Raw genomic sequence first — 62065 nt, forward strand, 5'->3', positions numbered from 1 at the left:
TTAGTGAAGTCGTAAAAAAAGGACAAATTGGAAAACATGAAGAGGAGAGACTGTTTGTTTATTTGTTTGTTTTCCTGAATTAAGTGAAGGAAACACTACTCAGACCCTGGGGTAAAAACACGTTCTCTACAGCACCAACAACTACTATAAAAGCACACAAAGAGGAAAAGTGAGAAACTGCCAGTGGCATTTTTTTCAGTGGGGCTCGTGAACGAGGAATGCTGGGATTAAATGCCCGCCCCTGCACTGTACTTTCTCATCCCTTTTCTTCTGGCCCCTCAGACTGGCTTCCAGTTCCTTTCTAGAGAAAGGGACTAGCTCCATTCCAGTTGACAGTAGCGTCTTTCCATTTGGTTCTGATTGCCATTTCCACGGAAGAAAACCGTCTTCCTGACCCGTGTTTATCTTCATGGTGGTCCCCTTCCCAGTGATGGGCGTGAGTATCTGAGGATGGGACAGCAGTATTGACACCAGGAAGGCAGCATACAAGGAAAGGTGGCGCTGGCCCAGGGAACTATGGTCTGAGAACTGGCTAGGTGGAGGGACTCCTGTAGGCAGTGGGTTGAAACAACCATATAAAATAAGTCTGTAGTAGCTGGGCTTGCTATGTGCTAGGGTGAGAATATTCATGCCGTTTAATGCAACATGATGTGACACAAAGGCGTTGGTCACTGATATTGCCAGGGAAACAGGTAAAAGGAAAGCTCATCCTTTTTCAAGAGGAGATGGTTTTTTGGGGGGTAGAATATAGAAAGGGTTAAGTTTAAGAGCATATTCTCCATACACACAGGAATGTATACAAATATATGTTTGTATATATTTTATATGTATAATATGTTGATAACTCTTTAAGAACAACAAAATGACTGTATTATGAGCATTTATATTCATTATCATTGGTCCAAGAAGTATATAGTAAAGGCAGGAGATCATACACAGACGAATACAGAATTTTTAGATGATGCCATGGAAAAAGAGAAAGAAAGGCCACAAGGATTTACAGGAATGGATTTGGATTTAATTTGAAATACCTTGATAGTTTACGAATGTAATAAATTTTATAATTATTAAAAAAAAAAAGAATATAGAAAGGGAACCCAGAACTTGTTTTCCAGGCCTAGGTCGGCATTTTATGGGTCAGGTGATATTTGAGAAAGCAGGTAAAATACCATTGCTGTGCTTCATTGATTCATTTATTGGCTAAATATAGCAGCTATAGAACTAAGAATAGGTATTAGATAGCCTGGTTCATAGGGCTATTGGAGTTTTAGTGCTAATGTTACATATGCTCTCAACACCGGGCTCAGAATGGAATGTGTGTGATGTTTGTAAGCAGGAAAAAAAAATGGTGCTTAGCTCACAGGTAAGAAAAAGTAAAATTTGTAATAGATATTAAAGAACATGTGGCCAATGTCACACTAAATTAAGTGAGCTTCTACGCATTTCTCACAATTAAAAAAAGAATAGGAGCTGTACAAATACGTTCTTAGGTCCATTTCTAAATGTGGTGAGAACGGCAGAAAGTTAGCTAACCCCAGGCTTATGATGCTAAATGCAAAGTCACTGACAAAGCCACACAACCAGAGCCAAGGTTGGTGGACAAAACCCAGTTGATCCACTGTTAACATTTGGTCAAAAGTGCCAGCATTTGAAGACATCTTAGGGTTAATCATTTTTCTTCATGAGTTTAAGGAACTAGAGTTGTCATTGAGACAAAAATGGGCTTCCTGTCTGTGTCTTTCCCAGGAGCTGCTAAAGGTTTGCTAGCACTTTTTTGTTTTTGTTTTTGTTTTTTGTTTTTATTTTTATTTTTGTTTTTCAAGACAGAGTTTTTCTGTGCAGCCTTGGCTCTTCTGAACTCACTTTGTAGACCAGGCTGGCCTCGATCTCACAATGATCCACCTGCCCCTGCCTCCCAAGTGCTGGGATTAAAGGCGTGCACCACCACGCCCGGCTGGTTTGCTAGCACTTATGCACAGTGAGTTCCCGCCAGTCCATCCCAGGATCTAGCTCAGAGTTTGCCCTCCAGAAATGCCTTTTGAATTCATCTGAACAAAAATTAATTCTCGCTTCAGCTGCTTATGTCATTGGTTGATTGTCTTGTGCTTGCCTTCGTACAGACTTGGCCTGGTGGAATTCTGTGTCTCCTGGGGCCATGGCCACCTCATGCTCAAATATGTGGGCATTGCAGAAGGATTTCTAAAAGTTGGACACTTCAACCTTTATTTTATCTTATCTAAAGTTTGTTACTTTTCCTTGTTATTTCTAATGCTAACACATACACATGCGTACACACATATAGGCACATGCCCAAAAATGCCTCCATTTTAAACCCCATGTGACCATGGATTTAGACCAAGGCATTTAAGAAACCAAGGCTAAGCATTTCTTGCAGTGGCAGCATGAATAACCACACAGCTGTTAAACAAGGACAGCTGTATCTCTGGATGCACTAAAGCACACACTTGGGAATCTCAAGTGCTCACCTATTGTAAGATGTACAGGCTTTTTCTGTGACGGCTGGCCACTGTAAAAGTGCAGATCAAAGACACGCTCCATTTTCCAGTCTGATAAGAGCTGTCTATTTGTGCAAAAAAGGATGCTGTAATTTCCATTGATGTTGCACAACCAAATAGGGAATGTAGGAGTCTTCAGCATGCTGCCCACCTGGAAGGGAAAAGGAGAATGCAGATGAACATCCAGATCTTTCTGAATAGTGAAAGAGGCTGATGCATTCTCCCATTTAAAAAGCAGTTCTGCGCTTTCTATTGGCGTGTGTAGCTTGCTGATCATTGTATGTGGTATAATATTCAAAATCAAGTCTCCGTGGAGAATGAATTTGCACTTACAAATGGTTTTGCAGAGTGGTAATGCCTCACTTTGCTCTGAATGGATTGTGCCTTTTAAAAGGCAGTGTCTTTATGGAGAAAGTGAAGATGTTCTCGTTTGGCTTTACAGTGAGGCAATATAACAACTTATGAAATATAAATATAGATATGGAAAATGAGAATGCCTGTTCTGTCTCTGTCATTGGCTGGTGTAATTGCTCACAGTGTAATTCCCAAGGTTTTAAGGTTGGCCACTGCTTCATGCAGCTCATGTCAAGTTTCTGGTAACACTAACAATGTATACTAGAGAAAGAAGCTTCTAGGAATGTGGGAGACACACCGATGCACACATACACCTACAGGTTAGTATGTAGATTGTTGGTAAAGATGTACATACAACAGAGTGTATTTGGTTCATATGACCATGGTGGGTTGGAATTGAGGGCAGTGAAGAATGCATTCAAAATAGATGAAAGTCATGGCAAGTTTAATGCAATGGCAGTGGGCAGAGTAGGGCTAATGTAGTCTGACCCAGAACGATGGACTGGTCTTTTCCATTTATGGGACCTTCCCTCTTTTTTGTTCCCTCCGGATTCCTACTATGCAAATAAGGGACTAAGCGTGGTACTTCTTAATGGTCAACATTTGACTCTGGGGTTTACAGGGCAGTGACTCTGTTATGAGGTTGATTTTGATTGGTTGTTTTAAGTGGTAAGATGGATCCTCCAGCCGGGCGTGGTGGCGCACGCCTTTAATCCCAGCACTCGGGAGGCAGAGGTAGGCGGATCGCTGTGAGTTCGAGGCCAGCTTGGTCTACAAAGTGAGTCTAGGATGGCCAAGGCTACACAGAGAAACCCTGTCTCGAAAAACAAAACAAAACAAAACAAACAAAAAAACAAACAAAAAACCCAAAAAAGATGGATCCTCCAGAAGTTGATATCAGTCATGACATGGTAAGAGTTTAGTAGACCATGACACTAACAGGGTTGGGTTGTTAATGGCGTCAAATGTTTCTAGTTGTAATACGTGAAGCCAACTGACTCCCCTAGTGTCCCAGACTTGTTTGTTCCCCACATTTGTTCTTGATAGAGCAGCAAGGCCAATCTTGGGTGTTTTGGCTAAAGATATTTTCTTAAGGCTGAAAGAATTCATATAATCACTGTCCTACCTACTGTAGTTGTTCAGTCAGGGCACTGTGGGAAGCAGTCATGAAGGGCAAGTTGGCTGGTATACAAATAAGTGCCTGCTGGCCTGCTCTATGGTCCTGTAGGTAATGGGTTGTCTAGAATTCATGCCGAAGCATCATTGGCACCCAGGATTCTTTGATTCTAGAGAAGACAGGTTTGACAATTCAGTTAAAAATTCAGGCACCCTATACAGAGATCAGGTAGACAGTGGCCAGTGGTGTTAGAAAGGGGAGTATCTAGGAAAGCCATCCAAAGACAGCCTGCCCAAGACAGTCAGAACTGGGAAGCCCTCTCTCAGATTTTAATGAGTTAGCTTTTAAGACTTTTTTTTCACCTCATCTCCAACTGTTGCTGATTTGTTTGTATAGTTACCCCATTTCTTCTCTGGAACCAGACAGTTACGTCTTTGAGCAGCCATTACTAAATAAAGAACACAGCAGTTTAGGGAGACCAACCCTATCCTGTATACCTGAAGAGCATTTGAAATGAAGCCAAAGGTCAGAGGCATAGGGACCATACTATGTCTAAGGTTCTTGAAAAATAGGTCACCATGCAAGTGGCTAGCCCCAGCATTTGGCAGAGAATGCCTGAGGCAGTTGTCTTTCTTTCATGAGTCTATAAAGACAAGGGTTTTCTTAAGGCCAATGGCAGTAGTTAGGACTTCTTTGTGAGACTATGCACTTTATCCATATTGAAGTCTGATGTACAGACTGATCTTTAAGATCCTGAAAGCCTCATAAAGAGGTTTATCTATGAGTCCAAAGAGCAATACATATGTAGCAATCAGTACCTTCCAATACTAGAAAAGAACATAATTGTTATCTATAGGTGAGAATGGCCATGTCTAAGGTTCGTTTCTTGAAGGAGCTGGGCAGCTTGAAGGAACTTGCCCAGGATGTACTTGGACAAAGAAAAAGGCATCCATTAAGTCTGGAAGTAAGCAAGGAAGTTTCTGGGAGTTTTTCCTAAGAGAGTGTAAAATTTGGTTCAACATGATATGGAGCAGCCTTTAGCCTCATCAATGGTTCTAAGGTCTTGCCCAAGTTGGTTAAGTATCATCAGGCCTTTGTCTATGGAGATGGGTATGTTTCCAGGGATTACAGGGGCAGTACAGATCGATGGGCAAAAGTTATGAAGGGGGGTTGTAGCCACCCTAGGCCTCAGACTTGAAGGGGTATTAGAAGAACCTAGAAAAGTTTGAGAAAAACTCTTTCAGGCGTTTCAGACAGTATCATCCAGGAAGAATGGCACGTCAGACTTCAGAGGAAAATTTTGTGTCACAAGGACCTAGTTGCATTTCTGAGAAAGTTTATGATCAAGATTATTAAAGTAACTTGGAGTACATGTAGAATCCAGCAAACTAGAAAGGGGTCACTCATGGTGAGGAGAGAGAAAGAGGTCAGACGCAGTATGAAGCTGAAAAGGAGAAACTGGAGGCAGGTTTAGAGAGGACAGGTCCCTCACACCCAGCCAGGACACACTCATCGTGGGTGCTCTTCTATCTGGGCTAGAATTGGTGCCTCTGATCTAAGGGTAACCTGAGTGGCTGGCTAATTTTATGGCAATTTGATACAAGTTGAAGTCATTGAAGAGGAGGGAAATGTGCCTATAAGATTAGGCTGTAAGCAAGCCTTTAGGGCATTTTCTTAATTAGTGATTGATGGGGGGGGGGGACCAGCCCATTGTGGGTAGGGCCACCTCTGGGGTAGTGGTCCTGGATTCTATAAGGGAGCAGGTTGAGCAAGCATGGGAAGCAAGCCAGTAAGCAGCACCTCTCCATGGTCTCCACATCAGCTCCGGTTTCCAGGTGCTTGGGTTCTTGCCCTGACTTCCTTTGATGATGAACTGTGGTGTGGAAGTGTAAGCCAAATAAACCATTTCCTCCCCAACTTGCTTTGGTCATGGTGCTTTTTCACAGGAATAGTAAGTAACCCTTCAAACCAGGGATGAGTGTGCACTAGCTACATGCAAAGAGAAACAGCCCCAGGTTTAATTTCAGACACATTTCCCTCAAGTTGTAACTAAGATTTTAACTGTCCATGAGTTAAAAAACGATCACAGTCTTTTTTAGGCCATCTTGCAATAATTCTTGCTTGGGCTAAGATTATATGTAATGAAAATATGATACATATGGCAAACAATTATTAATATTAATATTATTAATATGAATATTCTGAGACAGTTTTGGTGACTATCCTCAAACTTGCTATGTAACCCAGGCCAGGCTCAAGCTCATAACCCTCTGCCTTTGTCCTCTAAGTGCTGAGATTACTAGTGTGTACCACCATCCTCAACTGGAACACAAAATTATTTATTTATTTTTAATTTGTTCATCCCAATTGTTGCCCCCTCCCTTGTTGCCTCTTGGTCCCACCCTCCGCCCTCCCCAGTCCTCAGAAAGGGGAAGCCCTCCTCCCCTATCATCGGACCCCAATCTATCAAGTCTCATCTGAACTGCCTGTATTCTCTTAGTCTGTGGTCTGGCCAGGCCGCCCAGCATGGGGAAGTGATCAGTGAGTGGGCACCAGAGTCTGTGTCAAAAATAGCCACTACCCTTCGTATTATGGGACCCACAAGGAAACTGTGCTGCCTATCTATTATATCTGAGCAGAGGGTCTAGGTCTTCACCATGGATGGTCCTTGGTTGGTGCATCGGTCTCTGCAGCACCATCCTCCACCCCCCCGCCCCCGCCCCCATAAGACTCCCTGTGCTCCTCTGCTTCGATCCCCTGCTAGGTAGAGTCTTTGAGAGGACCTCTGTGGTAGGCTCCCATCCAGGCATGCGATTATTAATGTTGGAAAAATGGGACAAAGAAACATTCAGACTAGGAGATTGAATGCTGTGTGTGATAGTGTCAGGCCACTGAAATTCAAATGTTTGATTTAAAATCAGTGAAAGTCCTTGTAGATTCTGGATGGAGGGATGATATATAAGTGGGATGATGTACGCATATATAGGTATACAGATAATTTGCATAAAATATATTTCATGTAAATATGGATAAAATTCTACTGGTCCTCACTGCATGCACCTGGCCTGGTGCTGATATCCCGGCATTGTTACTTTATGCAGCAATGCACCTGCTGTCGGTCCTGAGCTCAAAGCTACTGGACCACTTCTGAACTGCACAGTGACCAGATTTCACCTTGAGCTGGGCCGTGTTTCCTGCCCGGAGAGATTGTGGGGGAAAGGAAATGCCCCACATGACTGTCATGACACTTCGGGTAACGAGTTAGGAGATGAGCCTAAAGATTAGCACCGAGAAAACAGCTGGTCTAAAGTAACGTAACTGGTCAGGCAGAAATGAAGATCTTCTAAAGAGACATTAGTGACTCTTTAGCAGCTGTCAGACCATTAAAACAATGGGCCCTAAAGAAATGAGACTTTCCCTGAGAATCTCATGCTGGGAGAAAGACAAGGCCCCAGGCAAGAGAGAAACTCAACTCCAGTTCCGACAACCTGTGCACCTTACAGGATGGGCCTGGAGCCCATATAGAGGTGAGTGGATGGAGGGCGGGGCCACCCATTGCCCAGGATGGTTTAGATGTGTACATCCTTGGCCCTGCTATTTAAACGTTGACCTCACTTCAGGATCCAAGGATGGGTTTAGAGGAGTTACTGGATATCTCTGGCCCTCTTCCCAATGTGCCCACACTGAATAAATATCCCCTTTCTGCTTTCCACTGTCAATTTAGCTCTTTTAATTGGCTTATTGAGGACAGGTGGCTGAACCTGCAATGGGTCACAGCTGTGACACCCCCGCCCCAAGTTTGAAAACACTAAGTCCTGCACAAACAAAACCAAACACCTTCTGGTTAAGTCCTGTCAGCTCTGGTTGAATGTTGTTTCCCCAACTCCTACTCCCCCTTTGGCACGCCACGTGACCATTTGAGGGACATTTTCCAGTTTAAGTGTTTTAATTGTTTTTGGATAGACATGGCTTACAAGTTAACCCTCCCCCTTTGCAGGATTCTAAATATATTTTATTGGTGAGATTCCACCAATTCAGAATTTGTGCATGTTGCCATGGTAAAAAAGGAAATTAAATTGTGATACAGTGGTACTATAAATAAAACACCTTCGTCCTTAGGTTCACTTATTGTGTAATAAGCTCAGTAGTTTCAGCATTACTTACACCAACCAAAACCTCTGTGACACCAACCTTTCTTTAATCCAGTGTAAAAAATGGTAAGCACAGGAAAGATGGACACGGTCTAACACTAGAGAGCAAATACTGACGCCATGTAGATTTTCCTCTTGGGCCCCTAGTATAGTGGTGCTTAGAAAGTGTCTTTGCATAATGAGCTTAATATTGCAAGTCCCAGGGCCCCAGGCTGGTAATGTGAGTGGGAGAAAGGTGTCAGAAATGTTGTGCTTTCTTCCTTGAGCCCTGGTGACAATTTTAGCGCCTAACTGTTAATGCTCTGGCTTTTCTCTCTGCCACCTGGAACACCTAGTTGCCGGCAACTTCTCTGGCAGAATTTGTAGGTATGTTGTAAAGACAAATTAGATCATGCTTGCAGGGGGGGGGGCGTAACCTTGGCGACTTAGTGGCAAGTGTAGTGCGAGAGAGCCGGGTCATTAGGTATTTTTCAGGGTTGGATTTCTTCTCAGCAGGCTCTCTGAAGGGAAGATGTAAAGAGAGGAGAGAGTACCACTGGGATGGAAGTAGGCGCTGCCAGGGCTGCTGTGGGAACGATTCTGGCAAGGCTTAAATGACTTCATTCCCTTCTAAAAACCAAGAGTTGATTTTTCTTCCCACTGGCAGGTGTGACGATACTTCGAACCTCCTAAGGCTTTCCAGATGGTGTTAGACTCAGATCGCTTTATGTTCTCACTTAGGTATTGGAGCCCCACACTCAAACCTGTGCCTTCAAATAGAAAAGTAACAGTGAGGCTTCAAAATAGTGCCTCGCCTCATGGGTAGCTGGCTGCTTCCTGCAGGAACTGTCAGTCTGGTGGGCTCTAGGGGGCTTGCCCTGTCATCTAATGAGAACACTATCTTTTTTCTTTTCTTTTCTTTTTAAATCTCACCCACTGAGCTGTGACATTGGGACAGGAAGATGTGTGATTTTTTTTCAATCTCTGCAGTTTTTATCACAGAGCAAGAAAAGATTGAGGAAGACAAAGGCAGGGCTACAGAGTGGGTTTAACCGCAGCCACTGACCCCAGCGGTCAGGCAGCTGCAAGTTACCTTCTAAACTTAGAATCCTTTCTTCTGTTAGGTTCTCCTCATCAGTGTGTACGCATATTATTCAAATCTGTTGCTCTCACCCTGGGTAGGACCCACCGCATGCCCTGAAAGCAGTACACAGCACATCTATGGGTCTCATGCGGTGTTACCACCCCTTGGAGCAGAGAGGAAGGGCCCTGGCTGTGGAGTGTCACCAAGCCAGCAGGATGGGTAACACGATTCTGAAACCTTCTCATTTTCCTTCTCAAGCAAATGCCTACTCTGCAAGGTGTTTTCATTCCAAGATAGGATGTTGTGAAATATTTGACTTCAGAGTCCACTGAAGTCAGCGCAGATGGGTACAGCACGTCTCTGGGCACCATTTAAGCCTGTCCTAAAGAAGACAGAAAGCATAGATACCTGATTGATGTATCTACCTTTACAGAAATTAAACGGTGGAAAATACTTTAGAAAGCATCTGGCCAAGTACCCGTGATTCATATCAACATAAATTCACAACAGCTTAGCTTTAAACTATTCAATGGTCATACGTTAAAACCCTTATGCTAGGCAGTGGTAGGGCACATGTTTAATCCGGAAGCACACCAGGTCAATCTCTGTGAGTTGGAGGCCAACCTGGTCTACAAAGTGAGTTCCAGGACAACCAGGGCTACACAGAAAAACCCTATCTGGAAAAAAAAGCAGAACCAAAGCAAAACAAAAATCCTTGCCACTGTTTAAATATTAGAGCCTTCCATCATTGCTTCTCTGGAAAATATTAAAGGTTGTGTAAGATCAAGCTGCATTTATATTTGATTCTTAAAGTGCTAAGCACTAGTATTCTAAGAACAAATAGTATATATTTATATTATATTGGAAAATGACTGACATGGTACATCAGAGACTGTGAGCTTCAAGGGTAGATAGTACCGGCCTCACAACCCTGCTCTGACCTGTGACTAGTCAAGGCTTTGAGCAAGTTCCTCTGCTTCCCTCTGGCCTTCCTAATCTCTTCACTGAATGACCAAGCAAAAACTCTAGATTTAATATTTTAGCTTTGAGATATAAATGGAATAAGACATCATTGCTAGTAGGAAGTCTGGCAAAACTAGGTGATCTCAGGCTGGAGAGATGGCTCAGAGGTTAAGTGCACTGGCTGCTAGTCCAAAGGTCCTGAGTTCAATTCCCAGCAACCACATAGTGGCTCACAACCATCTATAATGAGATCTGATGTCCTCTTCTGGTGTGTAGGTGTACATGCAGGAAGAACACTGTATACACACAATCAATCAATTAATCCATCAATAAAAAACTAGGTGCTCTCTGCCCACAGCTGTGAGCAACAGTGAGCGAAGCCACTCAATAATATACCAGCCAGCTACCATCTCCCAGGAGCAGTGAGAAACACACATGTGAGTATGTGTGCAAAATTATGTCAATGCTATGTGAGCTGCAAACTGATTTTGTCCTGATATAGCAAGAAAATATGGATAGAATTTAAAAAATACCACACATAAAATCAACTGTGTATGTGTGTATTTTATATATCCACATTTGAGAAGCTTAAGTAAGACAATGTCATCTCGTAGCTTCTCTATAATGCTTTCTGTAAAAAAAACCAAACTCCAAGTGCATGACAGAAACATCATCGTAAACGTCCCCAGGGTTTCAAGCCATTAGTGTACAATTTCAGGCAATTTTCACTGAGGGCACATTCACAGACATCTCCCTGGGGAGAGAACTCTGAGTCCAAGAAAGAAGGATGAAAAGTCACATTAGTCACTTTCCTAAAAGCTGGAAGCATTTTAGATTTGATTTCTATGTAGATTTTAAAGTGACCCCAGGCAGTCTCTAGGCCCTGCCCTACTTCGAATTGGCAAGCAAACCTTTGGATGACGCCCATGTACTCTCTTGCATCGTGCCCTCTTCCCAGCAGAGAAGCTTTCATTTTTTTCCCCCTGGATGTGCTGTGGGCTCTCATCTGCCTTTAAGGTCCTTGCAAGCATCCTCTTCCTATTAGAGGATGTTTTAGGCTCTGCAGGTATTTTTCTTTAGAGCATAGTTCAGTCCTGGATCCCTGTGAATTCTTAACTCTGATGCACTCCACCCTGGTGGCATTTTCTCGGATGTGGTCCTTTTCTTCAGGGCAGCAAGGCAGCTGCTTTGCAAACACCTGTTCAATTTTAGCCTCAGATAAAGCCTGCAGCTTGTTCGCAACGCCTTGCAAATGTTACAAGGGAACAAAAGGCTGTCCACCTCATCAGCACCGGCGTGACAAGGACATGCTGTTTCTCGTAGGTTCTGCTGAAAAGCTGGCTTCCCGGGTCCTCACATGAATGTAATCATTGATCCAAAGGAGGGTCTTTAATCTTCTCCTTCCTTTAGAAAAGTAATTCTCATATGGCGACAACCCTCCCTCGCCACCCAAGGGGGCCATTTGGAAATGTTTGGATTTGTCATGATAGGGATAGGGCAACTTGCGTCTAGTGGGTGCAGCCCGAGAACTTGCAGTATGCATCACAGGGCCCCCCAAACACGTTGGCAAGTATCCACAGTGTCCAAAGCTGAGACACCCCACTCAGGACAGAGGTTTCTCAGCCCTCACTGGCCCTTAGGGTCACCTATTTAAGTTCAAGTGTTGAGGGTCCCACAGATGAAGTGACACTATTTGGAAGTCAAATAGCCTTTCATTTCTAGGGCCCCATGCAGAATGAGAAGGAAGTGACTCTTGTTAAAAACTTAACTACTGGGGATGCCCCCAGTAGTTTCCAGAACTTTCTGAATGGGGTTAGTATGCAGCCAGGCCGATGTCGTTGCTAACCTGCATTTACCACTTGCACAGCGAGAACAGCGATTTTCAACCAGTGGGTCAGGAACAACCCTTTCACAGGGTGCATTTAAGAACATCAGAAAGCACAGATATTTACATTGTGATTCGTAAGAGTAACAAAATTACGGTTATGAAGTAGCAACAAAAACAATTGTCTGGTTGGGGTCACCACAACATGAGGAGCTGTATTAAAGGGCTGCAGAATCAGGCAGGTTGAGAACCACTACTCTAGAGTATCAGCACATACCATGTGTGGTCCACTTAGGACTCATTTTTGTTTCTGGACACAAGTTCTTCCAACTAGGTGATGCTGAATGAGCCTGACCTAAACACTAGGTCATCTGCCACAAGTCTCATATGTGCAGAGGGCATTTCGGCCCTCCACGGGGATTAAGATTCATGACTTCGTTTGCTTTGTACCAGTCCTACAGCTCAGAGGTCAGCAGGGGATCCTTCGTCATCAGCTTGAGCCAAGCGACTGGGCAGGTCTTGTCCCTGCTGAGGTTCCCAGTGTCGGTGGATTACCAGGCAGGGCTATTCTCTCTATCACTGTGAGACCTATCTTAACTTTGCCCCAAGACTTCCAAGCATGGGAGGGGCTGCCCATTGCTGGAATGTGGTGTGGAAGCCAATGGAAGGGGAAGAAACTTTTAAAACAAACACTTATTTACTTAAATGTATACAAAGAAAAAGCAATTGCTGGGTTTATATCACCACTGCAATAAAGGTTACAAAAACGATCTTAAAATTAAGTTGATTTAAGGGGGAAAAAAAACATCAATAGTAGTATAGGTGATGCAGGGAAGTGGTGCAGCTTCTAAACAACCCTATAGTATTGTGAAAGACCTTTGTAATAATAGCTGAAGTGTTAAAATTATTGTCACCTGTGTGTTCTACCCCTTGGAACTTGATCTAGTATTTTTCTCCAGTTTTCTCAAAACAGACTCTTGGCACATGGCTGAGTTCTGAGAGGTACAGAGTATTAGACCATAGGCATGCAGTGACTAGGTATGGCTAACAGAAAAGCAAAATATGTGAAAATGAACCTTTACTCCTGCCTGATTTTCTTTATTATAGTTTCTAAAGTCCAAAGTAAACCCCCAAATTTTCTAGAAAACGTGATTAGGGATTTTATGACCACAATACACCTGTTCTCATCTAGGATGTACCAAAGTTTAGTCTTTTCTATTCATGTAGTGGGATTCTTTGCAGCCATGGAATTCACTAAAGGCCTGATTCTCATTCGCATGTAAAGGTGAATTTGAAAACTATTTCGGGAAAGTAATACAGGATTATACAGAGGAAGAAAAAGAGAAGGAAGCATTTCTGAAAAGAAAGACCACTGGAGAATGGAATTGGGTTAATTTCTCTTAGTTCATTCTATATTTTTTATTTTTTGTTAGATGGATCTGGATTGTACATACACTTAAGGTGCAACAGAGAAACTTGCACAACATATATGTGCATAAAAGTGAGCAGCCTGCCAAGCTTGGTGCCATTTTCTTGATGTCATCCAGATACATGCATAAGAGGCCAGATTTGTGAATAATACACACATCGTAGCTGGACACAGGTGGAGAGGTAGGCGAGGTTATGGATTTGAACCCACCCTGTGAGAAATCCTGTGCACATGAAGGGTGTCTGTAGCAGGAACAGGAGAACTGGCAGGCAGGATAGGTGCCAAGCACGGTCTTTGCTTGCCACCAGGGTTAGGAAGGATGGGCAAGGGAGCCTTCAGTATAAGGAACTGCCTTCTGGGTATCAAGATTATTCCAGACAAGTGCTGCTTTCCACAGAAGTGGCCTCACCTCTCCCAAGTGTCAGGATGAAAAGGCCTAAAATGCTTTGGATTATGGTTTGGGAAAACCATTTGCCCTTTCACCTGTGCTTGTGCACTGTTTGCTTTCTGGTATCAGAGGTTGTATATGCCCTGAGGTGAAGATGTTTGTCACAGACATATTATAACTGGGGTCCCCATTCTAGTATTTTTTTTAATATTCATCAATTGGAAAAATATACATGCCCATTTGCATAAATAAAGAATTGGGGGCACAGCCATTAGCTGGCAGTATTTCAGAGAAGGAGGCTGTGGCTGCCTGGGTAGAAAAGGAAACTTCCATGCATCTGTGTACTTCAAATACTGTCTTTCAGTAAAGTGTTTTCACACGTGTTTCTCATTTTATATGTACTTTGTAGGCATTGCAACATGAAATGCAGTACGAAGAGCATAGTCATGGATATTTCCATTTAGACGCTGTGTGTGTGTGTGAGAGAGAGAGAGAGAGAGAGAGAGAGAGAGAGAGAGAGAGAGAGAGAGGGAGAAAGAGAGAGGGAGAGAGAGAGAGAGAGAGAGAGAGGCAGGAGTGGGTATATATTCCAAAGGCACCAAAAGGAAAAAGACACTCAGGTTTGAATTGATATCAAAACTTTTAAAGATGGCAAAATACTTGCATTCTGGTTCTAGAGTTAAGAGTCAGAACACACTAACCTGTGAGAGTCGGTCACCCCCAGAAGTCTCTTTACTCCACTGCAAGTAGCCAACATCACTGCGAGTCAAGATGCCATGTAAGGTTTCCTCATCCGGCCCTTTCTCATAGCCATTGAAGACATTTGGACTTGCTCTCCCAGTCAAAATCATGTTTATAACGGCCTAGATTGAACATTTTGTTAATATTTACATTGGGTAGCAATGAAATGAAGACTTTTTTTTTTTTTAAAAAAAACAAAACTATTACAGAAATGGTCCGGGGTGCTGTTCAGTGATAGAGTGCTTGTCTATCAGGCCTAAGGGCCTACATTCAACCCTCAGCACAAAAGGGAAAAAAATCACATCAAATGCCCATTAAAAAAAAAAACACTGGAAAAGAATGCAGCTATACAAACACAATTCTGGAAAGGCCTGTGTGCACTATGCAATTGGTAGAGTGACCAATAGTTTCCTTGACCTTCCTTGAGTCTGGCCCTAGGACTCATCCCCCCACAGCTCACTGACTTTATTTGTTTTAAAGGTTTCCAGTGTTTATAAGTCAGGAAGCATGAGGCCAAAGTGTTTTATGCCACTTGATTCTGTCAGATACCAGGGAGTCTTGTCAAAATTCTGTTTCCGAGATCTCTGGCTTCTGTGGGTGATCTAGGAAGGACTGTGGAAGCCAGAAGCTAGGGACTGGCAGCAGTACTTCATCTTTCGAAGACGGCATGGTTAGGTTTTGCTCGAGGAGAGAATGGACTTCCTTAGAAACCAAGCCCGATTCAGTGTCTCCAAAAAAAAAAAAAAATGTAGTCTTCCCACCTACCTGCCTGCACAAGACGCTTCCAGCCTGAGGCTGCAAGAGATGAGTGGTGCTGGCATCCAGGTCCCTCTGAAGCCTGAAGGATGAAGGGAGCCATCAGCATCTGGCCAGAAACCGTGGTCCTATCGGGATACAGCAGTAACAAGGCCACCGTCCCCTGCACGTGCCCTTCAATGCTTCTACGTCTCATAGGACTAGGACCTATGCAGGGGTGGGGGGGGAGTGATGCTTTGGATGGTGAAGGAAGGAACAAGCAGTAAGGAAGGGGGATAAACACACAGACATGCAGTAGAAGGCCACAGAAGCCCTGTGTGTGCTCTAGATGGATGCTGGGCTCGCTAGAGAGACCGCTTACCCCATGACAGATGTTTGGCTGACCGTGGTGACGCATGACCGCGCCGGAAGAGTGTTGGCTTAAAGCAGGTCTGAACAAACTTATCAAGTGGAAACCTGAGTGGCTGCAACTTCATTCTTAGCTTAAAGATCAGAGAGCAGAAGCTCCTACCCTTGATGGTATAAGGAGGCCAAGGTGACACTTACTGTCAACCCTGAAGCGTAAGTGCTGAGAAGGAAACAGCATGCATTCTTGTGTTGATTTATTCGTGAGGCGGAAGGGCATGCCCTCTGTAAACGACAGATGCCTAAAGATTTGGTGAGATCGTGTGGCCGGGGACAGTGCTCTTCAAAGTACAGCACAAGAGACAGTGGAATAGATTTGAGCATTTGAAATTTTAACAGTAGCTAAGCTTGGTGGCACAGTCTGTGCTAAGTCCCACCTATGAGGGAGGCTGAGGCAGAAGGATGGCACATGTGAGGTCAGCCTGGACAAATTAGCCAGAACATTCCTCAAAACATAAAAATGAAACAGTATTTAAAGAACTAGGTGTTGTAGCTCAGGAAAAGTGCTTGCCTAGTGATCATAAGGCCCTGTGTAGTTCTAACCTCAACGTGCACGCACATGCATGCCACCAGCCCCCATGCAAACAGAGCTTATAGAGACGTATTATTAAATACCTGGTTTTGGTTGTTATACTTGGGGTTGAACCTTAGGCCTCATACATGCCAGTCAAGTGTTCCATTGCTGGTCTATACCCCTAGTCTTATATTGATAAAATCGTGACACATCTATAAGAGTCAGAGGACAACTTGTGGGGGACATATTGTCTCTCACACTGTGGGTTCTGTGCCTCAAACTCAGGTCTGAAGACTTGGTGACAAGTACCTTTCGCCAGTTGACCCTTCTTGCCAGCTTGCTAGCTCCCACTTCACTCCTTATTTTGAGCTAGAATCATACTAAGTTGCCAAGCCTGGCCTTAAACTCACCCTGTAACCTAGGCAGACCTTGAATTTGTGACCTCCGTGACTTAGCCTCCTGAATGGCTGGGCTTACAGGCCTGTGCAGGCATGACTACTATATCTCTATCGTAGCAAATACCGTAGCAAGAATTTAAATATTAGTGTTTAGAAATTGCTCTACACTTAAATACATGTTTATTTAAATAAACTTACTAACCAAATAATAGCATAGCCTATACAAGTGTGAGTCATAGAAGACAAATTTCAGTAGCACTGGTTCAGTTCTTGTAGTCTTCTCTCCTAGGAGCCCCTACACCTTGTCAGACCCTCAACATTGTGTGTTTATTTTAGAGCACACACACACAAAAAAGCCTATCTCTTCCATGAATCTTTCTGTGCTTAATGTAGGACCACTCCTTCTCTAGAATCCACCAAGAGTCATTATTTTTACACCACTTTGAGATGTCAGGTACTGCTCAATATTGGGTTTTGCCCAATATTTCTGGATTTATCTGTTATCTTTCCCAGAGTGGAACCCACAGAGGATCAATGCCTCATCTTCCCTTCATACTTCCCACGATGCCAAGCATAGAGCTTTGCATAGCACAGACAAAAATTAGACATCTGGGGGTACATTTTTTGTAGATAATAAAATATTCACAAAAATACTTGACAAAAGACACCTTGCCTATTCATATGGACAAATCAACCAAGGAAAAAGACATGTTGACAGATAAGCGTCGGATAAAATATGGGATGAGAATATTTTACTACCCAAGAGCTCACATCTATGTGATCCCAATCCTGTAAGCAGTGCCTATGTGGACATTTGTGACATTTACCTCTCAAATGTTCTGGAGAGCACCAGGCTGTAGAGGAAGAGGATGACACCGTGGCTTCCTTCCCCCATGAACTATAAAAACAAAAACAAAAACAAAAACAAAAAAACAAACAAAAACAAAAACCGAGACAGACAATTTTGCTTAAAAACGCTTCAGATAGAGGGCACATGTGTGGGCATGACTTCAAGATCTTAGCTCTAAGAAAAGCCCTGCTCCTTCCTCATCACTGGAGTTGTGGAGTCTCTCTTCTTTGCTGAGTCATCATCATCTCTCTCCATCACCTCCTTCCCCACTTGAAGAGCACCAAAGGGCCAGCATTCACCAAAGGGCCAGCATTCACCAAAGGGCCAGCATTCACTGGGGATTCAACTTAGCCTTTCTTTCTTCTACTTCTATCTAGTGATTCTCTTTGAATCACAGCTAAGATGTACAGTTTGTCCCCTAGCATGAACCTTGGTGCTACACTGAGCTGTCTTCCGGGCCCCGCCTTTTCTAGTCACCCTATTAACTCAGAAGTTGCAGGAGACTGGCAGAAACAGCTTTGGTTTTTTTGTGCTGGTTTTATCCAGCAGCTTCTTTAGTTTTATCTGACACTTTCAGCAATTATTACCTTGTTTTCTCCCTGGGATTTATTGCAAAGGTCAAATGAAATAATTAATTATGGTATTATTATAATTGTATAATATAATGGTATAATTATCTTGGTTCTTGGAACATTTTGGATCCACAGAAACTGTCCCTCCTTAAAGCTGTTCTGCTTAGAACTTTCAAAAGGTAATTTGTGACCCCGTGGATCATATCCAAAATGTCTGATCAAATCCAAGCCTCTCAGGGGCTAGCCTTAGCTTACTGTCAGTATTCTTCTTACTGCAAAGTAGCCCCTTTGCTGGCTTTCCAGGTGTCCAGGGATAAAGCTTCGTCTGAAGGTATGGCAACAGAAAGGCTTTTATCAGGACACATTTATATTTCTTCGTGGATGAGTGTGCCTATTCGTCCATCTGTGATCTGGTAGAGTACAGAACCTCCTGGCCTGAGAACAGGCTCTAGTGGCTTAGGAGGCAGACAGGAATGCAAACCAGTGTTCTTCAGGGTGTAAGAGAAACGGGCAGGGTGGGGCCTGCGGCTAGGCTAACTGGACATCTGGTGTGTATTAGTTACCTAATTGCTGCTACAACAATACCACAAACTTCGTGGCTGAAAACAACATTGAGTTACTGTTTAGAGTTTCAAGCTCAGCATGGGTTTCAAGGGACACAACTGAAGTGACAGTCTGGGTTCTAATGGAGATCAGCTTTTTCCAACTTGAACTCTGTCCTCGTCTCTTATTCATGACCCACTACCTGGTTTTTTTCCTCTATCCTTACACCTCTTTAGCTTTGCTACCCCCGCTGCACCCCACTTCTCCATTTGTAATGGACACTATGGTTAATCAGCTCTACCAGTGCAATCCGGAGTCACCCCCCCCCCCATTTCAAGACCTTGAGTCACACCTGCATATCTCTTTTCTCAGCTGTGACTCCTCCATCCTCTCACAGTTTCTCCCATGGCGGAGGCAGCCTGCCATTTAACCGAAGACGTAAAAGAATGTGAGATCAGTGTCACCATCTTTCTGGGACAAATTCAGATCCCATGATCCTGACGTGAAATTTTCTGACTATTTTTTGGCACGTGTGGATTCAGATATGAAGAGTGGTAACACTACGCAGGCTTGTGCTCAGCTCGTGTGAGGCAGTGTACTGATTTCCCAAGGTTTCTGTCACACTACTTCACAAAACTGTATGTCTTAAAATAATAGGAATCCGTAGCCTAATAGTTCTGAGGAGTCGACGTTTGGAATCAAGGTTCAGGCAGGGCAGTGCTTTCTATGAAGGCCCTGACCAAGCGCCCTTCCTGAATCTTCATACTGGCATTTGTTGCCTTGCAGGCCCATTGCTCAGACCTTTCTCTGCCTTACCTATTTCTCACGGAACTCATCCCATGAAGCAGTTTGCAAATTTTCCCTCTCACCAAATACCAACCATTGGATCGCCGCTCGCCCTGGTCCAGCCTTGAAAAACTCATGTCCAAAAAAGGTCACATTCCTAGGAACTTCAATCCACATGCTTGCAGGGCACAGGAGTGTGTGTGTGTGTGTGTGTGTGTGTGTGTGTGTGTGTGTGTGTGTGTGTGTGTGTGTGTGTGTTTGTGTGTGCGAGCGTGCGCGCGCGCGCATGCGTGCACGCACATGCATACATGCACCTAGGACCTTAGCATTCACTTGGTAGGGGCTAGTTCAACTGACAACAGTGGTCCTCCTGCCCACAAGTAGCCCCCAAGTCTCTATGCTGAAATCTCTCTCTAAATAAAATGGGTTTGGGGACAAATGCAATTGATAGTAAGTGGGACTTGATTAAGGTCTGTTGATTACAATGTGCAGCCTCACCTTAGGAGATGGCTCCCCCTCACTCAAGATATGGTACCTGTTCCCCATTAGTGGGGCTGCAGTACACAGCCAGCTTGGCTTGGCGTGACTCAGGTGGCACTCATGCCTATGTACCAGCAATGCATAGTCCTCATGGGCCTATGGCATTTTCTACTCTCGTCTGCCCAATTCTTACTTAGTTTTTGACTGGGACACGTGTTTGCAGCCTCACCTTTGATGCTCTGGTGGAAACACTGTTTCCACATTAGTTTAACCAAGGTTGTCTAATTGTGTGTAAGTCCTCTGCCCTATTGCCTTCGCAATGAGTTTTATAAAGCAAACTTCCACACATGCACTCTGCAGCTTATGAGCGCTTCACGGTTAGCTGCTAATTATCCTCTGCTTCCATGGTAGTTTTCTAATTCTTCAGAAAATCATGATTCATTTTCTTTTCCTCTATAGAAGAGTCTTTTTTTAAAAAAACACCTTTTCCTGCTCTACCCTGATTATCCACTACTTTGCCCCCTCCTTACCCAGAGTGGAGCAGAAGGACAGTGCATATCCCGTGGAAGGTGTCATTAGATGAGGTGAAAGGACGCTGCCTTTGCAAAGCCATAAGTCACTTACTTGAAGTCAGTGTGACCCATCTTGTAGACAGCTGAGTTTTCCTCCATTTCTGTTTGTTATTCATTAGGTGAGGTAAGCCTGCCTTAACATTTTTCTCCCCTCAAAAGAAATCCTGCTGTACCGTCTTAGAGGTGCTATTCTCTGGCATTGATTAGCTGAAGAAAGGAGGCATCCATGAGTGGCCTCTGTGTGATCCGGCCTCTTTCTAGGCTATGAGGAGGGAGAGGCAGGCTCCTCTGTCTCTTGTTCTGCCCTTCCTTAGCCTTCAAAAATGACCTGGTTTTCTTAACAAGCACCATTAGGAATACACTTTATAAAAGAATGAAGATCTCTGTAAGCTCAGTTCCACATGAAGGAATTATCCCAGCGTTTAAACACTTACACATTGTAAATGATCATAGATGAATTTCTCAGTGGCTCCTCTCTCTGAAAATTCAAACAGCTGGAGCTAGAGATGGGGAATTGAAGATAAAAATGAAAAGGATGATGAAAGGCACCTCTAAGATATAGCATTCCATGGTTATTACCTAAAAGGAGGGGTTTTTTTTTGGTTCATTACAAAAATCACATTGCTAAAAACTGACATCCAACACAAAGCCACATAAAATATTCATTATGAAGTCAAGTGGTAGCAGCATCCCTGTTACAACCCTCAATTTTAAGTCACGGCAATATCTCCAATACCAAGACCATAAGCAGATTTTTTTCCTAATAGAGCTTAACTATATGGTAACAGATCGAGAAATATAGTTAATGATGATTTGCGATGTGGATTTTCCTTTTTTTTTTTTTTTTTTTTTGGTGAAGCATAGCAAACCCAGGGCTTAGTAGTACATGATACTACTAAGATACCCTGAAGCCTATCACCAACCCAGATGCAGAATACTCTTGATTAAAATGAACATTAGGAGAAATTAGCCATTTCAGCTGTTCTGGTCACTTCCAAACCTTGGTGCATCCTCTGAAGATACTTGTGGCTAAGTCAGGTCATCGGTGGGGGCTGTGCTCCCGTGACCATGAGCACACTCAGGCGTCACTGGCTCTTCAGCAAACACAATAGCTGGAGTGCACCTACCCTCTCAATGAAATTGTCACTGGAGTAGTCAAGAGTCGAAGTGCTACGGAGGTCTTTGGTGACAAAACAGAGGACGGCTTTCTGAGCTGCTCCTGCGGCCCATAGGATGCCAGCCAGCGCTGCAGCTAGAGCCTGCTCCTGCTCACGCTGGCTCAGGTTACATAAGCTGCAAGGCAGGCAGGGAGGGAAATGAGCAACCTGGCCTGTGATGGTTCTGCCCTTCTCTGGGTGTGGAGGATAGCCTACAGGTTTCCTTCTCAGCCTGCAATGTGAGGGTGCTGCAGGACAGGCTGTTCTTTCTGCATGGATCATAACTGCATTTTATTTCTCTCAGCAACATCAGCCTATCCTGTGCACTCTCTTGCCCTCTGTCTCTGAACTCCAAAATGGGTCGCCCTGAACTTGTGGCCAGCTAACACAGTCATTTCTTCCGGTGCAATCCCAGATAATCCATCCAGTCTCGTCTCCTGGATGTCTGCTTTGCAAAACTTCTTCCCAGAGGGATCCCCGAGAACCCCCCTTGCACATTTTAACCCCATGCCTTTCCCTCAGGCACATATACCTTCCATTTTCACAACCTCCTTTTCCACCTGGTCACATCTTAAAGAGGTAACCGCAGCTCCCCACTTTGTCATCACTCACGGCGCCCAGTGCTTTGCACATATCACACTGTTTAATCCACAAAAGTGCCATGTGGCAGTAGTAGAGGTGTTCCCTTTTCAGACATGAGGAGAGTAAGACACAGAGGGTTAGGCTCTGGACCCTCAACTTTAACAGGAAAGATCTCTGGTCTGCACTCAGGCTATCTTAGGGCCTCCAACTTCTCTGGGAAGTGGGAACAGTCTTTCCTCTGCTTACTTTTTGCCTTTAAATTTACCATGTGCATCTCACAAGGAAATGCTGAACAAGGCTACCCGTTATTTATATAGTTTATCTAGCTCTTTGATGGGATGGAATAACTGCAAAGCTCGAGAACAGACAGAAGGACAAAGACAATTGTAACAAAGATGGTTCAGGAAAGCTACATGGAGCAGGGGTCCCAGAGCAAAGACTTGTTTATATTTATTCAATGCTTTACTTTATCCCAGGCCACTCTCTAGGCTGCATGTGTGTGCGTCTGCACTTTGTTTCAGATCGCTCCTGCATGTTTTCCTTCCATCTACTTTGGGTCCTGCTCCTTGTGACTCCAACTTTTCCACTTTTCTAATGGGTTTGAGTCACTTTGCCCAGAAGTGACTACAAATGATGTACTTTCCCTTTGGATGACCCATCGCCAGTGACCGGCTGGGGTGGGAGATATAGAAGCCCTGCCTCTTAATTGAACATGGGACACACTGAAGAGCAAAATGTGTTCCCTGGTTTCTCCCCCAATCTCACTGATGTGTCTGGGGACCATTGCCCTCCTTAGGTGACTTCCTTGTTCTTCCTTGCCCTCTGACAGATGTCTCCCGAGGGAACTCCCCTAGTAAATCACTTGCATAAGGAATTTACATCCTGCACTCTGCTTCTGCTCATCGTGGCTATTCACAGTCTTAGACTGTATTCCATCGTCTCCAGTTTGGGGTGATAAGCTGCCTTGATGGAGGATAGGCATCTTCCTTTTGCTCATTTTTATTCCTTTACTATCTAACACAGGGATGACGAGAGAGGTTTGTTAGTTTCTAAGATTAACTAAATAACGGTTGAGCTGATAATTTAACAAAAGGGCAAGTACAGAACAGCGTCCCGTGTCAGCAGGTTAAGTAGGAAGATGGATTCCTCGTCTGTCCGATTTTTCATCTGACAGACTGCTTGAGTCTCTTTAGAGATGTTAGATTGGATCTTGCCATAGAATATGGACAAGGAGCGTCCCTGGAGCCCGGTGTTTCACTTTACATGGCAGGTTGTCTGCAGTAGAACACAGAGTTTGCCAAGCTCATTCTGCATGTGAACACTGAATGTGACGTCAGGAGAGCCCTTCCCAGGTAACCCAGGCCCTCTGAGCCATTTCTGTCCTTTTGGTTTTGTTTTGTTTTTGTTTTTGCCATTTCTGTCTTAATGGCAAACATCCTTCCTGAATAAAGCAACCTGAGAATTCCATTGTGACTGTTTAGCATATAAAGATTCTAGGTCCTTAGGCCACTCTTAAGTGCTACCCACAATCCTCTTACCTGTGAAGGCTGCAGCCTTTTCCCTCCTTAGTAAACAGTAAGTATTTGATGATTGATCCTTGCACAGCCATCTGAATGCTCTGGGTGCCTCCCTGATGTGGGTAAAAAAGAACAGTGAGGTAGGAAGGCTGGCACGGGGCTTTGGATCCCAGTGGAACCCAGGGCCAGCATTATAGAAGTAAGAAAGTCTTGGAACCGGACGCTGTTGTTGTCTATGCTTCTCTGCAGCCTTCCCTTCCTGGTGTCTCCTGGGGCTTAGCGAAGGGACCCTACTCTTGTGTGTCACCTTCTGTGGGCTATGTCTGAGAGCCATCACCAAGCTAGACGCCACAGTGACTGTTTTCTGTGGTGCCCTCAGCCTGGTGCCTGGGGATCAAGGTCCTCTCCCTCCTGTGTGCTCCACACCACACTTTTACTTCAGAAGGAGGCAAGAAGCCAGTTGGCTAGCTCCTGAAATGTAGGTGTGACTAGTGATTTCTGACATGTTACTGACATTCTAGATTTTTCTAGATTTCCTTCGGGAAGCTTTATGCGAGGCTTGAGACTTGGAGAGAGGCAACGTGGTGAGAACTGATAAGTGTTGGAGGAATTAAGGCCTGCAGGCTTTGTTAGAACCTAAACCATTTTTGGTAACTTTAAGAAGTCTTTTTTTAATCATTTGTAGCTTACGTATTCATTTCTACATTTGATTGGCCCATGCATCCACCAAGAAGCACAGGTCAGCATTGGGTTAGGAACTGGAAATGACTGAGCCAGCCGTCACCTTTTCTACTTGTAAAGCAAAGGCCAGGTCAGAGAAGGGATCGTGAAACTTGAAGTGTGCCTTTCTCCAGTCACTGCTGAGGACTTGGTTAGTGTTTCCAAAGAGGCTTCTTTGCAGCATCTGAAAAGGCAGGTGAAAAAGAACAGGGAAATAAGTGATCCAGCCAAAGAGAACACGTCCTGGCCACACCCGTCTTGCGGAAACCATCCTGCCTTACATCTATGTTCAGATTTGCCTCAGACTTGAGGTCCAGTTCTCCCTGTATAAAGCCCTGGCCAGAGCCTTCACATCAGGCTCTCTTCCAACACTGACCTGAACATCTAGTGTGTCTGGTTGTGTCTCTGTGTCTTGTCCCCCCATCAGCCAGCTCCAACACACGCATCTGCTCTGTTCTTGTGCCTCTCACCCTAATATCTGTGACTCAAAGATAGTTGAGATTTTTCTCTTGATCCAGGGGAGGAGAGGAAACAGACAGGACCCTGAATTTCTATCCTCAGTACAATAGTAAGTGATTTCAACCATATCACCAAGCATCTTGGATATTTCCCTGGATACTTTATAGCACACTAAGATCTGTGAGGGACTTTCTAGGAGAGAGAGAGAACAAGCAAGCAATCTTTTATTAAACCAAGTCCATGAAACATAAATGGAGGGGGGTTGATTTTATTGTCATTGTGACAAACTGTTCTTTGGCTTATGGTTTCAGAAGGTTGAATCTTATTTTTGTGGGGGGAAATACATGACAGAGTAGAACAGTGAGGAAGTATAAACAGGAGAATGTTGGAGCTTGGATAATTTCCTATTTCCCCTCTTACTCTGTCAGGACCCCCAGCACATGTGGTAATGCCACTCACGTTCAGGACAGGGCTTTCCCCACAACAAATCCTCTGGGAAAGCCCTCACGGCCATATTTCAATGTGTGTCTCAGTCTCTTAGGTGATTCTAAGTTGAGTCATACTACTAATAAAAATCAACCTGCACCATTCATAGTCAGAAACCTTATTAGTCATAGCATAGCATATACTTAGCACAGCATAGGATTTAGCTACATTAGAAGTCTAATATCTTCAAACTATGCAAGCTACCATATGTAGCATGCCATAGGATGGTAAAAGTGCCATGAAATAAAAAAGGAAGGAAAGAATATTCTAATTGAATTACTCAGGCTTTATGGCAGAGTTTGGATTTTAACCAGGCTGGTAAATGCATGTGTTGAACATCTTATGTGTACCCAAGCATGGGGCCAAGCATTTTTCATTTAAAATATTAAGTTTTTAAGGTATGTGCTACCATGCCTGGCTCTTTATTTTTTAAGATTTATTTATTTATTCATTTCCTCCATTATCATCTTCATTGCTGGTGGGAATGCAAACTTGTACAACCATTTTGGAAATCTACCTAGCACTTTCTCAGAAAACTGGGAATAGGGCTTCCTCAAGACCCAGCTATTCCTCTCCTTGGAACATACCCAGAAAATGCTCCACCACATAACAAGGACATATGCTCAACCATGTTCATAGCAGCCTTATTCATAATAGCCAGGACCTGGAAACAGCCTAAATGTCCCTCAGTTAAAGAATGGATAAAGAAACTGTGGTACATATACACTATGGAATACTACTCAGCTATTAAAAACAAGGAAATCCCAAAATTTGTGGACAAATGGATGGGACTAGAAATGATCATAATGAGTGAGTTAACTCAGAAGCAGAAAGACTAACATGGTATATACTCACTTATAATTGGGCACTAGCCCAAAAGGCACATCCCACAAAAGTCTTCATTTATCAGGAAATTGGGATAGAGGTAAGGATATCCTACTGAGACTCTAGGTAAGAGATATATAGGAGATGGGGAAATAGAATGACCCAGAGGGTCCTAGAAACCTACAAGAAGAACATCGTGATGGGTAGATCAGGGCCCAGGGGTTTCTGCTCAAACTATTGCACTAACCAAGGACAATACAATAGTAAACATCAAACCCCTATGGACAGGACTTTCTCCAGTTTTGTGGAGAGCAGGGACTGACTCTGACATGAACTCTGGTGCTCCATATTTGGCCACCTCCCCTTGGTGGGGAGGCCTAATGGCACTCAAAGAAAGAATAAGCAGGCTACCAAAATGAGACTTGATAGCCTATGACCATATAGTGGGGGAGGAGGGCCTCCTCTGTCTTAGACCTAGGGGAGGAGAATAGAGTGAAAGCAGGAGGAAGGGAGGAATGGGAGGATACAAGTGATGGGATAACAATTGAGTTGCAATCTGAATAAATTAATAAAATTAAATTTTAAAATATATTTATTTATTATTTATACAGTATTCTGACGGCATGTGAGCCAGGAGGCCAGAAGAGGGCACCAGATCTCATTATAGATGGTTGTGAGCCACCATGTGGTTTCTGGGAATTGAAGTCATGACCTTTGGAAGAACAGCCAGTGCTCTTAACCTCTGAGCCATCTTTCCAGCCCCTACTATATTAATTTAATTTTGGGAGTAGGCACCGTTTCTGTGATGGTTAAGGGTACATGTCAACTTGCCAGGATCTGAAAATACCTGGAAGGCAAGCCTCCTGGCACACCTGTGAGAGATGAGAAGAGATTGTATAGATTAGGTCAAATGAGGGAAAAATACGCACTGAAAGTGTCTGGGTCTTGAACTGTATACAGAGGAGACAGTGAGCTGACTACAGCATTCATGTCACTGCCTCCCAGGAGCTGCTTCAAGCTCCTGATGTTTTGACTTCCCCATCATAACACACTGCACTCTTGTAAGCAGAGCTAAACCCCTTCTCCTTGAGCTGCTTCCATCACAGTATTTTATTATGGTCCTTATTTCCTGACTGTTTTGCTCTGTCATTAGGTCCCGACCATGATAGAATGGAACTCTCTGATGCTATGAGCCAAACTTAATAAGAGAAAGCAAGATGCTTGCCACCCTCCTTTTATCTGGACTGAGGGACTGAAGGCTGAGAAGGGAGGCATTTGCAGTGAACAAGCTAGCAGAAACAAAGAGCTCGCACCCCACTCCTCTAATATGCCCCCCCCCCTTTTTAGCACTTCCTCCAGTGAAAGCAAAATCACTTGCCAAATGTCATCTTCTAAATAAAATAAAAGTTGAATCGAGAGAGGTATGGCAGTGTACTGTCTTTTGCTGGTCTATCCCCTAGCCTGCCAGACTGGAGAAAGGGACAACTTCCTCCAAGATAACAGCTCCATAGTATGTTCTTTAATGCCACATCCCCGGGAGCAGAGACACTCATCCACACTCTGAGACAGTCTGAATGGAGAGGAGGGCAGGCTCATGTCCAGGGTGCCTTGGGATGGACTAGTGAGAAACTGGAAAGGAAGATCAGGGTGGCACAAAGGATGAACAGTGAGAACGGAGGGCACCTGTGGCCCGATCCCAGAGGGCTTTAAAGCCAGTTACAGAGCAGGAACGAACAGGCTCTGGAGCCCAGCTGGTCCAGAGCCATGATACATCCTTTTCCTAGCTTTGCACAGAGCAGGTTCCCCTGGGGTTGCAGAAGGACATTTAGAAGGATGTAACATGTTTTTCCCCATGCCAGCCAGGGGACTGGCTTCACAGCTGGAGTTGATTTCCTGTCCACCTATGTGCCAATCTTCAAGAAAAGTTTATCTTTATAAAGATTACAAGTATATGCATTTCCTTAGGAGCCAGAGATGAGTAGGAGAAAAACTCTCTGAGCTGGGGGCCAGGGCAAGGGTATGGCAAGGAAAAGCAGCAAACACGCCCAGTGGCTGGAGATAAAAATCTGCTTTGGGGGATACAAGACAAGGACATACTGTTGCTAAGAGGCCATTGGCCCACAGCACGTGCAGAAGAAGCATGACAAACTAATGAGAAGTGGTTCCCCAGCCACAGAGTTTGAAAAGCCCAGAAGAAGGATTTTAATAAGCCTGCCTCTGTATTAGGCTTAAAAGCCATCTTATAGGCAGGTATATAATCCTCTAATCCCAGCACTCTGAGGGCAACAAGGCGGGCCTGGTCTAAAAAGCAAGTCCAGGACAGCCAAGGCTACACACACACACACACACACACACACACACACACACACACACACACACACAAAAACTGTCTTGACACCCCCTGCAAGCCATCTTATAGTAAAGACAAACTAGGTCCATTCCTGTTTTTTGATTAAACCTCTGTTTCTCAAGGATTGAGCTCTGCTCCACCTGTGACCTTAACTACAAATGGTTCTGTACTGCCTGTTCCAGGAATAGCAGTCATGTCTTTCTTTCAAAAGGTTATTATGACAACTTGTTGTTATGACTACCTTGTTCTGACTACCTTGTAACAATGTCTTTGTTTTAGGAGGTTGCCGGGAACAACTTGCAATGCTTAGTTTCTGCTTCTGTAACTCCACCTATCTGTCTGCCAAATCTCTCATTTGAAAGTCCAGGAAAACCCCTGCTCCTGGACTGTAAAATCTCTTATCTTCCCCGTGTCCAATGCTGTTCTCTTAAACCCTGTCTTCAAAAAGAGATCACTTGGGTACATAAATTAAAAAAAAAAAAAAAAGCTTGCTTCAATTAATTTCTTGCTTTAATTAATTTGGCCATGATTTGGGTCAGTTATCTTTCTCTCTAAATCTGTGGGATTAACAGCTTCCAACCCAAGGACTGAGAGCTCCAACCAGCTGACCTCGTTGACCATGGAACCGTTCTTATTTCCGTATTGAGGAAGTGGGGCAGCTGCTCTCATTCCATATCATGCTGGTTGTTGAGGGAGAAGAATGAAAAGGGACTTAGGGAACCGTGAGTGCTGAGAAAATGCAGACTGTCACCATCTTTGCAGAAACCCTGCCTGTTGGTGTGCAATGGAAAGAAAGTCCTGACACAGATGGGAGACTTCCAGAGACCAACAAGAAGGGAGGAGGAGCCATGTATAAATTAAGACTAAGAAGTCTTAGGCTTCAAATTCAATTTGAAATGATCTGCAAGCTCATCCAGACTTCCTGTTGCTGTTGCTAGCTGCCACCCCTAACTTTAGTTGCACCTCTGGGGTACTCTGAAGCAGAGAGCTGGAGCCCCTCCCTCCCAAGCCAGTGTAACAAAGGGGGCCTCTCTTATGTGCATAATGTTCATTTTCATATCAGATATAATTTGCGATAAAATTAATCTGATACACACTTAAATGATATTTGTATGTTGTGCTGCCTGGGAACTAGACAAGTGGGTGGAAAAGATGACTGTAACATTATTATGCAACATGATAAAGCGCAGTTTATAGTGATTCTATCTTTATTTGCTACTTTTCTGGTATTTGTAACATACACATTCAACCAGGTGCTCAATCACCCTCCCCACTGCATTTGATTTCCTTACCTGTTTGAATATGTATGTGTGGCTCTCGTGTGGATGAGATCACTTTTATTGTCACACTCGTGGACATGGAGCCAGGAGAGAGAGGATTTTTATTACAAACACAGGACTATTTATGAACATGTTTGCACGCTGTGGGGTCACCACAGCAGCTAGTAATCACATGGGATCTTGGGAAAGCAATTGTGACAGGACAAGATAAAGCAAAACAAAACAAAACAAAAACAACAACAACAAAAAAGCCTTCCTCTATCTTGTGTTCTTGCTGAGGCCTTTTAAGGTTTAAATAGAATCTGATCTCCTTGATGGAAAATTACCCAGCTGTATTCTAGGAGCCAAAGGTCACAATGCCCCAGCTCACTTACCTTAGCCTGTTCCTTCAGAACCCCCTGAGCACTCTTAGCTTCTGCTAAACAGCTTGCTTCTGTGAAGCCCCTCACCCCACTCCTGCAGCTGAGAAGCAAGATGCCAGGATGTGAGTTTTGCCTTCAAAACCTTGTGCTCTGGACACTTGGGGTCACACTTAGATTCCCCAGATACCTGGCTGTGGTCCGGCTGTCTATAAACTGTGTCTGAGTGGTCATCTCTGGTGGGCAACCCATAATACAATGGGGGGGCAGCATAATTTATGATGGAAGGCAGTGGGGAACGGAGCTAAGAAAAGGAGCATTCTCGCCCCCTCCCCCAACTTACTTCTTTCCCTCCTACCAGTCTCATTTTAGGGATCCCCATTGTTTAAACCCAGCAGAAGCCAGGGTAAGTGTAGTAGAACTTTTGGTTTCTTAAAACGCACAGTTATGTTTTTGTTTTAATCCCAAGTATGCGATTCAGGGTGGCTTTTAGTTTGTCCACAGCTGGTAATTGCCTCATGAGGCTAGGTGTATGTGTGTGTGTGTGTGTGTGTGTGTGTGTGTGTGTGTTCTACATGAACTGCAGTTAGTGGGATTCTGAGGACCCTGAGAAGATATGTACACCAGAGCTCAGAAAGAAAGGAGGAGAATGGAGAGAGAGAGAGAGAGAGAGAGAGAGAGAGAGAGAGAGAGAGAGGAGAGAGAGAGAGAGAGAGAGAGAGGGAGAGAGAGAGAGAGGGAGAGAGAGAAAGACTCTTTGAGGAGATGTCAGAGGAGGAAGAAAGCTGCTTGTTCCTCCTACTGCTGAGTTTGCTGTTTGATGGTTAGTTGGCCTACTAGTTATCCTGATGAGGATGACCTTAAATAGGCAGAAGCAGCCAAGGAGAACTCTGCCCCCTTTCCCTACTATCCATCTTTCTCCCCTACCTAGTGTTGGGATGTTGGAAGGGATATTAGGAGGGATAAGGAGTGGGGAAGGGAGGTAGAGGGATAAGAAACCAAATAAAATAAAATAAAAATATGTGCAACAGGTAAGGGTTTCCCTATTGATGGCAGTGGTGGTGGTGGGGTCCCTCTTTATAGAAACCCTACAGTTCAAGTTCATGGGCAGAAAGCAGGATGGGAGGCTCATAGCAGATCTCACTGGTGGGTCCTAAGATGCCTCAGAGGGATGTGCAGAAGCAGAGAATTCGTAACTGCTATTGAGGCCTGTCTATGAACAAGACCACACGCTGGTACATCAGGGTCTGCCTCCTTAACACCAAAAGCGCACGAGCTGCCCCTCTGACAGATATGTTGATTTCTTGCAATCACTTTTTGAGAAAGAGATTTCTAGGGAATTTCCCAGCTATATCAGGGGTTTTGTTTATTGGTTGCTAATAAGCCGTCACCAGAATGCATTCCTGCCTGGGTGTGGGAGAAGGGTCTGGAAGTGGAAAAGGATGAGGATCTGACACTGAAGGGATGGAAGGCTGTTGGACAGAACTGGATAAGAGTCCAGTGGTCCTGTTCCTGTTTCATCAGGGTCTGTTAGCTCTTTCCATCCACCAAGCTTGCCATAGAGGTCAAGGAAAACAAAAGCTCTGAGACAAAAGGCAACAAACAGTGAGAAACAGGAAAGGTGAGGATAGAGCTGGTCGGAGGCTTGCTGTACCCAACCCCCATTTCTTGAGGGGATTCCCAGCAAAGAGACAGCCTGTTTCCTGTCAGAAAGCATCATGCATCAAGAGCAGCAGAGCCACACAAAAGACACTCGGTGAGTATGTTTTCACTCGGAGCCTGATAATTTGCCAGGCAGCTGCACTGCTGAAATGCTGATTAGAACTGGTCAAGCCTCCAAGACTCCTCCCTGGGACAGGCTCCTTCAGAGTCCTGGGGCTCCACGGCAGACGTCCCAAGGTGTGTTTAAGGAATGCTGCTGTTATTTGGGGGACACACTAGCATCTGGGCCACATAATGGGAATACATCCAAATTCATTTTTTAAAAGAAAAATCAATTCTCTCTACTTTTGGGACTTCCTTAACACGCCATCAACTCTGTTTCCACTGCGCTGGTTTGAATCTTTTGTTTACAGCCTTTCCAAAGGGAAAGGACTGCCTTGGGGAATACAGGGAGAGATCCCCTGGCCTCTGTGAGGGCTGGTGAGAGGAGCTTTCAGATTTGTGCCCTCCTGCATGCCCAACACAAGGCTTTTAAATGTCTGTGAGTGCTTTCTTTATTTTTAAAATGTGTGTGTGTGTGTGTGTGTGTGTGTGTGTGTGTGTGTGTGTGTGTGTGTGTGTGTTTTAAAAATAGACAGTACATTGTGTGGCTCAAAAGCTAGAGTGCAAAATGTAAAAAGACTTCCTCCCATTTGCTCACCCCCCACCCCCACCCCTCCTTGTGGCCTAGGAAGCTTTGTGAAATTTATCTCTTTATTTACAAGCAAATATCAATATAGAATCACAATTCTCTCTCTTTTTTACACAAACAGTGGTCTAGCTTTCCTATATGTATCTTATGTAGTAAAATGCATACACAAGCTGGTTGACCCTCATCCAGAATGCTTGGGATGTCATGTGTTTCAGAATTTAGAATATTATGTGTATTCTCTCTCTCTCTCTCTCTCTCTCTCTCTCTCTCTCTCTCTCTCTCTCTCTCTCTCTCTATCTCTCTCTCTGTGTGTGTGTGTGTGTGTGTGTGTGTGTGTGTGTGTGTATGTATGTATGTGTGTGTGTGTGTGTGTAAGATAGCTTGGGAACAAGGCTCAATTATGAATATGAAGCTGGTTACAGTTCATATAAATCTATATCCACTGCACAAAGGTAGCTGATGTGACATTTGATGTGCCTGCTTTTTTACTACAACCTGAGGTCAAGTGAGGAATTTTCCTCTGGTCATGTCAGTGCCCAAAAAAGTTTTGGGCTTTGGAGCATTTTGGGTTTTGGACTAGACATGCACAGCATGTATACGCCATAACTTCTGAACTATTGTTCAGTATGGGCTTCATAACCTCTGAGGCCCACAGCACTCCCAGGATTACACACTACTGTTCACTATTTAGAAAGAGCATCAGCAGCTGGGCACAGTGGCACACGCCTATAATCCCAGCACTCAGGGAGGCAGAGGCAGGTGGATCTCTATGAGTTCGAAGCCAGCCTGGTCTACAAAGTGAGTCCCAGACAGTCAAGGCTATGCAGAGAAACCCTGTCTCGGAAAAAAAAAAGTGAAAGAAAGGAAGGACGGAAGGAAGAAAGGAAGGAAGAAGGAACAGCTAATTGGAGATGTAAGTACAAGCTGAGACTCCATTTCAGGCTTCACAGCCATCAGTGAAGTGGAGCATCTTGCATCTTATGAGAGCTCTGTTGTACATCTATGAGCCAGGGAAAGAAAAAAGCTTGCGAGGAAAGATGGGTCTGTCTGTGAGAAAACACGCCCAGACTTAATGCCAAAGGCCTAATGAAGACTTTGTATGTTTGTTCCATGTGGCACTTCCAGGAAAGGTTTTAGTGTCTCTGCTCGTGGCTCTCAAGTGAGACCTGGTAGAGTGCACAAACTGCAGCTTTCTGTATGTGGTGGGTCTGACCGCTCAGCAAGTGCTGCTGGTCTTTGCCAAGATATTTAGGCTGGTTTTGACTGTCTTTGCAACTGTCCCGGTGCACATGTCTCTGAAGGGAGTCCTTCTTGTGACTCTCACCCTTAAGCCTTGGGATTCTAGAATGTGGCACAGACCATTGGAAGATGGGGAGAGTGTGCGACATTGTCTTGGATGCCTGGGTGTCCTTATGATTTAGCGGACCCTATTGGAGGGCCCTAATCAGCAAGGACACTCACCCTCACTGGCACTTTTTGCCCTGGCTTAACTTCACTCATTTACCAGCTTTCAGCCACATCTTTGACTGTGACAGAGGCTCCTTCTGACATTTGCTGGGATCTTGACTCCAGTCCTGGTTTGCTTGGCTCAATGGGTGTGGCACTCAGTTTTCATTCTGGGTATCTGCTGCAAACCTCAATCTCCCCAGGGTCAAGACTTAATTTGGTAAATGTTCTCTGAGGCCAGAAGCTTCCAGACCACCTTAGAGCCTCAAATGTTAAGTTCTTTTTGCTTGTTTGTTTGTTTGTTCGTTTGTTTTGTGACAGGGAACCTCTATGTAGTACTGGCTGTACTGAACTCACTATGTAGACTAGGCTGGCCTTAGACTCACAGAGATTCCCCTGCCTCTGCCTCCTGAGTGCTGGGATTAAAGGTGTGTGTCACCATGCCTGGTCTGTCAAGTCCTTTTAAAGCCCGTATATTAATTGATAGCTCCCTGAGCTGTTTCCTTCTGAGATCTATGCCTTGTTCTAAGACTGGACCTAGGAAAGTTCTCTCTCTCCCTCCCTCCTTTCCTCCTGTCCACCCAAAACCAGGGCCCTCTCTTATCTACATAATTTTTTACATATTTGCAGCACTCATCCATCTGCCACTTAGAGGGTCTGTCCTAGTGTATGCTAAATAACAAACCATTAGAATGTAATGTCTGCCCACCCTCAAATACAACTGTCAGATTGAGGAAGTAAAGAGACGTAGGGTCTGTGAAGAAAAGACAGCCACGACCAGTGTCCTTCACAAGTACCATAAATAAGTCATTTTAATTATATCCTCCTTTTTACCAGTAATAGCCATCTGTAGTCTCATCTTTGGTAATACTGTCACACGACAGGAGATCAGATTCCCCAGTGTTGCTGTCTGAGGGGAGATTGCATTTCATTTCATGTTTAATTGACAAGCTATACTTACTGTGGCCATTGACGGGGAGATAGGAAAACCATCCAGTGTTGAAGAGACGCTGGAGAGTCTGGGAACAGAACAAAAACTGCTGCATGGCAACTGTCCTTGTCCTTTGGGCCGAAGCATTCCATATCTTTCTCTAGTTTCCTCAGCAGATATATGGGCGCCATCAGGATTCTGTATGAAATGTCACCCCCAAGTAAAGCAAACTGCTAGTGAAGGAAGACCTCGTTTTCAAAAAATGTTTCACATTTAAAGATGTCTAAACTGTGATAAACAGTAGTTTAAAAAAAAAGCTGAAAAGGCCTAATGTCTGTGTCAAAGAGATTTTTCCTAAACTTTATGGAACCCGGGAGGTGAAATGTAACTATGAAAAAATAATCAGTGCTATCAAGATCTTGGCTTGAAATTATGTTTAAAGAAAGATGTAAATGTCACTCTGTCTTGGGGTGACAGCGTTTTGTAAGCGTTGAATGAGTCATCAGGCCAGGCCAGGTTACCCTTCTTATCTTATTAATCAAACAATCAAAGAATCCACACACACCCCCCTTTAATTCTTTCTGACTCTTATTCCCTCTCAAAGGAGTGTAAAGTTTAAAACACTCACCATATCTTTTTAAAAAATCTATTTTTCTATTTCCTGACTGATGCTTCTGGCATTTGTATGTTAGCTAACAGCCACTCTTTCAATTTATCATTCAGATACCAGTGTTATGAAAACAGCTTCCCAACTAGTAGTCGACCATGAAGGACACTGCCTTCTTAATTCTTCTGTATTCCTGGAGGTGAGGATGCTTTCTTATCTCCTGAACACAGCATCTGAGCCACAGACGGCTGATGGGATGAGATGAATTTCGTAGCCCAAATGAGAGAGCTTCACGTTTATGCCAGTGGGCTTACCCACCCTGTGTAAGACCATAACGTGACATTTATTTACTCCTTCCTTTCAAAAATTGTCTTATCTTTTGAGTGTTCTATCTCCCCAGAGGTAACTATCAAAATTTAATATTTACAGAACTAAAGTAGAAACATTATCTCTCTGATTCTAATTTAGACTATGGCTAAGGGGGCTTTAGGAAAAAATAAATAAATAAGGCTTTCGCTCACACATTACTTGGAGGAAGGTGCTTTCGTGTTGTCATTAAAATTAACAATTTAGTTATGATCACACATATCAGTGCCAGGAAAAATCACCTTAACATTTTGTGCTGCATTGGTTCAGAGATTGAAATGCGTTCCTGAAACTCAACGTCACTATCTTCTTATGCTGTCGGGTTGTATGGATTCCAAAGACCTTTCACTTAACACTGTGTGAGAGATTGAAAAATGTCCTTTCAACACTTGAATATATATTTTTCCCTTACTTAAAAAAAAAGGGGGGAATCTGGATGTGGTGGTACATGCCTTTAATCCTAGCACTTGGGAAGCAGGGACTGGTGGATCTCTGTTAGTTCGAGGCCAGCCTGGTCTACAAAGAGAGTTCTAGGACAGCCAAACCCAAAAACAACCAAACCAAACCAAACCAAATCAAACAAACAAACAAAACCAACAAAATTTTAGAAGCCTATAAATACATAAAGCTTAGTATTTTCAAAGCTACTTTTCTTTTGGGACCACACTCATCACACTCAGTTGTCACAATGTAATTTTGTTTCACAAGTGTGGGAGCTTTCTATTCTAATATCACTTAAAAAAAATAATATCAATATGGTGTGATGTTATGCACATTGAATAAATGTAAATTATGCTATTTAATGTTACTGTTTGAAGAGGCAATTAGAAAAAAAACACATTGGCTTTGAGAAAGTAATTACCTGAAGCATTGTGTTATTGCTTCCCAACCTATAAGTGAAAGAGAAAACGTAGAGTCAATCACTCAGTCCTCATGCCTCCCCAGACCCAGACTTAACATCCAGGGTCCCCATTTCGGAGGAGTGAGACAATGACAACACCTTACCTGTGGTTCTTACCTGAAGATTCCCCTCCATTTGTCAAGAAATAAGATTTTCCTAGTAATGTCTCTTAAATCCAGTTCTAGAGGATCTTCTTTCTGGACTGAGATCTCTGGATCCATGTAGATAAGTGAGGACCCGGGAGAAGACTGTTGAGATGGGAGAAGCAACCTGACAGTGGAGAGGAGAGCTGCTCGCAACACAGGCCGGTGATGGCAGCGCCCCAGCAACCCCAGGCTCAGGCCACACACTTGTGGGGGGGGGCGTGGGGGAGCTCTGAGCAGATTCCATTAAACTTTCATTGGAAGTGGAGCACATTTTGTGTTTTTGTCCATTGTGGAGGTGCCATAAATGTTTAATCCAAGATAGATTCATAAGCAAAAGGATTTCAATGACCTGTATCAGATGCCTGGAGAGGATGTAACTGATGAGATACTACGTGATGTAGTGTGACTGTTCCTTATGCCAGGGTAGCTCCTGGAAGTCGTTTTGTGGAGCAGAAATACACTAGAGCTGAAAACCATCCTGATCACAGAACTCTGACCAACAAACAAGTGTCTGCCGTGGAATTTAGTGAACAGCAACTTGGCACAAACACAGAAGGAATGGTCTGATTTGTTTCAGAGAGAAATCTAAAAAGTCTTATCTCCTCCTGATGGCTGAATGCATTGTACTTACAATAACTGTCACTGTTAATATATATATGTATATATATATATATATATATATATATATATATATATATATATATATATATATATATCGTCATTAGCATGCGGTTTGGCTGCTGCTTCGAAGACAAAGGATTAGTTACCAGCAAAAGTTTTATTCCCTCTTCTGACTACTGAGTGTTAACAGTGAACCTCTTTAGGAGCTTGTTTTCTCTGAAGACATTTCTGGACATCAGTCCAATAAAGTCCTAGGCATGCAGAGAGGTCACTTGGATTTATTATAACTAAAGTGGACAGAGTAGAGAGGAGTGTTTACTGATAATATTTCAAATGCCCTGACAAATAGCAATGCACTAAAAACACAGGCAAATTTAGACATGGACTGTCCAACCTGAGAGCACTCTACCAGTGTTTCTTAGACTCATTTTGGGTGATGCTAACTGTTTCATATGCACATGCCCTGTAAATGTCTACCAGATTTAGTATTCTGTTGTAAACCTACAAGGTATAAATAAATCCTTTCTTATTGCCTCTCTCTAAACATAAATTTTATTCCAAAAAATAAAAGGCTTTTTTTGTTTTTCTCTTTATAATTTTACAGTTGTAATGGTGCCATCAATGTTTAATATTTATTAGGCACCCCTACTACAAAGAAAAAGAAAAGAAAAAAGAAATTGCATAGTTCTTGTTCTCAACTAATATAATAATGAGAAATGTTCTCAAAATCCCTATTTAGAAAACAGTATTAAAAAATAAATTCTAGCTCTGCCATTTAAATTATTTAAAGGCTCAAAAACAAAGAAAGGAGAACAGCTAAGGTCATTTTTCTTAAGAATCATTATTACATCTGTGTGTTTGGGGCTATGTTTTTGTTCTAACTTGCATAGGATGCTTTGAAGATAGGTACATAATTCCCAGTGAGTGATTAGACAAGTTATAGATAAATATGAGGGCCATTAGCAGATGCCACAATGAATACAGACACACATATAGAGGAAAGGCTGTGAGGGTAGCACAGTCCATGTGCAAGAGATAAGCCAGGTTAGTTGCTCAGCCCCTGGGCCTAGGCTGCTTATTACTGGGTCATCGCTTCGCCCACTACAAGCTGCCTTGGACACGTTATTTAATCTTTTTGTACATAAGATTTTTTTAAAAAAATCTTTAAAATAGGAACGATTTGCTATCTTTACTCTATTAAGATGTATAATCTATGAACATGGTATGTCCCCTTGTTTAGACCACATTTATCTTCCAAATGCTCTATAGACTTAATCCCAGGCTTGCTTAAGGTAAGTGATACTGGGCATTTAAGCATACTCACCATTCCTGATCATCCCCTGTTCATACTTTTGCTGTTCTCTCAACTTTTCTTTTTCCTTTTCAGTTAGGTGCTGGCACGGAATCCAAGGTAGGAAAGGCTGCTTCTGCATACCAGGAGTTACCAATGAGACCTAGCCACATCCAGCAGAAGCCACCAGTCTTTGATGCATTTGGTAAAAAGACATAGAATGGAAAGGCTGGATATGAAGGGGGAAATGAAAGGAGAAGGTGACTGGGAGGTCCTGGACTGGGGCTGGAAGGCTGGCGCAGTGGAAGGCACAGGACAATGATTCCTTTTTCTACATTTTATATCGTTCCCCCTACCCCACAGCAGGAGCCAGTGCTCCTGCCCCAAGGCTGCTTTTGATGCAATGAAGTGTGGGTAATTTGAACACGGAGTATGAAATTTCAACCATGAGAAAAGTTAGTGTGGATTCCAAGTGTGAATGTGGCATGTGTGACAATGCAATGGCATCAAGATGTACTCTGTTCCTTTGGGAAGCAGCTACTATCTTAATAATCATTTGCTTTGCTCAGCCTTGTAGTCAAGTCTATAAGCCTTGTGCTTGCGTAAGCATTTTCATTAGCTTGCTACATTACCCCAAAACTTTTTTCTTGATGTTTTCATATAACATTTCATAAACAGAAAGACTGAAGCAGAGTCTTAGAGGCTTTTGGTTTTATTTTGGAAATCTTGTTAGTGTCTAGTTAACCTCACTTCTGGAAGAGTCTTTAGGATCAGGTTAAAGTCTGTAGGCATCATTATTCATTTTCTCGAGATCTACTTTATGACATGGAACTTTCTGGTTAGATGGCTTCCTAGCATGATTCTGCTCATTCATATCTCCTAGGAGATGGCTTCGTGCTTCTCCTTTTGTTCTTTGGTAGTGTAGTGAAGAGGAGGAAGATGGCGTCAGGCCCAGGGTCAGGTTTCTGCTCTTCTAACAATGTAAGCACAGAGGAGGTACATAGTCTCTCAGTCCGTTTCCCATACTCTCTTTGATTCATGTAGTGGAACCCTAATGATTGTGACTCACCAGAACACTAATGTTTCACCAGTGTTTTCTCATATTCTACATTTTATAATTCCTCCCTTAATATTTTATATATGTGTTTTAGTTTATTTTTTATTTTCAGAGTGGCATCAAGAGTCTTTGACAGGCCAGGAACTCCAAAGTCCCAAGAGAGAAATTGGACTTTGGTCTCAACTCAGCCCCTCAGCCATTGGCCTTTGGCCTGTTAGCAATGTCTGTGGGTCTCAGTCATACTGAAAAGGCATAAAAACTAGGGCAGTACATAGAAAATACATATTTGGGGTTTTTTTGCACCTGATTCCTAAAAACTTGGGAACTCTTGAATAACAAAGGAGCTAGGCAGTCCTTCCCTATGAGCTAGCAGTTGTAGAATAAAGGCTGACTGCTAGGAAGAGTGAGCCTTGATTAGAACATTGGGACTTTCAGTTTAAACTTCTGACCATCACCAAGGCTCAATTCATCAGTAATGGCAAAGTGAGAATATCCCTGAGCAGTAGGATTTAGGGAGCTTCCCAGCTGATAACTGTGTCCAAGCACTAGAAGGGAGGCATACCTCATCCCTTGGGGACAGAGGCTTCTGCCCATGGAGCTGTCCAGACCTCCCCCCTTATGAGCATCTTTATCTCATTGATTATTTGCATCTTTTATGATAGATATGAATAAAGAGGCTTTCTGAGTTCTGTGATCCATTCTGGTAAGTTACCAAGGTGTCTTGAGGGCCATGGTTTTAGAGCTGGGAGGTCAAAAGTACAGGCAACTATTACAGAGGTGAAAATGTTGAAAGTCAAAATTGGAGAGGGGGGTGTAGATCAACAGAGAGGAGTTTGCCTGTGTGCCAGGTCCTTTCCTTTTCACTGTAACCAAATACCAATCAGAACCCACATAAAGGGAATATTTATTTTAGATCACAGTCTCATGGTAGAAAAGGCACAATGGCTAACACAGATCACAGTGTCATGGCAGAGAAGGCACGATGGCTAATATGGACCACAGTTTCCTCCTAGAGAAGGCACAATGGCTAGCCTGGCTGGATCTTCTGTAGTAGAAGCTTGGGTTGCAGATTGTTTCCATCTTGGTAGATGGGATGTGGAGCTGAAGACCGGGATCAGAGTCAGGCTATAACCCCTCCCACATTCACAGTGGTCTACTGCCTGTCAGTTAGGCCCAATGTCATAAGGATCCACAATCTACAAAACATCCCATCAGCCGGGGACCAAATGTTCAAACACATGCACCTGTCTAGGGAGTTCACTTTCAACTGTGGGTTAAATCTGAACAACAAAATAGCGTATGGGTAAACTTTCCTTTGGTTCCCCAAGTGTTATCACAGAGAATCTGACACCAGCCGTTAGTACACAAGTCCTAAAGCCAGACTGCCCTAGTCGGGACCTTTACTTCTCTTTGTGTTATTGAAGTACAAATCATCATAGACATTACCGCTTCAAACAGCACCCATTTGTGATCTCCTGTGTCAGGGGGTCAGGAATTTGGACATGGCTTAGTGGGAATCCTGCTCAGGAGTCCCCCAAGCCAGTGGGCCAGGCTGGGTCCCCATCTTTGTTTAGACTTTGTAGACTAATTATGAGCTTGCACAGTTGATAACAAGAGCTCTTTTGTTTTGTTGCTTGTTTGCTTTTTGTTTTGAAAAAGGGTCTCCCTATGTAGCCTTGGCTGGCCTGGAACTTGCTATGTAGACCAGGCTTGCCTCAAACTCATAAGAGATCTGCCCACATCTACCTCCTGTGTGCTGGGAGTAAAGGCCACCATACTTGGCCCAGAACTTATTTCTTTTTAGTGATAGAATTGGTTGCTTCAAGACTATGGCAAGAGAAGGCTCTTTGTGCCTATAGTCTCTGACCCTGGGGAAAACATACTCATGTATCAAGGGCCCACAGCGTAGTTTGTGATCTCACTGCTTGGGATGCCTTGGCAAAGGTCCAGTCTAGCTTTAAAACAGAGAAAGGAATAGTCAAGCAAACAGGGACAGTCCACCTCTCAAACCTTATTACTCTTGAGTGATTGACAGGAGGGTAAGACAACTGTTACATCAAATGACCCAGTATTCCTGACTGATTGCTCATCTCTCTGCATCTCTGTTAAGTTATTAAACTCGAGGACCACATGCTATAGTGATGACATTGAAGCTTATCACTGGATATCTCCAGCAACATGGCACACCCTGTTCTGTTTTTCTTTATGGTGTTAACAAATGGCTGTTGTGTTTCCTTGAGTGCAGTGAGCCCATATGAGTGGTGACACTAATGGACTGGGAACACAAAGGCTCTTCCCGATTAATCATGTTGAGGGTTTGTATCTGTTAACTTTTTTTCAACTCTGAGCTATTCGCTCTCTAGTTTTAGGTGCTACTCCAGCATCTTGGTGGCGATGAGGAAGCAACACGGTCTGATTGCTGAATCTGGTGGCCAGTCTTGCACAAGTAACTTCCCTTGATGGGCCTGAGTAAGTGAATAAAATACTGGGTTGGACAATAGGAGACAATCCCTATGTAATATGTTCCTGGCTTATAGACCAAATTCTCAGCTCTGCCCAGTTCTCCTGAAGTCTCTTGACTGGCACTGCCCTGTTTGTGTTTAGGTTCTGTGGCACCCTGCGCTTCTTTCATGGAAATTAAAAAAAAAATGTTCCATTGTCTTTGGAATCAAGAAAGCTCCTTTGGAGGCAACAGAATCCATAAGGAATGTAATTCTAGGAGCCAGAAGCCTCATGTATTGCTAACAAAACCAGAAAGGGAGACATCCTAGGCAATGTGCCCAATAAGAAATGAGGTTCAGCGAGGCTCTTCGAGACTCTGCCCAGGTAGGGCAAGGCTTCCTCTCCTCCCACCTCTTACACCATCTGCCATGTGTGTCCAGCCAGCAATAACTGCCGTGTGAGACTCTTGTTAGTAATGGGGACAACATTGCATGCACCTTCCCCCAGCTCCTGGCAGCAGTGACTGTAAGGTTGTGTCGGTCTTAAGAGTGTAGATCAGGATTTGCCTGGCTCTTGTAAGTAAATGTAATCAGATCCCTCGCCCTCTCTCCTGGGAAATAAGTTATAAATAACAAATCAGAGCGCTCTTTCATCAGAGGCTGTGGTTACTAGGAGACAGGCACTGCAATCAGGTTCTTTGTTGCCGCTGAACATCCATATTGCAGTGTGAGTTGGGGTTCTTGCCCTTGGCCTTTTGAATAATTCTCTTAATAATTTATTTTGTTTTATGTGCGTTGGTGGGAGGGTGTTAGATTCTCTGGAACTGGAGCTACAGACAGTTGTGAGCTGCCATGTGGGTGCTGGGAATCGAACCTGGGTCCTCTGGAAGAGCAGCTAGTGCTTTTAATCACTGAACCATCGCTTCAGCTCCTGGAATAATTATTAAATATACATTCTTACATAATAAATGATACTTTGGTGGCTTTTAAGGAATGAAAATGGGTTCTAATCCGAACGGCTATGAAACTTTGGATGAATTGACTCACCTCTCTGGGCCTTAGTGTATTTCTAATTAGAGAGATGAGATGGTTGGCAACCTAATGACTGGCAAACAACAGTCCACAGTCCATATTTATTCTTCTCTCTGGTATGCTATGTCTTGCAATTTAAGAGTGATTTTTATATCTTAATTTCTTATTGTTACTACTATTTTGACTTCTTGAGACAAGGTTTCTCTGTGTAGCCCAAGCTGGTCACCTGCCTCAGCCTCCTACGTGCTGGCAGGCACAGGTCACCAGGCCTGCCTGATTTTTATGTATTTATGTAAAGGAAGAACTGAAAGAAGACCATTTATGGCATGAAATATTACACTGTTTCATCACATACTTCAGAGTATACAATTATAGGAGGTATGATCATTTAATTGCATACTGTATGACAACATAAAACTTCATAACTGAACATTTGTGTCTATAAATAGTTTTATTGAGATACAGACACACTGCGGGTTTCTGTGCTGTCTGTGAGCACTTCTACACACAATAGCAAGAGTGGAAACAGACACTGTAGGGCATGCCAAGCCTAGCACACTATCTGTCTGACCCCATCTAGAAACTTTGCTGACCCCAGAACTAGATCCTCTTAGATTTTATTTTTTCAGCTCCACTTTACAAATGCCCAATTCTCACCACAACTTATTATCTACCCTGAAAGAGATGCTAGGCTCTGGGTAACCTAGGCCTGGGATAGTGGTGGAGGGTCTCTATTGTTTTGGCAAGCCCTGCATAGGTCTAGGACATGTGCTGGCCAGGGAAAAAAGGCTGGATGCTGAATTCAGGGTGCTTTGCTTGGTGTCAGTCCGGGACTCAGACAGGCTGAAAATGCCCAAGCTTTCCCTGAGTGTCAGAGGGCTGCAATAGTTCTGAAGTTAGGATACCATTTTGTGGCAGAGAGATCCCCAAATTTGCAACTGAAGCACATTGGAGGCCCAAGAATCCTTCCCATAAAAGCCCAAGTCATTGAATGTCAAAAGATACATAGCAACAAATTATAATGTATTGAGTATATTTGAAGGAAAAAACAACAGCAACAACAAAAAAAAATTAGGGAAAATTAGGCACTGTGTATTTGATAATAAAAAGTATTATTTTTCCATGTTTGTATTGTGATTATATTTTTAAAAAGAGTTCTGGGTTGCTAAAATATTTACGGATAAAATATATGCTGTCTAGAACTTGCCACAAAGAATCCTGCCATTTTGTCTCCTGCCATTAGCTGTGCATTCCAGAGCAGATAGGAAGGTGTATGCACCTTAAGAGCAAGACACAGAATGTGCGTATGACATGTTTGCTCTTATTCCGTGTGCCAGGATCAGGCCACCGCTAGTGTCAAGGGGGGGGGGGTTGAAATTCAGCCTAGTGGAGCAGCCACCCATTTCAGTCAGAATGTTATTGCTATCCAGGAAGGGAATGGTAGACGTTGAGTGACCATAAACAGCTTCTTCCATGAACGTCTTAAGCGTTTGCTACAGGGTCCTAGGTGCTTTCTTCAGGTCTGAGCCTGTTTCCTGCCTTTTCTTCTCCCGCTGTTCTGTGCTCTGCTCCTTGTGCCCTTCTTCCTGCCTTCTTGTCAATAGCTTGGTTCCTGGGTCCAGTGAGCACAGCTCATCCGGCCCTTGTGTTTCCGACTCAGTTGTCCTCTCATTGACTGTTCCTGCGCCCTACTCACTCCCCTACTCTCTCCCCTGCCACAGTCCGACAGTCACAATTCCTTTGCAGCCATGGCTTAAGCCTAGCCACCTTTAGTACAGCGGTGACCACTGTAAGCCCCAGCTTCCTCCCGTTGAAGAAGGTGTTATTGTCTCGTAGAGAAGGCTGCTTAACCCACCTTAGAATATGTCTGCAAAGGTCCTGCCAGAATCAAGAAGAGGGCTTGGGTTCAACGAAGGGCAAAGGATCGGACAGGGGAAGTGATGGGAGCATGGAGGAAGTGTGCTGGGCTGCATGTGCCTGGCATGTGGTCACACTACTTTTTGCACTAAGGCATTCCCCAGCATCTGGGGCATGCTTCAGACCCTCATCCAGCCATAGCTCCCTGATTCAGATGTGAAAGCCTGGCTTGAAGATAGTAGATGTTTCCTTAGGGAATTCAGTATTCCAGCTCCATGGTCAGATGTTGATGATGATGATGGAGCTGCTGCTGCTGCTGCCATTGCCTGAGGTCTGCAGGGATTACCTCAAACCTGGGGTCTCTCTCTCTCTCTCTCTCTCTCTCTCTCTCTCTCTCTCTCTCTCTCTCTCTCTCTCTTGCTCTCTCTCTCTGTCCTTTCTTCTTTGTTTTCTCCTCCACATTTCCTGCCTTTGAGACCAGATACAGATGTCATGAAACTGACTGTGCAGCCCAATCTGATTTTTAACCTGGGATCTTCTTGCTTTAGCCCCTCCAACCTGAAGACACATTTCTTTTACAAGAACCTTAAATAAGAGGGCTGGCGAGATGGCTTGTCAGCACTGGCTGCTCCTCCAGAGGACCAGGGTTCAATTTTTAGCACCCTTGTGACAGCTCACACCTGTCTGTAACTTGTTCCAGGGTTTCTGATACCCTCACACAAATATACTTGCAGGCAAAATATCCATGAACGTAAAATAAAAATAAATTATATATAAAAAGAACCTTACTAAGTAATTTTTATTATTAACAGAAGGAGGAGGAAGAGAAGCTACAGTAACAGCTTAGAGTTACAAATCGGTGCCCTTTCCACATGCTCAAGGTAAAAGATAAATTGTGATTTCTTATGTTCTGTTCTGGCAGCAGTCAGAGTTAGCCTTTAGAAATGACCCTACCAGGGAGCTGGAGAGTTGGCTAAGAAGTTAAAAGCACTTGCTGTTACTATAGGGATGCAATTTCCAGTAGCTTACAATCACCTGCAACTCCAGCTCCAGGTGCGTGCGTGTGTGTGCGCGCACACACAGAGAGAGAGAGAGAGAGAGAGAGAGAGAGAGAGAGAGAGAGAGGGAGGGAGGGAGAAAGAGAGAGAGAGAGAGAGAGAGAGAGAGAGAGAGAGAGAGAGAGAGAATAAAGTAGGAAGAAGAAGAGGCCCATCCAGTAATCATTGACACTGAGGGGAAATGTGAGTTTATAGATGTATATGTTTAACCAGAGTGACTATGGAGTAATTAATTATTACATAATTAATTCTAATTATGCAATGACATGTATTTTGCCTTGATAAAGGACTTTTTTGTACTATGATAGAGGTGAGGAGATGGGATTTCTGAAGAGTCCACCTTTTGCTTGCCCTCTTTTCATCATTAGAGACAACTCCATCACCATCATAATCATTTGCTTTAGTGTCTGTGTGTAAGAACATGATTCCCATTCCATGCTGGGTCCAGTGGCAGGTGAATTTTACTGTGCTGGATTTGCAGGCAGAGGTCATGCCTTCCCTTGTGTTCACATGGCTATTTAAGTTTGCCTTCCAAGACACCATTCACACATTAAGCACTGAGAATGGAACCTCTGGTCACCCCTCTTTAGACCCTGCCTCTAAGGCTTTTCTTCTGGCTCCTTATGTCACCTGTATTGTAACACATGGGTTGTTTCTTTATAACACAATAGGAAAACTTTCACTAGACCCTTGTTGAAAATAGCAGGACAGTTAATGGGTCAGTTGCCCCTCCATCCATGCGATTTACCCTTCTGCCACCTAAGTCAGTCTCATTCTCTTCTGGGTGAGCTTCTGTGAAGTGTTCTTATGGTCTTGCTTATAATTCTGTCTCTGTCAGGCCCCAGCATGCTGTTTGGGAAAGAAGATCTGATTAAATCATTTCTGCCCAGTGGGCTGCTGGATAAACTCCAAGCACACAAGACCTTCCCCAGTGTTTGTGCTTTTGTGGCTCCGAGAACTGGCCTCCACCAGGACACTGAGTACTCCTCCAGAGAGATCCATTCACGTTTCTGTTGCCTTGGCTCCATCAGCTCACTGCATTAACACTGCCTTCTCTGCATTTAATGGATTGGGGGTCATGCCTCAACTGAAGGGAGTCATCAATTGGACCTGAAATCCAAAGGGCTACGATTCACAGGACAAGAACATTGAACTATATGGGCAGTGAACAGATTTGGGAAATCCTCACATGTCTCACACAGAAACTTCCATTCAAAATAACCATTTTAAAAACTGCAGAAAAGCCTCACACTGATTAAAGAAAAATGAGATGCAGCACTCATAAAACAAAAAGGAAATCACAGGATGGAAGATTAAAGAAGGGTAGGGCATAGAGGCTTGAGATATGTCTTTATGATTCCTTGCTCATCTTGGGGGACTATATGCAGAGCTAAAATATCACTGGCCTGAGATTGCCTGAGTAGGGCAGGCTTCACACTGCTGCTCACCGCTGTGTGGCAGAAATAAATGCTCCTGAGGAATCACACACCATCTAGTAGAGTTTATTGAGGCATAATTAGCTGTCCAACTGCGATGGTGGGTCATATTGTATGTTGTGGGTAATTCCATCACAGACTGATTCCTAACTATACAGAATATGGGCTGAAGAACTTTCTAGATGCATTAAACAGATATAGAGGGAAACTAATAAGACTGAGGCTTCTTCTTGTCAGAAATGTTTGCACCTGTATATGGAGAAGATAAAGCAAGGACTTGTGAGAGGTGATAAGAAGACATGTGGCATCCCAGACACAAACCAGGCTGACAAGGCTGGTTAGGACACTGGTGAGAAATACCTCAGTGCCAGGAGGGCTCTTCTCCTCCTGACTCCACCCCATCACAGGTCTTAGTACTTTCAGAGTGGGGAGAGGGCACGACATTCACTTGGAACAGCTCCTCTGTTGGGGTTATGTAGTTTCTCATAGAGACCTAAGGTTGGCTGTGAGCTCTGCTGATGTAGAAACTGGAATGACAGACTTATTTCCGAGGACCCAGAAGGACTTAAAAATGTCAAGAATAAAATGGGAGGGGCTTGAGAAGGAGGGCAGGGGTGAGGAGCAGTGTGTTCATTCTCTGTTAGAAGGGGCTATTGAGAACCATGAAAGGTTTCTGTGATTGTTATCTGTGTTCACATCCTACAGAAGCCTGACATGATTGTCAACTTGGCTACATCTGAAACTAACTAAAACTCCAAAATGGAGAAATATACTTGGGAGAGATTTTTACTTAGTTTGAATTGTGAAGGTTCACTTCTAATCTGGGTCTTTGGGGTGTTAAAGTTATTTTTATAAAACTGTGTTTGTTTCTCAGTTTCTTTCTTAACTTGGTTATCACTCAAATAACTGAGACTCATAATTTTTAGCAAGCTTTACAACACAATAACTGAGCAGTTATTACTCTATTCTTAACCCTCTAAGCTAATCTGGTTACCTCCAAGTGTACATCCCAGAGATACTTGCACTTTGTAGCTTTCTCTGCTCTAGCTCCTCTCCTGGTGTGACCTAGACCTCTCCTGTGGCTGGATCCCCTACTTCCTCCTTTAACTTCTCCCCCTTTTGCGGGCAGGGAGTCTATCCCTATTCTATTCTCTGCTCAGCAGTTGGCTATAAGCTTCTTTATTGGCATATAAGGAGAGAATTGGAGAGCAGTGTTTACACAACACTGAGACAGGAGACTCTTAGAACAAGAATTGCAACCAGATATGGGGGAGGGGGGGGACACATAAATCAACATTTCAATCACACAATAACCTTATGCATACATTGCGGTGTGAATACACACCTTTAATCCAGATCTTTTGAGGTGGGAAGACCCACATCTAACTAATCTGGGCCACGCCTTCTGCTGAAGGCCTATATAAGAGCATAGAAGAGGAAAGCTTTTGCTCTTTGCCTGCTTGTTCGTCCCGCACTAGCAAGTTCATTACTTCACTGGCATTAGAGTTGCTTGTTTAGAATTTTAGTGCACACTGAAGACCAGAGGAGACATCCAGCTTCGTGAACTAGATTACTGAATTCTTGGACCTTCTACACGTAGGCAGCCACTGTTGGATTGGCCGGATTAACCTAATAGTCATTCTAATAACTCATCAATCACTCAATCTACCTGTCTGTCTATCTATCTATCCATCTATCTGTCTATCATGTATCTGTCATTCTCTCATTCTATAAGTTCTGATACTCTAGAGCTCATGACTAATACATATTTTGGTACTAGAAATGATTCTAAAACAAAAGAAATATAAGCGTGGATCTTTGAGGTGTTTTGAGTAGGCTGTTTAATTTGCTAACATCTATGGTTACCTGAGCCTCTCCTGGGAACTCAGAGAGTACTGAAAGCCCATGGTGTGAACTATTTTACACAAGTAGAAGACACATGCATTTGGTATCCTTATTTACCAGTTGTGAGTGATAAAGGATTTGGCAACTCTGTGTATAAAACTCTGACAATCTATGGAAAAATAAGGAAAACAATGATAATGGTTGATTGAGCCTAGCATCTCTGGATAAATTGACAAAGAAAAATAATGAGCTCTGTGATAAAATTAACCAATTTTTCCCATCTCCGAATATGGTTAAAGACAACAAAGACCTTAGTGATGGAACTGACAGGCCCCAGTGGTGCATAAATTGTCTAAATGCTTTTGTGTGCCCTGGAAGAGAATCGTCTCTCTCTAGGCCTCAGAGCTCACTCAGTGAGGGGAAATCAAACTTTATTATAAGCCTGGCTGGATTATAGCCAAAACTGAAGCCTCAGCCTTGGAAGGTATTGGTGGTTAAAGTAATAGCATTAATTTGTAAAGAATGGCATCCTGTCACTTGGGAACAGAGATGTATGTGACGGCACTGTTGAAGACGAGGACTTAGAACCCTCGGATTCTCAAGGGTTTAATCGCGCCTGAGAAAGTAGTCCTTCCACCTCCAGCAGAAGATGCACTCTCTCAACCCCACCCTCTGAAATAATTGCCTTTTCCATCTTTGACTGAAGAAATTAAACCAGCAGTGACTTTCTTTGAAGGAAATGCCAGGCAAGACAATAGTGGCTCCCCTCAAAGCCCATCCACAGTTGCCTCTAGACCTGTAATCAGACTTGAGGCAAAACAGGCTCCCAGAGGGGAAGGAAACAGTGTAGCCCCTGGGAGGAGTGCTACTCTACTAAAGAGCTTAATGAGCTTGCCAATTCATCCAGGCAGAGGAAATATGTGTGGGAATGGGTGGGAAAGGTGGGAGATAATGGTGGAAGGAACATAAACCTGGATTGGGCTGAATTTATTAATACAGGCCCACTGAGTGGAGATTTTAGGTTTATTATGGAAGCTTGCACAGCTAAAACACAAAACAAAAGGTAAGCCAGGCGTGGTGGTACACGCCTTTAATCCCAGAAATCGGGAGGCAGAAGCAGGTGGATCACTGTGAGTTCGAGGCCAGCCTGGTCTACAAAGTGAGTCCAGGACAGCCAAGGCTACGCAGAGAAATTCTGTCTAAAAACAAAAACAAAAACAAAAACAAACAAACAAACAAAAAACGGTGCCAAAAGTTTCGTAGATGACTGAAGTATTTGTCAAAAGATAGCCTACTGAAAAAAGTCACAGATAACCTGAAATTCCTTGGCTTAATGTTGAAGGGATTTTTAAAGCCCCAGGAAATTGCAGCGCTAGAGTGAAAATGTGGTGTAAAGCCTAATCCTTGACAATGGGAAGACCCATAAGACATGTCCTTCACTAATCATATAAGACTCAAAATTGTGAAAGAGGCACCAGCATGCTTGAAGAGCTTTGTTGTTGTCCTTTTCCTTGTGCTAGACCTTAAGGTTGGAGACACTGCTGCCGGGATGGATGAAGTAAATGCAAAGGGTTTAATTAATCTCTGAAAGAGCAGGAGCCAGGTGTCAGCACTGAATCACCAAAGGCAAGGTGACTCTAGTTATTGTAATAAGCAGCAGAGACAAAGCAATGCTCATAATGGCCTGCCCCATAATGGTCAGCACAAAGTGAATTTTATGGTGATGTGACTGCTGTGGACCATAGGTACTGGCCAATAAGTGATGGTGTTCTACTCACAAAGTAAATTAGATACCTACTCAATTTTTGTTTGATCTGTATAAGCAGAAAAGTTCTCAAAATAACAAAAGAAAGGCTTCATTGGATTGTGGATAAGAAAGAAAGAAAGAAAGAAAGAAAGAAAGAAAGAAAGAAAGAAAGAAAGAAAAGGAAAGGAAAAGCATTTCAGATAATGAACCAATTTCCAGACCTGAGACAGTTTGCAGACCCAGAAGCCCTCGAATGAAGATGTGGCCAGGTCCCCCTGAGGAAGGACCTTGATAAAATACCTGAGAGTTTTACTGTTAGCCTTTCCCCGGTCCTTCCCCCACAGGGCCATGCAGCCTTTCACAAGGGCAACTGTACACTGGGGGAAAGGAAAGAATCAGACTTGTCAGGGTCTATTGGATGCTGGATCTGAATTGATGCTGATTCCAGGAGATGGCAAGAAACAGTGCGGCCCACCAGTAGGGGCTTATGAAGGTCAGGTGATTAATGGAGTCTTGTCTGGTCTCTCACACGGTAGACCCAGTGGGTCCCCAAACTCATCTTCTGTCCCAGAATGTATAATTGGGATAGATACACTTGGGATTTGGCAGAAATCTCACATTGGTTCCCTGACCTGTGGAGTGAGGGCTATTGTGGTTGAAAAGGCTAAATGGAAGCCATTAGAGCTGCCTCTGCCAAAGAAGATACCATCAAGGACTTGAAAGATGCAGGGTGGAGGTTCCCACCACATCTCCCGTTAACTCTCCTCTCTGGCCAAAGCAGAAAGCAGTTGGATCGTGGAGAAGGACAGTTGACTATTGAAAACTCAGTCAAGTAGTGACTCTGATTACAGCAGCTGTACCAGATACAGTGTCCTTACTTGAGCAAATTAACACATGGTATGCAGCTACTGAGTTAGGAAATGCCTTTTTCTAGGTACCTGTCCATAATGACTGCCAGAAGTAATTTGCTTTCGGTTGGCAAGGCCAGCAGTGTACCTTTACAGTTTTACCTCAACTATACATTAACTCTCCTGCCTGCCCTGTGTCCTAACTTAGAAGGGATCTTGACTGTCTGTCTCTTCCACAGAATCTCTCATTGCCCCACTATATGATTGAACCAAGTGAGCAGGAGGTAGCAATCACTTTAGAGTCATTGGTGACACATACGTACATCAGAGGATAAGAAATAAATCCATCAAGAATTCAAGGGCCTTCTACCTCAGTGAAATTCCTTAGAGGTCCAATGTGGGGCATGCAGAGATATTTCTTCTAAGATGAAGGATAAGTTATTGCCCCAGTCCACCACCACCACCAAAAAAAGAAGCACAGTGTTTAGTGGGCCTGTTTGGATTCCAGAGACAGCACATTCCTGGCTTGGGTGTGTTATTTCAGTGTGCATACACACTAAGTGACTTGGAAAGCTGTAAGCTTTGTGTGTGGGCTGAAACAGGAGAAGGCTTTTCAATAGGTCCAGGCTGCTGTGCAGGCTGCCCTATCACTTAGACCATATGATCCAGCAGACCCAATGGTTCTTGAGGTGGCAGTGGCAGATAGGAACGCCGATGGCACCTTTGGCAGGCCCCTGTAGGTGAATCACAGAAGAGACCTTTGGGATTTTGGAGCAAGGCTCTATTATCCTCTGCAGACAACTATTTTCCCTTTGAAAGACAGCCCTTGTTCTGCTATTGGGCCTTAGTGGAAACTGAACACTTGACAGTGGGCATCCACTGATGGGTGACCTGAGCTGCCCATCATGAGACAGATGTTAGTTGACTCACAAAATCATGGTGCACAGCAGCAATCTACTATCAATGAAGTGGTTAGTACAGGTTAATAATCAGGTCGGGCAGGTCCTGAAGGCACAAGCAAATTACCCAAGGAAGTTGCTCATATGCCTGTTTAATTCTCCCATTACAATGTTCCCTGCCAAGCATGCACCTCTAGTCTCCGGAGGTGTGCCCTGTGATCTACTGACTAAGGAAAAGAAGACTAGGGACTGGTTTACTGATATACTTCACAGTATGCAGGCATCATCCAGAAGTGAACAAGTACAATATTACAAATACTTTCTGGGACAACTCTGAAAGATACTAGTAAAGGGAAATGTTGACACTGGGCAGAACACTGGGCAGTACACATGGTCATACATTTTATTTGGAAGGAGAAATGGACAGATGTGTGATGGTTCACTGATTCACGGGCTCTAGCCAATGGATTGGCTGGATGGCCACTGGCTTGGAAAGAGTATGATTGTAAAATTGGTGAGCACATCTGGTGTCTGACTTCTATTGCTGAGTTAGAGTTTCTAAGCTCTCAAGAGAAACCATGACCATGGCAACTCTTATAAAAGAAAACATTTAATTGGGGGTGGCTCACAGTTCAGAGGTTTAACCTATTATTGTCATGGAGGGAAACATGGCAACATACAAGCAGGCATGGTTCAGGAGAGGTAGCTGAGAGCTCTACATCCAGATCTGCAGGCAGTAGGAAGAGAGGCAGAGTCACTGAGTCTGGCTTGGGCTTCTGAAACCCCAAAGTCTACTTCAGTGACACAGTTCCAACAACATCACCATCTACTTCAACACCTCCTAATAGGACCACTGCCTATGGGTCAATGAGGGCCATTTTCATTCAAACCATCACATTCCACTCCCTGACCCTCGTAGGGTTGTAGCCATGTCATAATACAAAATCCATTTAGTTCAACTTCAAAAGTCCTCGTAGCCTATGACAGGATCAGCACTGTTTGAAACACCAAAGTTCAAAGTCTCCTCTGAGACTCATGTAAGAATCTCTAACTGTAAGCTCCTGTAAAAAATAAAAATGAAAAAAGCAAGTCACATACTTCCAACAAACAATGGCACAGAATGCATATTGTCATTCCAAAGGGGAGAAAAGGGAACATGACGAGAAAATACTGGATCAAAACCTAGCAGGACAAACTTCAAACTCTGCATCTCCAAGTCTGACGTCAAAGTGCTCTTCTCATCTCCAGCTCCTTTCGGCTTTGTGGATGGTAATTCACTTCTTTCTCTTGGGCTGGTTCCACTCCCTGTTAGCAGCTCTCCTTGGCAGGTGTCCCACAGCTCTGGCATCTCCAACATCTTGGGGTCTCCACTGCAATCCAGGCTTCACCTTCATAGCTTCACACAATGGCCTCTCTGGGTCTTAATGCAGGGACACTGCTGCCACATGCCTGGCCTCAGTGGCTTTCCTTAGCTACTGAGGAGGTATCTGTAACTCTTTTATTCTCTCCTCTAAAGCCAGAACCATGTGACCAAAGCTGTCAAGTTCTGCTGCTTGCTGGGCCTGGAACACGGCCTCCTTGTAAAAATATATTTTCACTACCTTTCTGTTTTTGATGGTCATATTCACTGCCTAAGGTTGATTGTCATGAAACTCAATCTGTGGACTATGCTGGCCTTATACTCTGAAATCTACTTTCCCTGCCCTTGCCTCTAGAGTGCTGTGATTAAAGGTGCGTGCCACCACATTCAGTCCTAAACTTTTCTTTAATTCTTTTCATAAATTAAAGGCTTAGCTGGGAGGGGCCTTGCCCTGGGGTTACCACTCACTTTATTCTACTTAACATCTGGCTTTTCTTTCATCTGTTTATCTCCTTGAACACAAGACTCAGGTCCTTTACACTCCCTGGTGCTCCCTTTCCTCTCAAACTGCACGTTTTGTATTTTTCTTTGCTCAGCCTGCTTGTTTTCATTATAAATCTGCATAAACATGGCCACTGTTATGCCATCAACACAGCCAATACTAGGCTGTCTGGAAAGCTCCTCTGCCAAACCTGTTAGTCCCTAACTCTTCAATTTGGCCTCAGGTATGTTTTTTGGACACGGGCAGAAAACAGCCCCATTCTTCACCAGCATATCACAAGAGTGGGCTCTGGGCCACATACTAATGTTATACTCCTCTGAAACCCCTTAAGCCAGACTCCCAGAGTCCAAATCACCCCCAGCACCATTGCCTTTCATACTTCTGCTAATATGCAGGACACAGCAACTCTTACACAGGAAAACATTAATTGGAGCTGATTTACAGTTCATAGGTTTAGTCCATTATTGTCAATGGCAGGAAGCATGGTAGCATGCAGGCAGACATGGTGCCGGAGAGGTTGCTGAGAGTTCTACATCCTGCTTGGCAGGCTGCAGGAAGAGAGTACCACTGGGCCTGGATCAAGTACTTGAAAGTCCAAAGCCCACTTCCAGTGAAACACTTCCTTTACTAAGGCCACACCCACCCCAACAAGGCCACCTCTCCTAATAGCACCACTTCTTATGGGGAAGAAGTATGCGAATAGATCTCTCCAATGAACGAGGGATGTGAAGACCCTTGTGTCCCATGGAAATGCGAACAAAGGGAGACTTGAGTTGAGGTGGAGTTCTGGGTAGATAGGCAGTCTTCTCCCAAGCATTCATGTCATTGCCCAATGAGCCCATAAACAAAGTGGCCACGGTGGCAGAGATGGACGTCGTTCATGGGATCCACAACATGGACTGCCACCCACGAAGGATGATCTGGCTACAGTTGCTGCCGAGTGCCAGATCTGCCAACAGCAGAAACCAACAGTGAGTCTCAGATATGGCACTGCTTTCCAAGGAAGTCAGCTAGCAATCTGGTGGACTACCCTGGACCACTTCCTTCATAGAAAAGGCAAAGCTTTGTCCTTACTGGAATAGATACATATTCTGTTTATAGATTGGCCCTTTCAACACACAATGCTTCTGCTCAAATCACCATCCGTGGACCTACAGAATGCCTTATCCACCATACTGGTATTCTACACAGTACTGCCTCCCATCAAGAAATTCACTTCACAGCCAGAGAAGTGCAGCAGTGAGCCCAGGATCATAGAATCTGCTAGTCTTACCATGTTCCCTACCATCCTCCATCAACTGGCCTACTAGTAAAGTAGAATGGTCTTTTGAAAACACCATTACAACACCAATTAGGTGGAGGCAGCCTGGAGGACTGGGTCGGGGACCTTATATTTTAAATCATTGTCCGGTATATGGTCTGGTTTCTCCTATAGCTGGCATCTATGGGTTCGGGAATCAAAGGGAAGCAGAGGGAATGCTTCCACTCTCTATAGCCCCTACTGACCCACTAGGAAAAGTTTTTTGCGTCTTACTTCCACAACCTTACATTCTGTTGGCCTAGAAGTTTTACTTCCAGAAAGGGAAGCAGTCCTGCCAGGAGCCACAACAAACATTCCGTTGATGATCTGGAAGCTCAGCCTTCTCCCTGGACACTTTGGGTTTCTGGTTCCCTTAAGCCAAGAGGCTAAGAAAGAGAATAAGAGTGTTTGTTAGGGGGGTGATTGATCCAGATTACTTTGAGGACATTACCTCCAAAATGGAGGTAACAAAGATTGTGTCTGAGTGCAGGAGAACCTTTAGGGCATCTCTTGGTTGCCTTAGTTCTGTGTAGGTGTTGTGTAGTGGCAAGGTTTAGGTTTGTTAAAGGTTAAAATACCTTTTTCCTTAAAAAAAAAAAAAACTAAAGCGACTTACAAAGGTATGGTTCATAAAAATATTAGAAGTCAGCAGCTAAAAAAAAAACAATAGAGGCATGGTAGCTCAGCCTGTGATCCTAACTTGAGAAACTGAGGCAATAACAATACAATGGTAAGTTTAAAAACGGTCCAAGAGCTCAGAATGGAGCTAGGAACCAAATTAGCTCCCTTAAAATCCTAAAACCTGGATGTACACTTATCCACTGAGACAAATTGCAACAGGAAAAGCAGTCATTTGGAACAACTAATTCTGATAATAAGCTACTCAGATATGGACCTTCCTTCTACTCTAGGGAACATCCCAGGATGCTTTCCTAGGCGCTGCCTGCAACTCCCTCCAGGCAGAGTCCCAGTCACAGCCTTGATATTTGGGTGGCTCATAACCAAGAAGTGGGTTCTAACCTTGGCAGGGTGCTTCCCACCCCAGGGCCAGCAGGGGGCCCTGAGTCCTCAGGAGAACGCTGGCCACCAGGTGCAAGAGAGCCCTAGCACAGCAAAATAAATGTCAGTTTAGGGCCTGTGATCCCTATGAAGGAAGAGACAGGATCCCCTGTCCATGCAGAGGGATTATTGTTAAGTCTGTCTGTGAGGGTCTCATTAGATTTGCAGTGCCTGTCCCAAGTCCCTTTTTACAGAACAGAGAGCAACCAAAAACTGCTTTTTTACGGCAACAGGGATGGGGGGCGGGGTGGGGGCTTGGTGTTAAGAGAAAATTTCCAGGCCTTTGAGCTGAGGAAAAAGGAATATAGCCCTCAACTTCCCTCCCTTTCCCTCTCAACACAGCTTTTTGTGCTTGAGGATTTCAGGGGATGTCGTCCAGGCCTGAGCACCACTAGGCCATCACCAAAGCAAGTACTTGCTCCTGAGCAGTCTAGCTGGTGAGTGTCTAGAAACTTTCAGCTACCATGAATTAAGGTGAAAGGACTGCGCCCCCCCCCCCCCCGCCATTTCAACAACTCAGGTATGCACTGGTGTCTGTGTATAAATAGCAGTCTGCCACCACCACCACCAGAGCTGGTTATTTCAGGGGGACAGTCGCTCCTTCCTTGTAAACTGTCCCAGGATAAAAAGTTGTGTGTGCAACAGCTCATCCCCTAAGATCAACAATTATTAAACAGGACCTCTTGAAACTGAAAAGTTTCTGTAAAGCAAAGGACACCATCAACAGAACGGAACGACAGTCTACAGATTGGGAAAAGATCTTCACAGTCCTACATCTGACAAAGGGCTAATATCCAAACTACAAAAAGAACTCAAGAAATTAAACACTACCAAACCACATAATCCAATTAAGAAATGGGGTACAGAGCTAAACAGAGAATTCTCAATGGAGGAATCTCAAATGGCAGAGAAACACTTAAAGAAATAGTCGATAGTCTCTAGTCATCAGGGAAATGTAAATAAAAATGACTCTGAGATTCCATCTTTCATCTGCCAGAATAGCTAAGACCAAAGACTCAAGTGACAGCGCATGCTGACAAGGATGTGGAAAAGGGGGAACACTCCTCCATTGTTGATGGGAATACAAATGTGTACCACCACTTTACAAAAAACAAAACAAAACAAAAAAACCTGATGTTTTCTCAGAAAATTGGGAATAGCTCTATCTCAAGACCTAGCTATACCACTCCTGGGCATACACCCAAAAGATGCTCTGCCATACAACAAGGATATTTGCTCAACTATGTTCATAGTAGCTTTATTTTTTAATAGCCAGAATCTGGAAACAACTTAGATGTCCCTCAGTTGAAGAATGGAAAAAGAAACTGTGGTCCATTTACACAATGGAACACTACTCAGCCATTAAAAACAAATTGCGAAAATTTCAGGCAAATGGATGGAACTAGAAAAGATCATCCTGAGTGAGGTAACCCAGGTCCAGAAAGGCGTACGTGGTATGTACTCACTCATAAGTGGATTTTAGCCACGCAGTACAGGATAAATATTCTACAACTCACAGAGTCAAAGGAGATTAAGTAACAAGGAGGACACACGGGAGGTTGCTTAAACCTCACGCAGAAGGGGAAAGAACAGGCAGAGGTAGTGCTAGAAGAGAGGGAACAAGGTAGGAGAGGGAGCGCAGAGAGAAATAAGGGTGGAGATCAGACCTGGGGAGAGCAGGAGAGGGAGGAGAATAGGCCACAGAGAAACTGTGGGTGGGGGCATCTCTGTGACAAGCTGAAGATCTAAGTCAGCACAGGCCTCTGGGAATATATGAGGGGACTCTAGCTGAGACTCCTCATAGCAGGGGCCGTGGAGACTGAGGAGGACAGCCTCTAATTAGACAAGACTCCTAGCAGAGGGAGGAGAACACCAACCCACCCAAAACAACTTGGATCCAAAACTTACCCTGCCTACAAGACGTGCAGGGATAAAGATAGAACGGGTAGAGCAGAGATTGAGGGAAGGTCCAACCAATGCCTGGCCCAATCCAAAACCCACCCCATGGAAAAGAAATATCCCCTGACACTATTAACAATACTCTGCTATACTTGCAGACAGGAGCCTAACAGAGTTGTCCTCTGAGGGGCTCCACCCAGGAGCGGTTTGAAACAGATGCTGAGACTCACGGCCAAACGTTACGTGAAACATAAGGAGTCTAGTGGAAAAGTGGAGTGAAGGATAAAATGACCTACAGGTAACAAGAGATCCACAAGAAGACCAACAGAGCTAAGTAACCAGGGCCCAGAGGGGCCTGTGGAGTCTGAAGCACCAACCAAGGACTGGCCATCTACATAGATATAGCCTATGGGCATCTCAGGCTTCATGTGGGTCCACTAGTAAGGTGAGCAGGGGTTGTCTCTGACATAGACTCTGTTGCCTGCTTTTTGATCACTTCTACATGACAGGACTGCCTTGCCATGCCTCAGGGGAAGAGAATATGCTCAGTCCTCTTGTGACTTGATGAGATGTGGTAGCTGGGTGGAGAGGCTGTTACTGAGGAATAGGAGATCGGGGAGGGAGGGTGGAACTGGGAGGAGAGGAGGGTAGGGGCTATGATCGGGATGTAAAGTGAATAAATGAATTAGTTTTAAAAATGTGAGGGGACAATATGCAGTATGGGGGGAGCCGTCTTTCTCCATCACTCTCACCTTATTTTTTGAGCCAGTGTCTCCCCTGACCTTGGAGCTCACTGATTGGGCTCTCCTGGCTTAGCCAGTGAGCTCCACCATCTGCCTGTCTGCCTTCCCAGTGCCGGGCTCATTATGGTCATGTGGCTGCTGGGCTTTTCAAAGGGTCCTGGGATCTGAACTCATGTTCTCATGCTTTCGAGGATGCATTTTGTCAAACTGAGCCATCTTCCTAGTTTGTTCTACTGAGCATTTCCAAACCCTTTATGAACTCCAGTGTTTGTAGCCAGGGCACAGTGACATCTCTCTCCTTTGCTTTTTCCTGGGTGCTTTCTTGAGGGCAGCACATTGAGAGCTATCAGTTTCAGGCTCGTATGTGGCCTTAGGTCGCCAGCAGAAATGATTTTGGGGTTGATTCAAGGGGTAAGAACTGACTTGGGTCATGCTTCATGACCGCTGTGACACACTGTCATACCACCTCAACTCGCATTTATGCATCTTCATGATTTGGAGCTTATTAGTGCTAAAAAAACACTATGCTGGAAACAGTCCCCAGTGGGTCGCTTTCACCACGTTGTCTAGTAAGGATCTTTTCCCACCATGCCTGTGTCACTGCAGCCATGCTGTCAACTGAAAGTCCTGCTGTTATGTAGTCAGGACTCAGATGCAGATGAAAAAAACCTTTGATCTGCTTCCTTCCTTCTTTTCTTTCTCTGTTTTTTTTTTCTCCTTTTCTTTTCTTGCTTGCTGGCTCTTTGCTTGTTTCCTTGCTTTTAGAGGTTTTCTGGTTTTGACCATCAGACATAGTAACAGCACCATACTTTAAGCAACCTCTCAAAGAAACCTGGAACCTTTCAAAGATTCAGTGCACTGTCACTTTAGGACATCAATTTCACCTCTGCTTTCTGGCATCTGTGACAACAAATATGCGGACAGTTAGAAATAATGTCTGTTTTATTCAGATATATTCCACATGCCAGTTGAGTTCTCCTTGGTAGAACATGCATCTTATCGTTCGGTGAGGACTTGGAACAACCATCTGTCCATCTAGCCAACTGCCTTGGACTAACTGTGCAAGCAGTTTCACCAGGCAGAACAACTTTCCAAAACCCATTCTTCTGCTTTCATTAATTCTGTATCCCAGCCTGAATCCTTACTATGTAGTCTGTAAACATAACATAAGGAGGGGCTTGGTGCTTAAGAAGTCTAAGTCCACAGATGAAATTAGCCATCTCTAAATGTGGCCAAATCAAGTCTGTTTCCTTATTGAGGAATTATGGAGATATTTGCTTTTCAGTACATTAAATCTGCAGCCACGTTAGTGGGCTCTGTATCTTTAGACTTTGTGAAAGGGAACTCAAATCCAGCAAGTCGTATCAGGAGCCCATTCAAAAAGTGAACAAAGAAGCAAATGAAAACGACCCAGAACGAAGTGGTATAGTTTTCACTCTGTGTTTTGTAGGCATAGGTTCCTTCTTTAAAATTTGCAATTTTTTCTGAGAGGTGGTGGATTTTCACTTCCGAGGCAAACAATACCATGACAAGGCAGCCACAGGAGCCTGAGGCACAAAGAACAAAGGACACATTAGGACAAACATCACCTGATCGTAGGAGTCAGAAGACCTCAACGAGCAAACCAAAGATAGCATGTCACCACTATCCTCATTTGCAGTCTTCTCAAAAATAATTCTATTGCCAAGTAGCAGTCATGAGCTTGATTCTGCAATCCATGATTGGTAGCACTTGGTGCAGGGCTGTGAGTAGGAGAGATTTATTGTGGGGAAGGGACATGGAAGGCTTGAAGAGGGCAGTTAAAATCAAGTTGATCCCACCGCAGCCTGGATTGCGGGTACCTCCATAGCACAAGGATGAAACTCATCTGCTAAAGCCACTGTGACTGCAAGAGTGTACAGGTTTCTGTACCTCACAGGTGATGAAGCACCCATGTCAGTTAGGCAAACTCTTTAGAAAAGCCTCGGATTTCCCCCTAAAAGAGTACCATGACCCCTCCAACTCTCAACTTGCCACCGCTCCCCAGAGGAGTACCTGGGACAGAGGTTGCTGTGGATAAAACGCTGTTGGCCAAGAGCATATCTGCTTTCTATAGAGCCAAATTCAGATTTTTAGCTGCCCATGTGCCCGGCTTTAATAAATTCTGGTGAGATGGGAGTAGC

The 62065-nt window shown here is 43.9% G+C and overlaps 2 protein-coding genes across 4 annotated transcripts in view; both read right to left on the reverse strand.

Moving 5' to 3' along the window:
- Window positions 1–301: 301 nt before the first annotated feature.
- MINDY4B (MINDY family member 4B) lies at window positions 302–35003 on the reverse strand (the record flags this gene model as incomplete). Its single annotated transcript, XM_084769187.1, has 12 exons — window positions 302–444; window positions 2487–2667; window positions 14508–14669; window positions 15313–15385; window positions 17448–17518; window positions 20858–20923; window positions 21551–21716; window positions 23701–23792; window positions 24464–24583; window positions 30174–30261; window positions 34792–34867; window positions 34919–35003. 12 exons carry the CDS (start codon window positions 35001–35003, stop codon window positions 302–304), a joined length of 1323 nt encoding a protein of 440 aa, XP_084625313.1.
- A 26181-nt stretch (window positions 35004–61184) lies between these two features.
- CLRN1 (clarin 1) overlaps window positions 61185–62065 on the reverse strand; it is a gene marked incomplete at both ends in the record, with an annotated part of 34107 nt that continues 33226 nt past the window's right edge. For all 3 annotated transcript variants that reach the window (XM_084768370.1, XM_084768369.1, XM_084768368.1), the window contains one exon: window positions 61185–61450. In XM_084768370.1, the coding sequence (XP_084624496.1) occupies window positions 61185–61450 (266 nt within the window). The remainder of the gene's footprint in view (window positions 61451–62065) is intronic.

This window comes from Acomys minous (assembly GCF_964271855.1).
Source record: "Acomys minous genome assembly, chromosome: 19".
Lineage (NCBI taxonomy): Eukaryota > Metazoa > Chordata > Mammalia > Rodentia > Muridae > Acomys > Acomys minous.